This window comes from Vigna angularis, chromosome 9 (genome assembly GCF_016808095.1).
Source record: "Vigna angularis cultivar LongXiaoDou No.4 chromosome 9, ASM1680809v1, whole genome shotgun sequence".
Classification (NCBI taxonomy): Eukaryota; Viridiplantae; Streptophyta; class Magnoliopsida; order Fabales; family Fabaceae; genus Vigna; species Vigna angularis.
Genome location: NC_068978.1, coordinates 24,488,429 through 24,560,517, shown reverse-complemented (window position 1 = coordinate 24,560,517; position 72,089 = coordinate 24,488,429). Strand labels below are relative to the sequence as shown.

At 33.0% G+C, this 72,089-nt stretch overlaps 6 protein-coding genes and 1 pseudogene across 11 annotated transcripts; 3 read left to right on the top strand and 4 right to left on the bottom strand.

Moving 5' to 3' along the window:
• Positions 1 to 16,669: 16,669 nt before the first annotated feature.
• On the top strand, positions 16,670 to 20,262 carry LOC108347503 (aquaporin PIP1-2). Its single transcript, XM_017586783.2, has 4 exons — positions 16,670 to 17,321; positions 19,055 to 19,350; positions 19,436 to 19,576; positions 19,865 to 20,262. Exons 1-4 carry the CDS (start codon positions 16,988 to 16,990, stop codon positions 19,955 to 19,957), a joined length of 864 nt encoding a protein of 287 aa, XP_017442272.2. The 5' UTR covers positions 16,670 to 16,987; the 3' UTR covers positions 19,958 to 20,262.
• A 12,986-nt stretch (positions 20,263 to 33,248) lies between these two features.
• Positions 33,249 to 36,704, bottom strand: LOC128194060 (uncharacterized). 6 transcript variants are annotated; one of them, XM_052868665.1, is made up of 12 exons: positions 36,477 to 36,704; positions 36,087 to 36,390; positions 35,799 to 36,005; positions 35,481 to 35,723; positions 34,915 to 35,410; positions 34,632 to 34,825; positions 34,303 to 34,553; positions 34,057 to 34,224; positions 33,873 to 33,980; positions 33,707 to 33,782; positions 33,540 to 33,635; positions 33,249 to 33,466 (listed from the first exon to the last, which is right to left on the bottom strand). In XM_052868665.1, the coding sequence occupies exons 2-12, from the start codon at positions 36,384 to 36,386 to the stop codon at positions 33,377 to 33,379; spliced, it is 2,229 nt and encodes a 742-aa protein (XP_052724625.1). In that variant the 5' UTR covers positions 36,387 to 36,390; positions 36,477 to 36,704; the 3' UTR covers positions 33,249 to 33,376. The 6 variants fall into 6 exon arrangements, 5 of the variants coding, with proteins under 5 accessions (XP_052724625.1, XP_052724626.1, XP_052724627.1 ...); XM_052868666.1 differs by having other exon boundaries at positions 33,707 to 33,761; XM_052868667.1 differs by lacking the exon at positions 33,540 to 33,635.
• LOC128193944 (uncharacterized) lies at positions 36,481 to 38,881 on the bottom strand. The gene is made up of 2 exons (XM_052868143.1): positions 36,776 to 38,881; positions 36,481 to 36,711 (listed from the first exon to the last, which is right to left on the bottom strand). Exons 1-2 carry the CDS (start codon positions 38,879 to 38,881, stop codon positions 36,481 to 36,483), a joined length of 2,337 nt encoding a protein of 778 aa, XP_052724103.1.
• A 6,561-nt stretch (positions 38,882 to 45,442) lies between these two features.
• Positions 45,443 to 47,665, top strand: LOC108344336 (BES1/BZR1 homolog protein 2-like; annotated as a pseudogene).
• A 31-nt stretch (positions 47,666 to 47,696) lies between these two features.
• Positions 47,697 to 48,083, bottom strand: LOC108344335 (14-3-3-like protein; the record flags this gene model as incomplete). Its single annotated transcript, XM_017582793.2, has 1 exon — positions 47,697 to 48,083. A coding segment is annotated over one exon (387 nt), but the record flags the coding sequence as incomplete, so codon positions are not given.
• Positions 48,084 to 48,086: 3 nt separating this feature from the next.
• LOC108346888 (glycerol-3-phosphate 2-O-acyltransferase 6) lies at positions 48,087 to 52,249 on the top strand. Its single transcript, XM_052868142.1, has 3 exons — positions 48,087 to 48,331; positions 48,736 to 49,546; positions 51,205 to 52,249. Exons 1-3 carry the CDS (start codon positions 48,087 to 48,089, stop codon positions 52,069 to 52,071), a joined length of 1,923 nt encoding a protein of 640 aa, XP_052724102.1. The 3' UTR covers positions 52,072 to 52,249.
• Positions 52,250 to 68,926: 16,677 nt separating this feature from the next.
• Positions 68,927 to 71,094, bottom strand: LOC108346317 (uncharacterized acetyltransferase At3g50280). Its single transcript, XM_017585366.2, has one exon. The coding sequence runs from the start codon at positions 70,765 to 70,767 to the stop codon at positions 69,385 to 69,387; it is 1,383 nt and encodes a 460-aa protein (XP_017440855.2). The 5' UTR covers positions 70,768 to 71,094; the 3' UTR covers positions 68,927 to 69,384.
• Between the last annotated feature and the right edge of the window lie 995 nt (positions 71,095 to 72,089).

Below are 72,089 nucleotides of genomic sequence, written 5' to 3'. Positions count from 1 at the left end.
AATCACATATATAACACAGTGAAATGCAATGAACAACATAAACAACACAATCATGTTCTCAAAAACGCATATAACATTTAAGCATAGAACATGCAACACCAAATACATGTGTGTTATTAATTATGTGTTGTCATCATCAAAAACTCAGATATCACTGAGATTGTGGGTTCAGCTAATCTCAACAATAATCTCAACAATGTTAAATGAAACACTATGTAGGTGGTTTCTTTTAGTTATAATAGATTTTTAATTTAAAAAAATATTTTATTGAGTTAGAAATAAAAAGAGAGAGAGCATAAAGAGAAACACTTAAAAATTTAGAGAAAACCAAAGAAAGCACCGTGAGGTAGAGTGATTGAAATTTTAAAGAGGGGAAAGGAATTCCGAGACAAGATAGTAAAAGCATGAGAGTATGTGGTTGATTGATTTTGTATTGATAAAGCCCTAAAAGTGGCCAAGGTATGGGAAGCTAACCTTATTTAATTATTGAGCTTTGAAGTTGTTATTGTAGTTTTGATTGTTTTGAAATATGGTTGGATGTTTGTCCTTTAATTGGTTGATTCAAGATTTTAAGAAGTATATGTAACCATAAAGTATTATTCTAGGACCATTAAATAATGGTTTCTTGTTTTCGTGTATCCATGGAATAAATTGTATACCGTGTGAATGTAAATAAGTAGTATGAATAAATGGGAATTTTGGTGGTTTTAACGTGACAGTGTAGTCAATGGATTAGCTTTAATCAAATCTTCTCATATTAAGTTACACTTATGTGACTCTACAATCTTCTCATCAAATTTATAAAATAGAATATATGATAATTAGTTACAATATACATTGTAAAATAAAAATTAACATGTAATTTTAATATCACAATTGAAATCGTGACGAAATGGTAAACAAAAATCATGACAAAACAAAATGAAGTCGTTATTGTTACCAATGAGAAGCATTGGTGTCCTGCAGATAATGATTTTGATGATGCTACAAGATGAAGAACTTGAAGACTTTAGTTGTAGTTTATTTAAAAACATTTCTGTAGAATCAATTATAATAGGAATAACTTTGATGTTGTAAACACTTAGAAGTTTTTCCTGTCTTTAGAAATTTTGCGCAGATAATCGATTATTTGCTGTAATAATTGATTATCAGGAGCTTATTTGAAAAATCATTGCTCGTGCAAATAATCGATTATTGCTCAGAATAATCGATTATTCTAGTCTGAGTCAGTATTGTCCAAGTCTCGCAGATAATCGATTATCCCTTAGAATATTCGATTATCACTTTTTGAAAAACCCATAACGGACAAGGATAATTGATTATCACTTACAATAATCGATTATCATTTGCAATTGGGAAGTGTCCTTTTAAATTCTGACATCTCGGCTATATATACTCTTTGCCAAACTCTTTAGAAAATATCTATGCCATTAATACAGTTTTTCTGAGGAAGTTCTCAAGTCATAGTGTTTCTCTTGTCAAGTCTTGTGAACAGGAGAAGCTTGCGCTTAGTGTGTCTAAGGTCAGAGCAGTTCTCTTCAAGTTGGTTGAGTAGGTTCTTCTATTCGTTTGTCGAAAGAAGGTTCTTCCGTTCGTTTGTCGAAGGAAGGTGTTTTCTATTCTTTGCAATTTCATTATCTTGTAATTTGTACAACAATACTTTTAGTGAAAAAGGTTAATCACTATTCATAGTCATTAACGACTGGACGTAGAATCTTTTGATTCGAACCAAGATAAAATTTCTGTGTTGATTTTCTTGAATCCTACACTCTCTACACTTTTAGCATACCAACTGTTTGAGAAAAGTTCTATAAGAAAATCAAAATTTTAAAACGGACCATTGTATCTTGTTTATTGGCCACTATAGGCTTAATGCTCTTTGATCGCTTTTCATTCCGCTACGTGACTCACGGATAGCAACAGTTATTATTGTTTATTAGGAAAAAAAAAGTTTGTAAAACTGAAACGTGTGTGAGAACCTACAAAATAGAGTATTATAATTGATAGGTGTTTTAAAATAATGAGACCGAGTATTTTAAAATTAAAACAATTCATTAATATAAATAGAATTTTTTAAATTCATCTTATTACTTAAAACACAAACTATCTCTCTAAAATTATTGCTCTTAGTTCTCTTTTCCTTCTCTTTAAGAAATCTCACTCCCCGACCATTTGTTTGACGATCAGGAAGCTTCTATGAGATAACAGCTTAGTGATCTCCATTTTTAACCGATTACTTCTTGGTTTAGAGCAAGTAAGGTTCTACCTCTTTTTTGCTTTTGTTATCTATTTATGATCATGCTTGGGAACCCTTCACATGTGTCATTTATACTCTATTTTTGGTTCTTTGTCGATCTTTGGTCCTGGGGACTCACTCCGATCATGATTTGGTGATTTGTAGGTGTTTCTAGAGTTCCTTGAGTCGGAAGCAAGAGTTTCGGCGTTCTTAGAATTCAATAGCTTCAGTGAAAGGTAAGGGAAGCTAATGACCTTTCTTGATGTTATTTTAATTGATGATTTTAGTTAGGTCTTGTTGAACTTAGTTAAAACTAGAAGTTTATCTGCCTTTGTATGAATTGTGATTTGAAGACTTTAAAATAGTTAACCGATGCTTGATGCTATAATAAATGTTCTAGATTGTGATGAATCTGTTTCAATGTGTTCTTGATGGTGAATATTTAGTGTTTGTGAAATTTGTGATGTTAGTTGAATTGAAATTTTTGGGAAGGAAAAGTTAGGTTGAGTTGTATGTTATTTTTATCTAAAAAATGGGGGTTTTAATATATGAGTTTGAGAAATAAAGGTCTAAATAAAGGTATGGTATTTTAGGTTATATTGAATGGTTATTTGGGACTTTTTTGAGTTGTGAACTATTTAATTTGTGAGGCAATTTGGAGTGGTTGGGGTCTGTCTTTTAGTCATTTATGACTTGTTCAGACCTCTAAGGTTCTAAAATATGAGCTAGAACTTGTGGAGTTCAATTCTGGTCCCTAAAGTGTGGTTTTGGTTAGTTTTGGATTGGAATCTTGTGGTAAAATAATTTAAAACAAGTTTAGGTTGGTTTCTATACTTTTGGTTAGGTCAATTTTAGTTTATAATTCAATCTAGGAATGTTAGAAGTTGGAAAATATGTATAGGATAGGTCATGACGGGTTGAGGGGTGCAAATTCTACAGAATTAATGTTGCTGAACTCTGTAGTCTCGTTGAGCGAGTGTAGCTGCTAAGGTGAAATTATTGGTTGGTTGTTTTAAATTATTGTTGGTATGAATGTAGGGAGCTCAGTCTTTGATGGGGAAGTACATGCTTTGAGAAGAGTAAACTAATGACAACTAAGAATGGAATTGAATTAAAAATGAATAAGAGAGAAGATATGGAAAACTTAAGAGGATTCCAAGATAACTGTCGGGAGTTGGATCGCCACTTGATTTGCATCAAGATAAGATCTCAAAGTTGACTAAAAGACAGATCACTATCTCTAAGAAGAAAAGCAAGATTGCAATTCACTCTTAAAAGTTCATTCATTCAAAGGTGAGTACAAAGGAGACCCCCTAGGTTGCTTATATAGCTTTTGGAATGACTTTGGTGAAGAGTTTCAAGAGATGTGTGACTTGAATGCTCAAAGGTCTGACCAGCAGCATCCCTAGGTGTTTCTTAGTCCCATATTGCTTAATTCTCTCATTCCAAAAGGGTTTATAAGCTTCCTAGCACTCCTAGAGTTCAAAAATGAAAACTAGCTAAGACTACTTGCATTACAAGCAACAAAATGAGAAGGCTTATTTATTCTTCTTTTTTCTTTAAGTCCAAGCTATGTGAAGTCCCACATTGCTTGTACTATAAAGAAAAGAAGATTTTATAAGCTTCTTTACAACTAGAATTAACGAAAGAACAAAAAAGGCAAATACAAGCCAATGAAACCTATTCTATTCTTTTTAGGCTTCTTTTCTTCCTTTATTCTCTTCATCCTTTGCCCTATCTATGATCACATCAATCGTGGAGGTTATTGATAACGGTTGAAAATACCGTTATCTATGATGCCATTTTGATACTAAATCAACCCTTTTTGGACTTAGAAGCTTGCTTGAGCTCATGTTTTTAGTTTAGTTTTATGAATAAGAGATTTGAGGTTATACTTGAAGTTTTTATCACTAAATTCTCTTGATTTTGTAGGAAATTGGAATGATTTGAAAAAAGGAGAATCAAGACAAAAAGGTTCAAGAAGATAGACTGATCGGTTTAAGAAGATAGATCGAACGTTGTGATAGAGGAGAATGTAGACCGAACGTTGTGATAGAGGAAAATGCAGATCGAACAATGTGAGAAAGAAGACAATTGCCGAACAGTTTGAGAGAAAGGTTGACAAACCGAATGGTTTGAGAAAGGAGAGGCCGAATGATCAATAGTGTGAGGCCGAACGGTTAACAAAGTAAAACCGATCGGTCCATGACACTTGCTCAACCTAGAACCGATCGGTCAACCGTGTGAGGCCGAACGATTAACAAAGTAAAATCAATCAGTCCATTTGCTGAGCGCCAGCATGTTGGGCCTGGACCCGTTTTCTGTTATTTTTTTTATCTATTTAAGGACTTAGACGTCCTAGGGATTGTATCTTTTGATGGCATAAGCACAGCAACATACGTTTCACTCCTTTGGGGGTAGATTTGGGGATGTGACAGCTCTCCTCTTCTCTTTCTAGGGTTTTTCTATCTCTTCCATTCTTTCATTCCATTGTTCATCTAGTTTCTCCATGACAAGGGGGAACTAAATTCAATTTGTTGTTGGGGGATGATGTAACCTTGTGAACTCTCATGTATTTGAATTGGTTTAAATTATTTATGCTTCTTTCATTAATTGTTAGGGATTTTCTCCTTTGTTCTATGCTTGTTATGTTTTGATCACTCATGGAATGATTTTTTGGTCTTCTTTGTTATTGGGAAATACCTAGAAACCAGGATCTGGAGAATTTCTCCCAAGAGCAATTGCTCAGGATGGGGATAAGAGGATTGGTCGTCTTAAGCTCCTAATCGTAATGCAAAATTAATTATTAGGGATTCAAGGAATTGTGGTCTAGTAATTAATGATAGGTTTTCTTCACCGAGGGATCAGGTTTTAAGTAATTTAGAGAGTGACGTTAACAATTGAATGAAGAAGATGAATTCTTATATGCCTGAGAGTAAACTAGGTGAAATCTAAATGCCAACAATAAACTCATCTCATAATTTCAATATGATTCATTCACCTTTGTGTTTTTTTCAATTGATCAAATTACATTCATGATTATTTTTATTGCATTTGCATTCAAAAACCCCAAAAGTTGTTCTTATGTCTTAATTAGTTAAGTAATTACATAAATGTATAGTGCCGCGAGTTTCTTGGAAAACGATATTTGGTCTTACCACTTATTATTACTTGATACGATTCGGTACACTTGTCGACATTTTAACAGTTATCTTGAAACTCTAATGATTATTCATTCTCAAGTAGAGAGGTTAGGTACATATGGTGAGAGTATCAAAAGGTCTTAGCCTAAGTGCTTCCCGTATGACCTAAGACAAGGTACAAACTAACCTTGTAAGTGTGGTAGGATGAAACCTATTGACAATGGCTTTGCAAAGAAGTAAAGGTCACCACAAGTGCACGATCTACCATAGCTTGACATTCATACTAAATCTGTATCGTACAATCTAGGTTTTGGCATGTTTAAGATGTATGGATTGTTTTATAATAAATAATACTCATGAGTGAGCTTAATAGGAAGACGTCTTTCCAATGGCTCTAGTGAGAGGTCAAAATGAAACAAATGTGTAGTTTAATAGTTTTTACATGTATAAATCCTTTTTTATGATATGCTATTTTACTTAATTGTTTTATTATTATATATGTAATATTTTATTTTAATAATTTTTATATTATTAAAATGGCACGTTACAAAGTCCGGTTCAAAATTTAATTACGTTACTTAGAACTTTCTTCTAAACATGATTTCCTTTAATTTGGTATATAAAATTAATATAATTTTTAAAATATTTTTTTCCCAAAAATTAAACAAAACAAAAATGCGAAATAATAAAGAAGACATGTTTGAAATTTTTATTTTGTCCGTGACATTATTCCTATGTAATGAAAATACAGAATTACATAGTTCTTTTATAAAACTATTTGTAAATCTTTTCATTTTAGTTTTTTTAGGATGAATCCGACAACACTATTCTAGCTCATACATTCACAATGAAAATGAAAAAAATAAATGCTGAATAAGAAACTTGTGGTGCAAAGAGAACTAGCACGACCCAACCCTGATTAAAAGATTACGGATATGGGAGTGCGACAAGCAAATTAAATGAGGCCGAATGCAGTGCTAAGGGGGTGCAGAAGACTAAAAGGGGTGTGGGAAGTGCTTGGGTCAACCCAACCTCGATTTTACTCAACGCCAGTCCCAGCTCATTTCGCGCATTTTCACCTTCTGACAAAAGTCGCCGCCGACTATGGGTATCAAACTAGATCTGCAATCTTTGTTGCACCCTGCTCACACAACACCTCTCTCCATTCTTGAAGATAGCGCAAGCCCTCCATTGTTCTCTCTATCGCCAGATATTACCTTAAATTGGAACACCATGTGTGACACCCAGCCCTAGCTGCGCCTACAACAACTCCGATACTTGACCTCTGTTCCACGTCGGTGACAGATTTAGAATCAGACACAAATATGTGAGGCCTCTGTTCTCATGGTTTCAGCACCAAGATTGAACAAAACAGGATTAACGAAACTCCTAGTTTCATTCCCGCGGTATCGAATTTGGCTTTGCGAGACAAAGACCAAGTCGAAGAGAATTTTCGAGTGTTTTATGATCTTGAAATAGGAAGAATGAATAGATATAGGGATTTAATTTGGATTTTGGTTGAATTAATTGTAAATGGCATTTTTATTGAAAATTGAAATTCTGGAATTTGAATTTAATGAAACTGTGTCTGGATATGTGAATATGAATATATTTGTGTTTTCTTTGAATTTTTGTTAGATTCTCTAACAAAAGAATAAGATTAGCTTAATAACATGCGTTTCTTATTTTGTTTTTTCTACCCGTCTGCTATGTATTATCTGCGAGTTCTGGATTTTATTGTGATTATGAACTGGTACAGAACATGAGTAGATCTATATTTCAGTAATGTTAAAATGACCATCCAAGTGAATAGAATTATTAATCATCCAAGTGAACAGAATTATTAATCATGTAAGTGAATAGAGGACAATTAAAAAGGGATTTTAACCTAAGAAAAGAGACTATTAAGAGCGCACAATGAATTTAGTATAGTTATTAAATGATACCCCTAAACGTCATATTTGATATGCAAGAATATGATACTTATAAACATCGTGGTTTAATGTCTATTTTGATTTTTATTTTAGTAAGTTTTGTTTAAAATGATCTTTAATTTGTTTGGACGTTTAAAGTGATTTTAATTTTTGGACCTTTTGTTTAATTTGGTAATTTTCTATAATGACGTATAAATAGTTAACTATAGTGTCCACGTGTATCATTATTAAATGAGGTGTAACTTTTTTACATACATGGCAACGTAAATGAAGTATGATGTAGAAACTGTTAGTAAAATGATGCAGATGATATTCAAATCAAGTCAAAATATATCGAGATTCAAGAAGATCCTTTGAAGACTTGTTTTGTTATTAAAAGATTTTGTAATAATTGTAGTTTAATGTTTAGGACTTAGATTTGTAGTAGGTTTTGATTCTTGTCATTTCATACTTTGTATTTGTTGTTCATCATCAAAAACACATAGTTTTAATTGATTAAATCAAGTATTAATCGATTAAAACGTTACAGGTGCTAAAAACTCCACTGGCATGCAAATAATTGATTAATACCTATTTTAATCGATTAGCTAATCGATTAATCCTAAGAATAATCGATTAAAGATAGCCGTTGGAGTTTTCTGGTTTTTGAAAACTAGTCGTTGTACTCATTTTAATCGATTAACACTTGTATTAATCGATTAAAAGCGTTAAATGGCCAGTTACGAAGAATGGAAGAGTATTTGCTTGAGTCTATAAATAGGCTCTCTTTATCCATCAACAACAACTCTTCACTTGTGCTCTAGTACTCAGAAATCATTGAGACTTGTGTGTTCTTGTTCGGCTTGTGAAACTCGTGTCTGTGGAGCTAGTGAAGTGCTTCTACGGTGATAGAGGAAATAGCCAGTTCATCCTTGGTGTGTCTAAGGAGGTGTTCGGAAGAGGAAGTTCATCCTTCGTGAAGTATTCGGAGGAGGTGTTCATCCTTTGTGAAGACTCAAAGGAGGTGCAGGTTCATCTCTTGTGGTATCAAGAGAGGTGGTTTCCAAACTTTTACAAATTGTTTCTTTGTGATTGTAATTTGTAATTGTTTTGTGAGTAGTAAACTGTTTATCTTGTATTGAGATAAGCGATTGGACGTAGGATTGGTAAGATCCGAACCAGGATAAAATCATCTGTGCAAATTTCTCTCAACCTTACTCTCTTTATTTGTCTTTATTATTTGCTTGGTAAGTTTAATTGAGTAGAAATTAAAAGGCCCACGTTCGTATTAAAAACCCTCTTGGTTTGTTATCCCACGCTAACCATTCTGCTGTAGCCGCTTTAACAGAAACATGGTAATTGAATGTGGCCACATCATCATGTTCAACCTCTCACCATCCAAAATCCTAGCCACCATCAAAACAATCACTCCATCATCGCACTATCGCAAAAGTCATTAGTCATCAAAACCCACCACCATCATCTCCTTCAACCTCATAAATCAGTGAGTAGTAGCTATCGCGAGCCTGTTTGTCTTTCATCGAACAACCATGAGCAACTTGTATCTGAAAACCCAAATCCAGGTTTGTTCGAATCTATTCGCATCAGAGAAAGTGGAAACGTGAAACCCTCCTTAACCACTACGACAACCACCATAATAGTTCAAGAGCACCACGAAATCCCAAATCATGAACCCTAAATCGCGAGATCTTCTCCACTTGTTCGATCCTTCCATCTTCGTCAACCACCACATAACATCATCTTTGCCTAAAACTTGGAAACAGAGAAACCCAGAACTAGAAACTACAACCATCGCAAATCAGAAAACCCAAATCGTGAAACCCTCGTGTTCAAGATCACACCACGCAACCTTTAAAGGAAAAAAGGAGCCAGTCTAAATTATAAATCCATTTTCGTCCCAAAATCTCAAGCACCTGTCGTGACCTCTCCCGTCTCCATCTTCGACAATCAACCTCCAACACAACAAAATCTTAATTTTAGGTGGAAGATAAAACTGTCATGTGACACTCTCTCATTGGGCAATTCTCATTATATCTAAAAGTTACACCTCATTTACTAATAGTTCACGTGGACACTCTGTCGTTAACGATTTAGACAATGTTATAGTAAAGGACCAAACTGAACAAAAAATACAAAATTGAATTCACCTCGATAATCCAAAAAAGTCGAGAACCACTTGTAATAAAACTAACAAAAATAAGGATCAAAATAAATAATAAGCCAAAAACAAATTATGACACTTTATTATAAATGTCACATTTAACATATCTTTTTTAAGTGATTTCAAATAATTGAGTTTAGGATATATATATATATATATATATATATATATATATATATATATATATATATATATATATATATATATATATATATATATATATATATATACACGAATAAGTATGTTTTGTGACATATAAAATGTTATTTGTTATCTTGGTTATTGTTTTGGGTGTAGGGTCGAGGATCTCCACAAAACACTCTTCACACTTTACGTCAAATTAGTTTAGGTAACTTTTGCAGTATACCTGTCAAAGATATTTTGATGCTCAAGTCAGTAACTAATTTGATTGAGGGTGACAATAAAATCTTAAATTCACAATAAGTACAATAACCTACCTTCTTACCTTTGACCTTTATTTATAGGTTTCGAAATGGACTTGTGATTAGTGGAATCCTAATCACGAACTAATTACAGGCTATTACCCACTAAATAGTTTTTATCAGTAATCTTGATTAGAAGTGATGTTTAGGGATAATTGTTATTGGAGATTGTTTTTTATTCTTCCATGACTGTGTGGTCGGTTAATAAATAACGTTTATTTATCTTAGTTGTCTGACAAATGGTGGTGCTTACCTTATTCTATTCGACAGATCGTCTTTCTTTGGTAGTCCATCTGGTTGGTCCCTCTCCGTATGACCATACAATACAGTTATATATATATATATATATATATATATATAAAAGTTTCTTAGATTATCTAAGTAATATTATGAAGAAAAGAACAAAGAGAAAAATATGTATCTGAAATACATATAATGATAGAAACGTATATTTGTATATATCCATTTTGTGTTTTTATTTAATTTTAAAATTGAATATTACTCATGATCAATTAATCTTATCCTTTTATCAAACAATATCAAATAGATGAATTTATTTAACATCATACTAATAGTTATTGTTTTAAAAAAAAATTAACATATTTTTATCTCTATTTTTAATTTATTAGTAAATTTTACTTCCACAATAACATCTTAAATATTATAAAAATAATATTACTAACACCTTTTTTTTAATAAAATTTACTACAAAAATACAAAATTAGGAATTAAACTTTACATAAAAATAAAATTTATGTAAATATTTGTTATTATTTTATTATATTAGTAAATATTAATTAATAATAATACTAAAAAATATGTTTATGTAAAGTTGATCTAAGGTCATGGTCCACTTCCACTTACCAAGAGCTATGGGATTAATAACTTTGTCATCTAATGAGAAAAAAATATAAAGTACTGAGAGCATGTTACAGAAAGGTTTGGAATTATTCTCGTTGCATTGCTTTTGCTTCATCATCACGTTCCATTAAGTTGCTTGCTTTTCCGTGGGAAGACGTGTGGCATTCACAGTGCCGACTTTATACTGTTTCACCAAAACCAAAACCAAAACCCTATAATAAGTTCAACGTGTATCTTACGACAGAATAATTAGAAGTTAGAAATTTTGAAAACTGACGTCTCTGATTTTATCTTTTAAGAGTAAAAGAGTCATTTTGTTTCTGAAAGTATGAGCTGTCAATGAAATTCTTAAAAAAAGAAAAATCAATTTTAATCTTTTCTCGTCATTTGTAATCTTTCCACATAAAAATAACAGATTATGTCTAAACAGACCAATTAACTATATTTTCATACTTTTGTTTCATCCTTTATATATCAAGCAACTCACAGTGTATTGAGAACTAGTCTCAAAATTTAAAAGTCTACGATGTTTTTCTTTATATTATATTTTTGACATAATAAATATATAAGTATGAAAGAAATAATAATATTTGTTGTCCTTATAAAATAATATATTGTCTTTAAGACAAAGTAAGTTATAAATAATAATAGTTATTAAGTAAATCTAAGACAACCCAAACAAAATTTTTTAAGTTTTAAATAAAATATTATGACTAAATTATAAGATATTTATATGATATTCAAAATTTATTTTGAATTGTGGACTTGGTATACAAATGAATAATAATACAAAATATAAGCAATAAGAAATAAGGGAGGATGCTGATGTTTCTTCTCATATGCAACGTATTACTTAATTAAAAAGACTCGTTTATTGTACTTAGTTTAAAGAATAAATTGAAAGTGACATACTATAATTAAATAAATCCTATAAAGGTGAGAAAAGAAAAACTTTCACATTGATCCAGTCTACTAGATTATCACGTACACATTAACGTTAACTTTATCAAGTATCATGTACGGTATTATCAAATTGAAACACTAAGCAAGTCAACGTTCACAGGAGACTAACAGTAGAAATTATTAGTAGAATGCTCTAGAGGATCCAAGTATATAAAGAATCTAAGTCAATTAAGGTGCTTGATGTCTAAGACATTGACAACAAAGAATTATACTGTCTACGAGAGCTTAAGTTATTAGACTATTTAAGTGTGAGATGATCAACAATCCTAAGCAACTTAAGTTATTAGACGACTCAATCAAACCACTTTAATGTTAGAATATTTATAGTATACATTATGATTTAAAATAGGTTTTTGATATTTCATTACCCATGCAAATTAACATACTGATTTGATATGAATTACAACTAATATTATTATTAAGGAAAAAGAATTTTTTTAATCAAACGTTCAAATGAAATTAATATTAAGAAATATCCTATGAATGAACTTTTTGATTGAATTAAAGATATTATTGTTTTAACTATTCAAATGCATGATCAAGTTGTAGAAAGTTTTCTAAATAGGAAAATTTATGAAAGTTGAATAGAGAAGAATTCAAAATCAAGTTTGAGCTTAATTATAAAAGGAAAGAAGATATCTAGAAGAGAATCAACGGATTCAAAATTGAAGTCTCGAAAAATGACATTGAAGATTCAAATTAAAGAATCAAATGAAAAGAATGAAAAAGATTGCAATGAAGAGCTGCAATTCAAAGTCTTACCGACTAGCTGAAGCAACATCGATGCAATCAAGGTTGAAGCAATACGAGAAGAGAATGAACAAGAGAAACGAGAAAGAACAAATTGTTGTAAAATTTTCAATGAGAGCTTAATTGTTGTAAAATCCTTTATTAAGTGAATGTGTAAGCTATGAGCTTTGTTGTACAGTCTATCAAGAGAGTTTCATTTGTTTATTGTTGTAATTAACTGTTCTTGATCTCATGGGGAGATTGAAAAGAATACCTTGAGAGATTTATACTCAGTGTAGCTTGGAGAGGTTTGTACTCGTGTACCTGAAAAGGTTGAAACTTGTGTAACCTAGAAAGAGTGATTCAATACTGATAAAAGTTGTTGATTAGTTAATCTTCTTAAGCAGGATGCTTAAGGGATTATTATATGCATTCTTTCTTTCCCTACACTTTTATTTTCAAATAATAAATTTGTTTGTAATTGTATACTTTTATACATAATTTTTGAATTTGTTGTTTAGGCTCTATTCATCACCCTCTTCTAGAATCACATTACACTTTCAACAATTAGTATCAAAACTCGATCTTTTTGTTAAGAAGTGGGTTATACCTCGGCGTGAAGGGGTGTGTTGAAAGTCTTATATCAACTAGAAATAAGACCAATTTAAAGTATATAAGTGGATGTACACCTCATCTTATTAGTCGGTTTTATAGGGTTGACTTAGGCTTAAATCCACTTTTGGAGAAACTTCTTGGGAAGGAGATTATTGATGCAACAAATTCATTATAAAGAAGCAACCAACAAATGAATGTCGTCCGGTCTTTAAAAGCGAGAGGTATGGTCTATGGAAATTATGAATAATGGCATATTTGGAACCAAAGAATATGGACTTGCTAAATATCATTGAGAAAGGTGTTCCTCTCTCTTAGATGACAAAAGAGAATTGCTACCACGAGGTAAATTAGATAATGCTCAAAAACATGTATGTTTTAAATGCAAAATTGAAGATACTGCTCAAAAATATTTATTAAGTTATAATATTTACAATTCATAGATTAGATCTTCCACATCCATATTTCCTTGTAATTTTAATTTAACTCCTGCGTATAATATATTTTTATTATAATCTAGTGCATTAATGTATTCGTAATTTGTGTTTTCTATATAAAACATTCTAAAACTTACACAAGAAAGAATTGATTTCATAAAATTGTATATCTAGAAGCTAAGTTGAAAATCTATTACGTGGAAGGGAAAACAACAAAGAAAACTTAATACAGTCAATGTTGCTCTTTCCTTCCAATTTACTATACCCAAATAGCGGGATGTTTATTTAAGTTTTATTCATATAAAAAAAATGGTTTGGTTCTAACGCAGAAAGAATGATACTTTTAGGAAGTGGAGTTGGTACTTTCATGGATTGGTCACCGAGTTTTTCAGAAGATTTTTAATATTCAAATCACTAAGAATTTAGACAAATTATAAAATAAGAGTATTAAAGTGAATAAGATAATTAAGTGGGTACTTCTTACATAATGAATTTATATTTATAGGATTTTCGGTTTTTTTAGTTGAGTACATCAATTAGTTATTGAGTACATATGAATTTGATTATTCTGTGAAAAAAAAATAGAGTTTATAACTATTTATTATAATAATTATAAATTATGTGCACGATTGAATAATTGTAAATGTGAAGAAACTTATTATATATTAAGTAGCATAGTAAGTTGGCTGGTAGTAAATTGGTAATAAAATATAAATTTATTATATTATTTTTAATTTAAAAATACAAATAGCATGTTGAGTTATTATTATAATTGACATAATATCTTTAATTTTATTTTTTATCATGGTAGATTTTATCTTTGATGTACTCTCGTTGTTTTCATCCTCCTCTCTATACTTTCACTATACTCTCACTCATTAACCGGTGACGATGTTCTTTCATAAACTGCTTCAATTCTCTTATTTCGAAAAGTTTCTCCTCACCGATGATCTATTCCTCATGAAAGTCACCATGGATTGCAATATTGGAGTCTTCAACAAGGTTTCTTTTCTCTCTCTTTCCCTTCTCTCAATTCACACTTTCAACAACAATCTACACTATAAATTTGTGGCATGTTTTATTTATACTACTAATGAGTAAGACCGGAGAAGAGAAATCTTTTTCAATGGGTTAAAAATCATCTTCACCAATGAGGTACAATTTTTTTCTCAATTGATTCTCATGTTGTACATTCAACCTTCAAGGATGAACCTTGTCTTACTTTTTGTAAAATGTGGATTAAAGTTAGTAGGTAACATAATTTTTATTGTATTATTTTATTCTTAGGTGATGGTCATCAATGCATATTTTATGCTGGTTTATCTTCCCATGCCTATTGTTGTGCTTAGACTTCCACAAGCTTAAAAAGTGTAACTTTCTATGTTGGTTGTGGCAATAACCGTCATATAATGTGGAATTTCTATGGTAGGTCCAGAACCAACATAAAAAGTAGAAACTTTCTAAGTCGACTTTATCTATGACAGTTCCAAAACCAACATAGAAATCCTTTTTTAGTTGGCATAAAAAGTCTTCATTGCACTAGTTCATACCTTGAAGCACACAATTTGGACCAAAGAAGGCAAAGAAAACTTAGAACTTTCTCAAGTTTCTCAATAGAAACTTGGACGCCTTACTCAAGGAAGGTTCCTTAGTGGAGAGCCTAGGAGAAATACTCCCATTTAAACTTGATTGCAAAAAATAATAAGACATTACAGTAGGCAAATCATTAATTCTTATTCAATTTAAAGTAAGTGTAGAAAGGGAGTGACCTCTTATTCATGTCACATGTCCTAGTTTACTGCTTGATGGGGTGTGCCGCTTATTCCTTTTGGCCACTTGTGATAAGTGCCTAATATAAGTTGATTTTAATGTTGATTTAGCATTTATCTTGTCTTGATTCTATGAAATATCTATGCTAATCACCCAAATTTTGCTTGTTTCTGTAGCTTTTGATGAAATGAGAGAGTCAAAGTTGAATTTTGAAGAAAAACAAAAAACTTCTAAGCATTTTACAATAAACTGGTACAACATGGCTGCAACGCTAAAATATGGGCCTTTAGCCACATGAAGAAAAACGATTAGGAAAGGTTTCCTTAAGCCCTTACCTAAGGTTGAGGCCATGAAGAATACTTCACATGAAAGTAATCTTAGGAGGCTTCAGCCTAGAACTGTGCAACTTAAGCCACATAGGAACCTCATTAGGGAGGGAATCGCACAACTAGAGAAATGGATCCTACTGTTGTTGCCACGTTGTTAGAGTCTATAAAAACAAAATTAAAACTCTATTTTAGAAAGAATTTTCGGAGACCTTTGAGAGGGCTTTTTAGAGAGATATTAGAGAAAGATTCAGAGTCTCCTCATGTCTTTCCTTTGTATTTAAAGCACATCTTTAGAGGATTAGGAGATGAAGTTTCTTCTATGTTGTAACTTCTTTCAATTCATTATGAGGAGCTAAATCTCCTAGGTGTTGGAGTGAGATGTAAACCACTTTGAACTCTTTTTTATTTGGTACTATCTTTTTTATGAATGTTTGCTTCCGATTATAAAGTTTTTTAATTTATTTGTACTTGTTGTTAGATGAACTAATCACTCATCTTATTTGGTACTCATCTTATTTGCTTCCGATTATTTGTACTAATTTCAAGTTATGGTCTAGTTAGCTTTCCTCATGCTTCTAGATGTTAGAAATAGATTCAGGATTGTAGTTAGAGAAGGAGTCTTGATCTTAATAGATGATCCATTCAAGCAATAGTAAGGAATCATATTGAAATTTTGTGATTGTAAGCTCTAGGTGTCAGAGATGGACCTCGAGTTACACTTAAACGAACTTTTATTAATAAATATATATATATATATATATATATATATATATATATATATATATATATATATATATATATATATATATATATATATATATGATAATGTATGGAATTACAGAAGTTGAATATAACTTTGAAAAATAAATAAATAAATAAATTTCAAATAAAATTAGTTTATGAAAAGCAGTTTACAAAATTACAATTGCTATCTCAGATGTACAACTTATTTTATTAAATTATTTAAAACCTATGATTCTACCGGTCCCCAACATTAAATACCTGATCTATGAATCTACTCTCCTAAGTTGAAACTCCAAATAAAGTTGAAACCAAACACATTTGAAGGAATTGCGCAAGTTGAGAACGAAAAAAGGTGCACCTTCCACCACAGTGACGGCAAGAGAAATGAATTTCTCTGGGTCCCCCTAATCCCTACGGTCCTTGGGCGGTGGGAGTGTCACCATAGTGCACAGTTTCATCATGCACTCTTTTCGATTTTCCTTACAACTCACCACAACATTAACACACCCCACTCTATGTACCCAATCTCACGCTACAAATACCCCTCTTCACACTCCGCCATCTGTGACCATTCCATTGCATTGACCTGAACCCCATTTTCTAAACGCTCTCGCATTGGAAGAAGATGGAGGGAAAAGAAGAGGATGTGAGAGTTGGAGCAAACAGATATGGGGAGAGGCAACCGATAGGAACTTCTGCGCAGGTGCAAGATGCCAAAGACTACAGAGAGCCACCCTCTGCGCCTATCTTTGAGCCTGGAGAATTGTCATCGTGGTCTTTCTATAGGGCTGGCATAGCAGAGTTTGTGGCCACCTTCTTGTTCCTTTACATTACAGTCTTAACTGTCATGGGTGTGGCCAAATCAAACTCCAAGTGCTCCACTGTGGGCATCCAAGGCATTGCTTGGGCTTTTGGGGGAATGATCTTTGCTCTTGTTTACTGCACTGCTGGTATCTCAGGTGAAATGAAATACACTATCATTTATTTTCTTTAATTTTTATAAACATTTAATGTTTTTTAAGTGAAAATGATATGTTTGGTATGTCAATATATTAGAAATATTTGACTTTTCATGGCAAGAAAGATTAGATATGATTCTTTTGAAGTGAACTAGAAAATTGGTTATTCATATTTTGACATATTTATGGGGATTTTTTTTTTTTCATTTCGCAATCCAGATTCATGAATTCCTCAGTCTAGAGGAGTCAGATCTGAAAGAGAAATCTTAGAGGTGAAACAAAATAATTAATGTTTAGTGAAAGAGTGAAAGGTACCAAAGTTCTTCAAATTTGAGAGTTTCCCTTATACTAGTTTCAGTAAAAATTTCATGTTATGAAACATTCAAGATACCATGTTTAGTTAAGTTTCATAAGCATATAAATATAATTTCTATCCTACCTTACCGAAATAATAATGATTAAGAAAAATTAGTTAAATGATTACATCGTGTTTTGAAAATACACTTTAATATAAACAAATAATCTTTTGTAAACATGATTTTATGTTTACAAAAATAAAGTCATGCTATAAAATACAACTTTAATTTTTATTTTTTGGTAAAAGGAAATATATACGTTTTTCCCATACTTTTTTAATTTTTAATTTTAATTTTATTTTTCTTTTTTCTTTTTCTTTTATAAAATTCGTGTTTTGAATGAATGGTTTTTTATTATTTTATTTTACTTTTATAGAAGTCGTATTTGACTTCTTTCTTTTTAATTTTTAACATTTTTATACTATTTTAAATTTTTGAATAAATTTATTTTTTATTTTGAAATACTTTCTTCATAATTTGATTAATGTATTTTTAAAATTTTATATAAACATTTTTTTTACTTTGATATATTTTTAAATGATTTAGTTAATAAATTAAAATCAGGAACTTGTAATTGGTCTTAACATGTACGAGTTATTCTCTTTTATTTTTTTTAAACAAATATATTTTTTGGTTTGAAATTTTATTTTTAAGTATTTGGTGAACAAATTTTTAAAATTTTTATTTGAACATATATTATTGTATTTAGAGATGTTTTAATAATTTGATCAATAAATTCAAATTAAAAATTTTTAATTTTTTATTTTTAAATTACTTTTTCATTTTTATATAAACTTATTCTTTTTATTTCTTTTGGATAATTTTATTGTTAAACTTATATTTTAATTCATTGATTAAAGTATAAAATTTTAAAATTTATCCATTTCAATAATTCAAATAAATAATATATATATATATATATATATATATATATATATATATATATATATATATATATATATATATATATATATATATATATATATAGCTCTCTCGTAGTAAATAATAAATGCATATAAAATGTTATCAAATTTTGCGAGAAAGTATCAAAAGGGGGTGAAAATAAAGTTTTGGCATGATCAAGTGATGTGTGGGAAAATATAACATGAAGGAATACATTTTCATATCCTCAGAATGCAATAATTTAGATGTTTTAATAGATTAAAACTATGAAGCAGAAGACATTCAACAACTGAATTAAATATACGACAAAGCTAATCTGACGAGATGTAAGTTACATGTATCATATGATTCTATTTTGTCTCCTCATTATATAAAGGGACTAATGTCTAACTACTAATATCCATGAAGAAAAACATGAATGATGTGTAATCTCCCTAATTTTGGTTTTTGATTTGTCTGAATTTGGTAATGCAGGGGGTCATATTAACCCAGCAGTGACATTTGGGCTGTTCTTGGCACGCAAACTGTCTCTGACAAGAGCAATATTTTACATAATTATGCAGTGCCTGGGAGCTATATGTGGGGCAGGTGTAGTTAAGGGCTTTCAGCCAAACGTGTACGAGAGAGTTGGTGGTGGTGCCAATTCAGTCCAAACAGGGTATACCAGAAAGGCTGGCCTCGGAGCAGAGATTATTGGTACATTTGTGCTTGTTTACACTGTTTTCTCTGCCACTGATGCAAAGAGAAATGCTAGAGACTCCCATGTTCCAGTAAGCAAAACTTTTCCCTTATTTGCAGCTTCTTAGTTCTTGTTTTGTGATCACGAATCTAATAATAGAAATATGAATGGATTAGATATTGGCACCATTGCCTATTGGGTTTGCTGTCTTTTTGGTGCACTTGGCTACAATTCCTGTTACAGGGACTGGTATCAACCCTGCTAGAAGTCTTGGTGCAGCCATTGTATACAACAACGACTCAATTTGGGATGAACATGTGAGTTATCTTTAATTTTGTTTAGATTTCTTTCTGCTTGCCTTTCTTTTTGTTTTCACTTCTTATAAACGTATTTTCTCTATAGCCGGAAAAAAACATTAACAAATCAGTAATTCAATTTAGTGACAAAAACTATCATATCATTCGTGTAATTAAGGCAACAAATTTTAGTGATTTGTTTTTAAAGTTATGTATAAACTATTTCATTAATAATTTTTATTTTTCCTTATTAAGAGTGTGTATTTAAAAAATAGTTTAAATTTTCCAAATTGTACCGTTGTGATGCAGTGGATTTTTTGGGTTGGGCCTTTCATTGGAGCAGCACTTGCAGCTTTGTACCATCAGGTAGTGATCAGGGCCATCCCCTTCTCGTCCAAGTGATTCAACACTGAGGGTAAATTGAAGCAATGCTTCAAAAATAAAAGTAGTAATTGCCATGTAAAACATGTTCCTATCACTTCTGCTAATGATTTATTACTACTATTGTTAATGTATGTTTTATTTATCTGTTTAAATTTCCTGTATTCGGATACGCTAAAGAACTTGTTGAAACAGAGGTAAGCATGGTTCATTGCTCTCTATTTTTAAGAGCATCCCTACACAAAGCATGACGAAAATGCTTCATAAATGGAACTTTGTTTTGTGTGGATGAAATATATACAGCGCAACTTTATTTTGATTGTTAAGATGAGTGCAAAATTGTAATGCAAAGTCGAATAAATTTTTGTTCTGAATATTTGGAGCAAGTAACAAAACAGAACATGTTATTACCGAAAAATTTATCAGGTTAATATGAGGTGAATTAGTTTGATGTTTGAAGTGGGTAGGAACTATGAATTGTAACTAGAGGAGAAGTTCACTCTCAAGTAAGTAAAAGGTATGTTATGAGTATGAAAATGAAAGAATAAGTATTGAATTTGATTAATACCTATGATTGAGAGTATTTATAGGCATTTGTTGGCACGTTAGTATGACAACAAATAAATAAGATAATCTCAACATATATCAACGAATTTAATAAATTTAATAAGTAGATTCAGTTTCTTATAACCTAGATGGTTTATTTTATAATAAATATCATATTTTCCTGGTTTTAGGAATGATAATATTTTATATAGATCTAATTTGAATCTCATATTTATTGAATTGTTTTGAGTCTGACAATAATAAAAAAAGTTGGGTCACGAGGTATGTACATAAGTCCAAAACTTTTGTAGGTGGACTAAGTTATTAAATGAACAAGTTTATAAGTTGGTTTTAGCTCTTTGTACTTGGTTTTATATGTTACTTTTAACTCTTGGACGAGTTGAATATTGTTTTTAGCTCATAGCAGGGTTGTACTCGGACACTTATATTATTATGCTTTTGGACGCTTAATTTATACTCAACTTTTTCCAAAATGTTCATAATTGCATACTTATAAGGTACTTGTAGTGTTTTCCAAGTGGGTCCTTGGTTAAACACTCAGAAGATATTTGGAGTATTTTCCAAGTAAGTCCATGGTTGGACACCCATACTTGAATTTACAAAGTAGTCATATATTCAAACACTGGTCTTAGATTTACTGAGTAGTCATATATTCAAACACTAGACTCATATTTACCAAGTAGTTGCATGTTCAAACACTAGGCTCATATTTACCGAGTAGTCTCAAGTTCGGACGTTAGACTTGAATTTACCAAGAAGTCGCATATTCAAAAACTATTCATGTACTTATGAAACATAAAGATATGTAGTGTCTCATTAAAACCTTGTCCAACAAAACCTATTTCAGGAAAAACATTGGTGAAAGAAAAAGAGTACACACTAATTTGCATTAATGTGCTACAAAATAGTAAAACAATGAAAAGATCAGATACATAGAATTGAGACACAATTTGGTTAAGCAAATGCTAAAGCAAGATTACAGGTAAAACAAGCATATATTAACTAAAACAAAAGAAAACAAAAACACACACTAAACTTGGGACATAACAAGGTAAAAGTTTTGAAGGAGTTGATTTATTCATGAAAGTATACATACAAAAAACATGTAAAATCAATTGTTATCAACAATTGAGCAGAAAAAGGAACTCAACAGGGAAGCTAACTATGATGGATTGGTCGGTCAGACGACTAAGTAGCTCAGACAGCTTAGAAAGGAGACAAGAAAGCTTAGGCAGCCTGTGGAGGTGCCTTCGCAGGTTGATGGTGAACTAGGTTAATAGGTCAATGTAGGATTCAGTGAGAAATTGGTGGAGCATATCGACAATTCAAAAGAGCATGATGACAACACATGGGAGATCTTAGTGAAGAGTCTTTTGGAGAACTTGATTGAGAGATCAGAAGATCAGGGTAAAAAGGTCGATGAAAAACTCGGTGGAGAGCGTGATGGAGAGATGGTGGAGAGCTCAGACGACCAATGGGCATTGGCGAGCTTGGTAGAAAGCTCGGTCAACCAATTTGAAAGCTCAGATATCACATGAGAGTAGGTAGGAAACTCAATCAACCAATTGGAAAGCCTGAATAGCAAAAGAGAGCAATAGGAAGCCTAGGAGACCAAGTTGTTTGGTAGCCACATAAATTAGCTTGTGCCTCTGCATAGCTCAGAGGAGTATGTAGGGAGCTCGGTGGAGTATGTGACAAGCTTAACTAGCTTGGTTAAATGCCTGGATAGCCTACAAAGCTTGGTAGTGAGTGTGGACGTGGAGAGCTTGGTGCTAGATGAGGTCAACTTGGAAAATCATGAAGTTACTTCGGGAATCAACTTGGTTAACTTAATAAGCAAAAAATTTGTAAATGGCATGGAAAACATAGAGGTCGAGGAGCATTAGCATTTGAGGAAATCGAAGATGTTAGGAAAAGTGATACAAGTTATGGAGAAGAAACTAAAAGAAAAAGATGAAAATATTTAACATGTAGGAAAGCTAAATTAGATGCTTAAAGAAAAAGTGAAAAGTCTTAGAAAAGCCAAATGTGGAGGGAGTTGGTACAGAACAACCCGGAACAGGAGCTTGCTCAAGTTAACAGGGAGTGTGGAGATAGTCATGATAGAAAAAATAAAAATGAAAATGTAAAGTAAAACAAATGAGTCATAGTTAACAAAAAGACGACTACGGTCAAGAAACAGGACGAACACAATGAAAGTAAAGAATATGAGGAGCAACCTCGATCCACAATAAAAGTAAAATATTTTATTATTTATGGAAGAATTAAACTTGGTAAAGGATAAAGGATGAAAAAAATTAAATTTATGGAAGATTTTCTTAAATAAACTTACATTAAGAGAGTTTATTTACCTTATTTTGTTTTCTTAAATAACCTTAAATTTTATTTGTACTGTTGATTTTTCTTGATTCAATAAAAATCTCAGTTCCTATAAGAAGATCTCTCAGGACACGAATCTCTAATTGTTACCTTGCTTTTCACACTAAAATTAAAGTTCCTCTGTGTTTGTCATAAACTAATCATCACTTCTAATCAATTATTAGGTTATACAATGGATATGGTAATCCTTAAAAAGACCTGAGATTTAAGGATATCTATATAATATTTTATTAAAACTATTAACTTGTGTTATTGAAATAAACCAATTTTAATTAGAAAACAATAAAACCATGTATATATTTGCATCTCAAGTTTTATATTTTTTTTATTGAGTTGGGTCTTATAATTTTGTCGCTAAGCCTAATTTGGAAATAGGCGAGTATTCTAAAAAATAATAATGTGCAACTTAGCCAAATGATTAAACTCAAAAACAAGAAAAGAGAAGAAAAAAAAGAAGATATTGTTTTACAAGTTCCCCCTACTTTGTAGTTGAAAGGAGTCTGCATTTGCATTCCTAAGGTACTTTATAAAGATGTGATAATATTGCCCTCTTCCAGTACATTTTTTATGGTCAAATTATGGAGATAATTCTTGTACTCGTTTTTGTAAAAGTTTCTCGTGACTCTCCTAATTAGTTTTAAATCATTTTGTAATGTTGGTATCTATGAAAGTGAAAACCACTATCAGGTGAACATTTCATAGTCCCATTTCAGCTCACTCGGAAAATTTACACACACATCATATACTTGCATATATTTTACTCGTATATATATTTTACTCCACCTAATAAACATATTAAAGAAGATAATTCAATAAAAATATATTAAACTATTCATTATGAAACAATAATAACATATGTTTATTTGAATAATATCTATATCTCATAACTAAATTTAAATTTGAAAATTTGATATTATAATTATTATTTATGATGAGATATTATTTTATTATTATTATTAATAACTATACCATTATTATATGTTTGAGTTAAATTATTTTTATAAATAGAATTAATATTTTTCAAGAAATATTTACTTAATAATAATTCATACTCATTATATCATAAAAATCTTAAATTTTCTCACTAACTTGATTGTCAGAGACCCATTTTAAACAACAAAAAATTCTCTTCCAACCAATAAAAACTAATTCTATTTCGACCAATAAAAACTCTAAAACTACCACTAAGATCTTGTCAAGTGTACATAAATTCATGATTTTGATAACATGAATATATATATATATATATATATATATATATATATATATATATATATATATATATATATATATATATATATATATATATATATATATATATATATATATATATATATATATATATATATATATAAACAACAAACTAACAATATTAATAATTGACAGTGAGAATAAATGATTAGGTTAAATATGTTTTTGGTTCCTAAACTATTATACAATTTTGATTTTTGTTCCTTTTCGAAACTTTGATTTATTTTCATCCCTCTCCTTTAAAACACCTAAATCTATCCTCAATGACTAAGGACGTTAGTTTTTTTTTAAGTGACTATAAAGTCTTTAAAATTAAAAAGAAAAACATTAAACTTGTAAGGTCAAAATTGGAAATCTTCTTCTTCATTCACGCTTAAGGAAACTTCTCTTTTCTTGTAAATGTCAAATAGAAGCATGCAAGGTACAACATCTCCGACAAACCTCCGAATGAAACATTTGTCAAAACTCATTTTATGTTTCTTATCTACCCCTTCTCATTTCCCATTTAGTAGTCACTTTCCAACTTTGTTCCACTGAAACACACATACAATGAGACTACACTAGAAACTCACTTTTTCTCTCACTCACTCTCTCTATATATCAAGTAACGCACCTCGCTACTGTCTCTCTTTTTAGTGATTTGGATGTAGAAGGTGAAAGAGAACTAAAGATTCAGGTGATAGTGGTAGTGAGAGAAACCTTGAAGGAAAGGGTTGTGCCAGTGTCGTCGACGACATCAATGGTGACCATTGTTACAGGTGATAGTGGTGGTCTGACGGTTGTGACTCTAAACGGTGTGGTAGTGGAGCGGTGCCACTTTCAATTTGGGAAGACAAGAAATTGAGAGGAAAAAAATGCTATAACGAAACCACTGTTGACAACAACCTTAGATGTTTCCGTTTGGCAAGAACAAAGAAAGGGAAAGTTCCCAAGAAGAAGAATAATTCCTAGTTTTGACCCTACAAGTTTAATGGTTTTTTTATTTTATTTTACTGACCACCCAAAAACAAAATTGTAATTGACACTTATAAAAAACTTAAATGACATGTTGAGGACAATATTACATGTGTCTTAAGATCATGACATACTGGTAGCCACGTCAGAAAAAAAAGTAATGTTGTTAGTTATTGAAAACTAAATCTAAAAGTTTTTTAGAAAAAAAAGAAAATAGATCAAAATTTCATAGAAGATCGAAAACTTAAATCGCGTTATAGTTTAGAAATAAAAATGTATTTAATCCTAAATTATATAACCCTAAGAACGGCAGAATCACTCTATAATACAAATAAGAGGTTACTCACATAACACCTTATGCCTTGCAGAAAATGGAGACCCTTCTTACTACTTGTCGCAATCCACCACAACAACACCCAACAAACTCATAACACTTGGGAAGCCCAATCCAGCTATGAAATCATTGTTGGGGCTCAACTAGTTCCGTGTTTTGGATTAAAAAAGAAAAAAGGAGATTTTGAATATTGAAGAAAAAAAGGGTAAAAGGGAGTTGGCTAGGGTGCAATAGAGGGGAAATGAGTAATCACAAAATGAAGAGCGAGAATGGAACTGTGTAGTGTGACATCGAAATGGCATAGGCGTGCGCGAGAGACAGCGAAAATGTAAAAGTTAAAAGAGGAAAGAGGAAAATGAGGTTCAATATAAAAGGAAAGGAAAATGCAAATTTAATTCTACACAAGCATGAAGATAAACTAGCATCTCCTAACCGACATATCTATTTTTATGTATGATTTTGTGTCAATTTTATATCCTTTTTATAGACTCTATTAGCATAGCAATCAAACTCAACACTATTTTTTGGACTCTAACTCCATACATTCTTCTTGTAGTGTGCAATCTAAATTAAGATTACAGTTATTGACTGGGTTAATCAATGTCCAAACATGGCTTCAAGTCACCCATGCTGACATTTTAGCCACGACACCCATGTTGGGCGACTAATGGAAAATATTTAATTCGTTTATGAAAATGATACACATGCACGAGCTTAACTAAAATGGTACACATGCATCACCTTAATGAAAATGATTCACAATTTTGATAATTACTTCCGCTATTTCTTTGTAATAACAGTTTAACAAGTTGTATTTAAACTAAAGAAAATATTTCATTTTCTTTTTTGTATGATTTTTTGAAGTAAATTATCAATCATACTGTTTTCAATTTTCTTATTTTAGTACATATTTATATGTTATTTTTTTTATCACTTATCATCACTACTTTCTGTCTATATATATTAATTAAGTCAAGAATATAATTAAAAAAAATTTTATTTGAAAATTAGAAAAAAGATAAAATATAAAGTTATATAAAAAATAATTGGTTACTGAAAAAGAAGCGGAAAAAGTAATTTGTTTGGTTCTCACTGCAAATATGCTGTGGGGAGGAAGAATATTTTCATTAAGTGCTTTGGCAAGTGGACACATCTTATTTATATGATACCTAATTTGTATGGTTATAACAGAAAACGAACATATTAATACTCTAAGTAACACACAAAAAAAAGTAACATCAACTTTTCCCAAGAACGTATATTTCATTTATTATTCATGAAAAATCCAATTTCCTAGTTTTTAATAATTTGTGGTCAGAGATGGTGTTAGATAATGAGTTTGATCATGTCAAACTCATATATAAAGAGAAAATTAATTTTCATCTTCATACTCATACACATTTAATACTCAACTGATATAAATTTTTTATTGCATCTTCATGTCTACTTTTTCCTATTTCAATATCAATTAATTATTTTTTATAAAAATTAAAATCACAATAAAAAATTATGATATCAAATACCAATATCAAAATGATTTATTTTTGTTTTAATATAAAATATATATAATTAAAATTATAATGGTATATATTTCAAATTAGAATATAAAATAAAATTGATTATAAAGAATCAAAATATTTAGTATTACAAACTTTAATGAAACCAAATTGATAAAATTAAAAAATATGTTTAAAAAATTATAAAAAAAAACACAAATACCCACATTTAAAAATATTTTAAATGTCTTTAAACTTGCTTTCTCTAAAATCTAATTAAATATTTTTTATATATACTAATAAAAATTATAATACACTGTTTGAACTAAATCACACAAAATAAATATTAAAATAATTATAATTAAAACTTTGCATAAATATTTCATCTGAAGTTTAATCTAAATTGTATAGTAATAAACAAGATTTAAAACAATAACATTAAGTTATTAATTATATTATAGCATATAAAGTATCTTTATACAATTGCGGTGATAAATTTAAACTTATAAAATGAATTAAAAAATTAAAATAATTATATAAAATATCATCAAAACAAACAGTATTTTACATTATAAAATAAACAACAAATCAAATTATTGAAAGGTGTGTTTGGCAAAGGTCCAAGTGCTCTTCTCCACCAAGGTGCGCTTCATGAACCAAGGTGTGTCCAATAACAATCCTCATGTTCTTCTCACCATCCAAAACTTCCAAAGGGGTCTCAAACATTAACGCAGTGTTCGCTTGAACAGATTTTACTGTTCAAGTGCGAATGCGAGCGATGATTTCAGAATGCAGTCGTATTTAGATGAGAAGAAATGCAAAGAAAGGCGAAGACGGATGTGCGGGATACCACTGTTTTTCATCACCCGCGACTTTGAAGAGATTTGGAGGGATTGTGACTGAAATGTCACATATACTTTCAACCTATTATATATTTCCCTATATGTATATCAACTTTTACGTAGAAAATCGATTCGCAAAAGCTTCATAACCGATTCCAACATGTTAAAAACCTGAAGAAGAACAGTTGATAAAAGCTTTTACAACTAATACTGTAGATTCACGAGCAAAGCTTGGCATGGTTGCAGAGATTCCCTGAGCACTCAAGTTGTTTGACACAGTCGTTAAACAGGAAGAGCAACGGCGGTGTTCAAAGTCTATTGTGCTGGGTTTCTTCCATTGACGACGAAGAGCAACAAAAGTTCTTCCATTGACGACGACGAGCAAGGTCTAAGGTGAGGTTAGTATTGCCGTATGTTGGTTGTCCAATTTTCTTGTTGCTTTAGAGTTTCAGGCTTGTAGATGAGGACGACGAAGGTGTTGATGGCATGAAGAAGAAAGTGTGAAATGGGATCTGCGTGTTTTAAGCTGAAGAAGACGATGAACTGTGGTTGATGACGAAATTGAAGGCAACGTATTCGGTTCCATAGCTGGAGTGTTCGATTCTAGAGCTTGGAATCATTCACACACGAGCTGTATCCGGTTCCAACTCATGAGTATTCGGTTCCCCATTGTCGCAGATCTCGCACAGGCTCGCGTATTCGGTTCCCTCTTCTCCACAAGACCTCCGTATTCGGTTCCATGGTTGTGTGTGACGCGGTGTATTCGGTGTATTCGGTTTGGTTAAAGCCATTATTGGAGAGGTTGAGGAAGCGGAGGGCAAAGAGGGAGGAAAGAGGCGGAGGGATAGGGCCGGAGAACTTATTATCGGCGAGGGAGAGATTAGAGAGGAATGAGAGGTGAGCTACATCGGCAGAGAGAGTCCCAGAGAGGTGGAGACCTCGATGTGGAGAGCGGAGTAAGAAGAAGCAGAGGGCGGGGCGTCGGTGTCGCCATAGTCGCGGAGGTTAGGGGCGATTGCCCGGTAACCCACAGCGGAGAGCGACAGAAGTTGATGGCGCCACGAGTACCATAGTTTCGAGAAGCCGTGGAGGAACAAAACCACTGGGCCTGACCATTTTGTGCTCTATTTTCAACATTTCTTTCTTTTCACTCTATCTTTCTCAATTTTTCTACTTCAAATGGTGTTGCAGGGAATTTAGGTAAGTGGAGATTGAGAAGAGAATTTTTCTTTTCCTTTTCGAAATGATTTTGCGTGTAATGATATAATCCAACACAATCCAATTCTTTCGAACTGCTTCACCTTCTCAAACAACTTCATAATGACAAACTATACATATTCCTTTGATTTTTTTTTTGTTTTTTTTTGTGTATTCTAATAACCACAATCTGCTTACTTTTTCAAAAATTAATTTTAATAATTATTTTTAATTTTTTACTCTTTATAAATATTTTGACAATTAAATATAAAATTAATAACTATCATTTTATATTATTTTAATAACTAGGGGTATTTTGGTAATCTTTAATTTCTACCCATTAAACAAATTTTTTAAATCTATCACATCAATCAAATCCTACACTAATTCTCACAAACTTTATTTCTAAATCCACTCTCAATTACCTTCAAATCCACTCAAACAAACAATAAAAAATTTACCCCAAAATCCCCTCAAATTCATCCAATTACTCTCCCCCAAATCATCTTATCCAAATACCCTTAACCGAACAAAGCCTAAAAGAAGGCTTCAAAAAACAAACCCACAAGACACGTGACAAAAAGCATAAGTCTAGAATTTATTTTAAGAGACTAGCTAACCAAACAAGAGAAGAAGGTGAAAACACTTCCCTCCTAAGTATGTTTATTTCTATTAAGAACTTTCCTTCGTCTTTGATAAAGGTTAGAGACTCATCAAAAGTGAATTGAACAAAAGTTATCTTATATTAGTATGACATTAAAAAAAGGTTTAGTTGGTCCTTCATTTGGTTCCTATTTTCATCCAAAAGTGTCAAGTTGGTCCTCCATTTTTTTAGTCTCAATTTGATCCCAATTTGTGAAGATTGAAGCAATTTGGTCCTAATTTTTAAAAAATTGTTGCAATTTGGTCCTTTTCAATTAAATTTCTTGAAATAGATAAAGGATTTTTCATTAAAATTGACACTAGAATTATATTAATTACACCAACAAAATAAATCATCCTTATTAATAGCTTCAATGTTGATGAAAAATCATTGGTCCGTTTCAAGAAATTTAATTAAAAGGACAAAATGGTTAAGACATATCGTCCAAAGACTAAACTGTCTAAGCAACCTAGGTTTTGAAGTTTAACAAAAAAACATTAAACGAAATATTGTTCTGTATGAAAAGTTGTTTTAAATTTCAAACGTTGAAGAGAAAAATATTTTGTAACATTTTTTATAAATGAAATCAAGCTTATAATAATGTTTTCCATATTGAACTATCTGATGAACAAAGTTTTTGAACAACATCTAAGAAAAGAAAATATATCTCTTAATGAATCATCTAATAGATGATATGGGAAACAAACATCGTTTTATAAACAACATCTAAATGTCTAAATGACAAACGTCTCAAAGCTAGTTTTTCATGAACAAGAAGTGTCTATTTCTTTCATAACATTGAAGCTTAAAATATGTTTATTCAAAACAGTGTTAATTCAAGCAAAAACATATTATGAAATATATCCTTTAACATATAACTGCTAAATGCTACTCTTACAAATAACTTTTGATAAACCATCTAATGTTTTACACCATCTGATGATCTTATATGTTGTATGCTTTAACAAACGATGTATTCATTAATGATATGATAAATGATAAAATGTTTTGAACATCCAATCTAATTTAATCCTTATCAACATTCAAAATATTTAATACATGTACGATAAAGTGCCTCAATGCTTATATACCTTGTTCTTGATATTTATGCAAATCATTAAAGCAGAAAGATATTATCAGAATCTCTACACCCAAGAAAAAGATGTTGTGAGAGATCAAGAACATTATGAGAATGTTTCTCTTAGAAGCCTTTTGCTTTGTCACATCATACAAGCTCTATTTTGCTAAATACTATGATAAAGCATTGCGCCTCTGCAAAATAGACCTTACTCTGACTTCCCACCTAAAGGTTGAAATAACTGAAAAATACTAGAAGAAGGTTCAATAATTTTATGGAAATTTTTTTGTCAAAAGTCGTTTAACAATTTTAGTAATGATTGGACGATCTATGCAAGTTGTTAGACGCTTGATTTGTAAACCATTGTTTAACCCACACGTTTAAAGATAAAGAATTTTACAATTCTTTTAGCAAAACTCTACATCGTTTTAAGATGAAAATCCTTTGAAGAAAATTACCGTTTAGTGAAAATGAAGCTTATTAATGATTAATTTTGCAAGAATTACCGTGTTTGTAGATAATATGTTTTGTAAAGATAAAGCAACAAATACATAAGTGTTTTATATTGGTTTACTCAACTCAACTATGTCCAATTATCTTCTAATACCTTTTTGAGGGTTTCACTATATATAATTTCAACAAGATTATAACTAAATATTAGCATCACTCCTAATTACTAAAAAGTAATAAAAATAATCATTTTGTATTATGAAATTCAAAACCCAACTATTTAAAATAAATTAAATAAAATTGAATACGTGTCATTCAATTTGTTTTTGAGAAAAATTAAAGGAACATGGATCAAATAGTGATTCTTTAATATAAAGTTTCTAAAGAAGGAAACAGTCTAATGAATCGATATATTAATTCCCATAAGAAATAGAGTAATAAATCAAGAATTATAAATTATTTTTGTTAAGTAAAAGTATAGCGAAGAATTGCTTTTGCTTTTATTGTATTTTCATTTTGTGTGATGTATACGTATGTGCATAACATTATAAATTTTTAAATTTAGTTCGCGTAATTATTTAATATTTATAGTACGATATATAATTTAATGTATTTTTTTTATATATTATAAGTTTTCCTTTTTGTAAAACGATGAATATTTCTTATGCTTATATTTTATATATGTTTTTGTTGTAGAAAAAGTAAACAATTATGTGTTTCAATAATTACTCGAATAAAGTTAATACTTAACAGGTATAGAAAGGTAGTTTAGATGAAAGACTTGAATTAGAATCAAATGAATGAAACCCAAGCGATTAATAGGTTCAATTCAGAATGAAATTAGTCTACCACCATGAGAATGAATTTTAAATTTTAATTCTAAATTGAGTATTTTATCTTACTACACTTTGAAATAATGAGATATATTAAAAAAAGGAAGCCGTGGCTTGGTTTTATGAGGCTGCTGAGGCCGGCGTCAATAAACTAAAAAGTAGGCTCTTATTGAATGAAACGCGCGTCCACTTCCAACTACTCAAACACCTCTTCTCCTCACAACTACTCTACTGCCCTACCATGCACGCCAGAACAACATCCATACAAATTTCAACACACACATGCACCCTTCTAAAGTCGTCACTCTCTTCAAGAGAAAGTCTAACGAGTGATTTTGACATAATGCATACTCCTGTGTTATTATTTATTATTGACTTCAATGTGTGCTGTCAATTAAATAATGTTTTTTTCATTTCTCTCTCTCCTTTTGTCCATAAATGGGTAAATAGGTGGTTTGACTTCTATAAAATAACCCTCTTTTAGTTTGTTGTTTCTAAACTATCACTTTTAGTTTTTACGTACAATAAAAATTCTATATTGAAAGAAAAAAACATAAAAATACCTCTAACTTCATTTTGGTGGTCACATTTTCATATTAAACAATTTCATTAATGAGTTAATAAAAAAATAACAGTGTGTATAAATTATTATTTAGTGTTACATGTTTTAAAGAGACTTTTGACATATAAAACCAAACTTTTGATTTACTGAACCAAAATATCCGAAACAAGGTTTAAATGAGATTAAAAAAAAAGTTATAAACTAATTTTGCCTTGGAGTCCTACAATATTAGCCTTTTCGATGTCATGAGTTAATTCAAACATTTAGTGTCGTTTTTTTAATAATTATTTTTTAATAAATCATGTAATAAAAGAATAGCAATGATGAACAACTTAAATTAGAAACATACACTAGTACAAAAATGATTTTTTATACCTCTTAAAAAAGGCTTTTTATACCTATTTTTTAGTAGGTATAGAAACAAGGGGTATAGAAAGTTCATCATCTTTTATACCTATTTTTGAATCGGTGTAGAAAGTTTTACTTTTTATACCTGTGTTATTCATAATAGGTATAAAAGTCTTATATTTACACCTCCTAATACTATGGGAGTTGTTTCAGGTATAAAAAAGAAAAAATTTTCTTTTTATACCTACTAGTGCTATAATAGGTATAAAAAGTGACGTTTTTTTTTAAATATTTTATTTGTATGTACTACTATCCATATTCAGACCTGCATAAGATTCAATCCCAAAATACAGTTTAAATAATCAATAACAAGTAAAATAATCAATATTGTTTTCATCAACACATCAAAATATAATATCTACCTAACAAAGTTTCTAACTATATTTACCTAACATAGTACACATAAAATAGTTCCTAAACACAAAATGTAATATTGAAACATCCAATCATTTACAAATGGTTAAAAGAAATGCAGCCCATTGCTCCCGAACATCCTTTATGACATGTTGTTCCATTGGAGACGTGTCATCAAATATCTACACAATGAATAGTTTGAGTAAAGTTATAATATTAATGACTTAAGATCTTAGTTATAATTGTTCATGTTACCAATTTCCATGAGTCAACGACATTTGCGGATATAATTTTCTGCATGTGCCTCATGACATAATATCCGCACTCAAAGCTTCCCGGTTGACGTGAGCACTACAAGTTAAATTTATAAAGTATCATAAAATTTATAATTGTATTTATAGTTTGAAAGATTAACTACTTACAGTTGGTGCAATGAACTGCAACTTCTTTCTAGAGAGGATATGTGTTCCCTGCAACCTTGAATATGCCTCAACCACTCTATAAAGTTAAATGTACATTGAAATGAGTCCTAAGGAACTTAGTAAGATCATATATGTCTACACTACAAATAAATTATTAAAAACTTACAATATTAGTGTATTTTTAATTGCCAAAGTGTGAGGTTTTTTGTGCAATGAACATAAGAGAACTACAAGAAACTGTTGAGGAAGAATTAGTAACAATTGCCAGTGACCCCTGTAGATTCAAACAATAATAGTGTTAAATAACATTTACATAAATAAAATTTTATTAATAAAAATTATATACTTACTGTTGCAAATAAGGTGCTAAGTACACTTGCTTTTTTCCGTTTACAAAAGCCTCTAAGAGGTAGTTTTGGACCTCTTCACCTTTATTCCCAACTCCTTGAATGGCAACAGGGTCAATAAAACCATAAATGTGATCATTCTTCTTTTCAATGGTCAACCGATGTAAATACCTTAAACATTGAAAATGAATAATGTTAGAATAAAATATTGAATATATTTAAACTTCATAAATGTAGAAATTTACTTACAACAACCAAAGTTGTAGTACTGATATACATAACATATCAGTGCCAGAGAGAATTTCAAAAATATCCCTTTGACATATGAAGAAAGAGAGTGAAGATTTCCTGTTTGTGACTTCAGGAGGCATTTCTAACTCTATAGGAGAAAGGGAGATCTTCACTGCCAACACACCAAGTTGTTCTAGAATTATGTGTTGTGGCGACTGCAATTGTTGTTGTAGTGATTCATTCATATCTTCCTGCCCTTGTGCTTCAACCTGATATACATATTTAAAAACTTACAAAATATTAATATTACTAATAAAAACAACAAAGTGCATAATTAAAACAATTACCTTCTTTACAATTGCTCTTGATAATCTAAGGGGCCAAAGGATAAAATTTCCAAGGGCCTGTCCCACTGTCTGAACATTCTCAGTGGGCACAGGGACTCGAGCTGTAGCATTTCGTATGTCTACAACCACAACTCTCATCATATCAGCTGTAATGGTTTCATGGTGTATGGTTGACCCCAATGTATACATTTTACCTAAGTTATCCAAATAATATTTGTAAAATATATCAAAGAATATAATTCAACAAACAAGTATATCTAGACAATATAATAAGATAAATTACCTAAGGCCACCAAGCACTGTAGGGCATCATCACTAAACAACTCATAGTCTGCATCAATAGTGGGAGAAGCGTTTTGAGGAGAAACATCACAACTCTCCTTTGTGCTTATACAAGGATGAGAAGGTTGAGGAAGATTCCTAGGTTGGCTTGAGGAGGAGGCTAATTCTGCTCGCACATCTGCTAACAATTGTGCCCGCATATCAGAGTACTCCTTCTTCAATTGTGCTCTCATATCACCGTACTCTTTCTTCATCTCGCTGATCTCCTCCCTCATCTCCTGTCTAATTTCTTCTCTTATACCCTTGAGGACCTCCTCACTGACATGGGCTTTACTATGATGACTTGTTGGAGGACCAAAGAATTGACGAATGCCAATAAATTTACCAACACCTCGAACACGTCCAGAATGCTCTGGACGACCAATGGCAACTGCCAATATGTCCTCACGGCCCTCGGGAGTGAATGTACCTTGTGTGCTCTGCTCGACCAACTCATCCTACAACCAAATATTTAAAGTTAAGTTAATCACATATGGGAGATCATATGTTGTTATTATATGAACTTACAATGCGCCTAGCTATGCTCGCGGTTTCCTCAGATGTGTACTCCCCAGATGGTCTTTGACGAGCTCTCTTCCATGTAACATGGCGTGGAAGACGAGTTATGGTACTCGTATCGGAGGCCCCAATAGGATTAGAGGCAGATGCCTCTTTCATCATCTTCTGCTCCAATTTCTCATAACCCCCACGAGACAATATATGAGGGTGGACATTTTTCTTTGCAATCTCTTGTGCAACTCTCCTCTTAGCCTAGTGTATAGATAATTAATTATGTTAGCAATATGTTAACATAAATAGTTAAACTATGATATAAAATGAATTTACCTGAAATACAGGATCTAATCGCTTCAACTTAAAGGCTTGCCATGTTTCCTCATCAAGAAATTGATACTTTTCACAAGGGTTTTTATCAGTTTTGGAGCCATAAATATAATGACTTGTAAGCATAGTCTTGAAATTCTTCCATCTTTCCCCGACATATGAAATCCATTTTGTCCTTAATAGATTAGTGTTTGGGACGTCATATGTGACCTGTGCAATAAGAATGAATGACATGTTAAATATGAGTTAGATATGTTAATGACACATTATATCAAAGTTAAGATTTCATACCAGGATGCTTTGCCATATCTGGTTCTTCACATTCTCTGGAACATGATCCCAATCATCACAAAGAATGGATGCCTTGCTTCTACCGAGCAAGGCCACATAACTAATGAATTTCGTGCTATTTTCTCCCAATGGTTTACATGTTTGCATATCAAAATGAATGGGAAGCCTATGATCAGCGTTGCGGGTGGCTACCAACTCTCTCAACCTTGTCCCAGACCTACCTTTTTTTCGGGTAGACGTATGAATGTCATCCGCACCTTGTGAAGGTGGGAGGTCACCAGATGGTGCGTCACTAGACATTTCTCTACATAAATCATTAAGTGTTAATAATAATTAATAGATACAATAACAAAGCAAAATATATAATACATTTAAAATTTTAGTTTATACATTGTCAAGTTGCAATGTTCTCCCACAACCCTTCGTGATGATCATCACGTATGGCATGGACGTCGTCTACTTCATTATCGACATTCAAGGTTGGCATATTTGATGAGAAAGATGGAGTTTCACTAATATCAAGAACAACTTCATTATTGTCATCAGTATAATGCATTGGTCTACCTTGGAGCACCACTGACCATCTATTGTCTTCGGGATCAGTGACATAAAACACTTGTTTTGCCTGAGACCACAAATTCTGGACCACAAATTCTAACTTCTCTTACTAGATGAATAATTAAGTGCACCATAATATCAAAGAATGATGGAGGAAAGTACATCTCCAACTGACACAATATGACCACAACCTCATTTTCTAGTTGATCCAACTTCTTAATGTCAATAACTTTACTACATATTGCATTGAAAAAGAAGCACAATCTTGTTAATGTGTATCTAACATTCTTAGGCAATATGCCCCGAATAGCCACTGGTAGTAGTTGTTGCATCAATACATGACAATCATGAGATTTTAACCCAAGTAATTTATGATCTTTCATGGATACAACTCGTTTAAAATTAGAAGAGTAACCCAGTGGAACTTTCACACCTTGTAAAAATTCACAAAAACTTCTTTTTTCTTGTTTACACAATGTGTGACATGCTGGAGGCAAGTATGTCCGCTTACCATGTGATATTGGAGCTAATTGTTCTCTTATACCTATTTCAACCAGGTCCAAGCGAGCATTGAGTCCATCTTTCGTTTTCCCTTGAATATTGAGGAGTGTTCCGATAATACTATCACAAACATTTTTCTCTACATGCATAACATCTAAACAATGTCTGACATCAAGAACCCTCCAATATGGGAGATCAAAGAAAATTGACCTTTTCTTCCATATGTTGCTTGAAGTGCCTTTTTTTTGTGTCTTTCCAAGAACAACCCCAATGTCCTTCACACGCTCATATACTTGTGATCCACTTAAAGCCATTGGAGCTAATTCATTTTCTTGATACCCATCAAATGCTTTCTTTAATTTACGATATGGATGGTTTGTACTAAGAAACCTTCGATGTCCAAGGTATACTGTTTTCCTTCCATGCTGTAATTGACGATGACATGTGCCTTCTTCACATATAGGGCATGCTTTATGACCCTTAGTGCTATAGCCACTTAAATTACCATAAGCTGGAAAGTCGTTGATAGTACAAAATACCATGGCATGCAACTTGAATGAATCACCAGTGTACCCATCAAACATATCAACACCTTCCTCCCATAACATCTTTAAATCTTCAACTAATGGGGCTAAATAAACATCAATGTCGTTTCCTGGTTGTCTTGGACCCGAGATCATCAAGGATAACATCACATATTTGCGTTTCATACACAACCATGGAGGTAAATTGTAAATCACTAACATCACAGGCCACGAGCTATGTTTACTGCTCAAGTTTCCATATGGATTCATTCCATCTGTGGCAAGTCCAAACCTAATGTTTCTTGAATCTTTACAGAAATTAGGGAACATGGAATCAAAATTCTTCCACTGCATTGCATCTGCTGGATGCCTTAAATTCCCATCTTTTATACGTCCATCTGCATGCCATCTCATGAGTTTTGCATCATTTGAGTTACTGAACAAGCGTTTCAATCGTGGAACAAGAGGAAGATACCATAAGACTTTTGCAGGAGGACCCTTACTATCACATTCAAACTCACCCTCTTTTTGTTTGTATCGTGATACCCCACATTGTGGACATTGATGTAACTTGGCAAACTCGCTCTTGTACAAAATACAATCATTTGGGCATGCATGAATTTTTTTATACTCCATACCCATGGGACACAATATCTTCTTCGCATCATAATTGCGTGTTGGCAATGTGTTACCTTCTGGAAGCATGTCACTCAACAACTCAAGCAACTCTGTGAAGCTTTTATCAGTCCACCCATTTCTTGCCTTTACATTGAACAATTTTAACACAGCTGACAATCGAGTATACTTAGTGCATTCTGGATATAAAGGTTTTTCTGCGTCACTGCACAAGCTGTCATACATATGAGCACGTTGGAAGGAATCATGTCCGACATCACATATCATGTCCTCTAACCGATCACCCATCTCTAAATCAACTTCTTCTATTTCTACTTGAGAGTCACTTACACTTGGCATGTCTATTAATTCACCATGCCATGTCCACTTTGTGTAGCTCTTTAGGAATCCATCACATAGAACATGCTCTCGAATAACTTCAGTTGGTAATTTTTGCTCATTCAAACAATTAACACACGGACAATAGAATCTTCCGTTATTGTCTGGAACATTCATCTTTGCAAATTCAAGAAATTGTTCTACTCCACTCTCATATTCATTTGTTGTACGTATCAAATTTATCCAACTCCGATCCATTGTTATCTGTGAAAGCAATCACCTTTATAATAGTCAAAAGTATAAATATGACTTTTACAACAAGAGCAAGAGAAATGAGATTTTTTTATAGTTATCCCAAATGATTTTTTCTTTAAAACTTTCCAGGTGGTGAGGTGGTATGGTGGCTGGTGGTATTACTATTCTTGTGTTATTTTCTCTTCCCATCACAGAAGAGTTCAAACTAATTAACTTTTACCAATTTCCTTTATCACCACATAATAATAATGAACAGGTAATCTAATAAAATAGTAAAATTTCATATCAGTTTTGTTTAATTTTAATTTTATATCAGTTTTGTTTAATTTTAATCTTCTTTTAATTAATGGGAATGGGTTTTCTCTTTTTCTGCGTGGTCCAAACGCCCCATATGGCTTCTACACATTATTCCACGCGTTAAGCATCATAATTTCATATTCCATATTATTATAATATGGAAACGAATAAATTTTATTAAATAAATGATGAAAGATATAAAGTTGAAAACAACAAGGCACGTATCTTCGGACACTTAATAAGTTTGGAAAGTTTTGATATGGGCAAACATATCAAACGGTACACTACTACCTTTTATTCACTCAATTTTATAATTAAAAATACGAATTGTCACATACCAAATATTTACGTATGGTCATTTTTCCTACTTTCTATGTTACTCTTTTATTATATATCATGTCATGAATAACAATATTGCACGAATAAATAATTGGATTTTGTTATACTCAAAAGCTATACCAAACATTGCAACAATTTCTTTTTCTATACCAAAACTGCCAAGTTTGCCCTAACCCCCAAATTGAGTAATTCTTTTCACAAAACAACAAACATAATATTCATATTAAACTTCACCGAAACAGCAATGGCAATGAGCAAAACTGAGCAGTTCTTTTCAAAAAATAACAAGCATAATGACTTACCTTGTTGTTGTTGGAAACCCAGCAGACCACGCGATGAAGGTCAAACGTACAAGCCAAACGCACCACCACGAAAGCGAAGCACTATAAAACCACCACAAAAGTATATTTTCCACTAGTGATATTATTTTGAAACTAAAAGAAATGACAGATAAAAAGTAGCATTTTTACCAAAATAAAAAGGAGAATTAAAAAGAAATGCCACATCCTACAAGGATTGACTTTAGACTAAATCCCAGAATTCAAATGAAAAGCATGTTGAGCATACAAGGATATATGGCAGACTTAATTAAATCCAAAATATCAGGCATAATAATTATGATTATAAATTTCAGACGGATGCAATTATTAAATCATGCAAAAATTGTAAGGCAGAATCAATAGTAGACCAATGGCACGCTCAATGTAACAGGCAAATTTGGAGAGAAAAGGAAAAAGAAATAATAAAATGCTGGGTAGTTAGTATATGTGGATAGACAAATAGTCAATTCCACACAAAAAGTCAGACAGAAATCACAATAACCATAACACCCATATGTTGTTCATGGTATATTTGAGGGTGAGGCAATAGTGGGAATAGAAAAGGATTAAACCATAATTTCTAATAAACCTTCTCCATTTTGATATTATTTTTTGCAATATAATAATAGAATTTTACCATAAACCTAATATCCTCGTCTTTTATTTACTTTTATAACATTATATAATTCTTAATTTAAAAATAAAAAGTTGTCTTCTCCCTGTTCCCTTTCCCTTCAAAACTACACATGGCAAATAGCAGATGTTCTCTCATATACAGATTCAAAATTAGAAACTACACATGCAAATCATTGCAAAGAATGAAAACATACTTGAAGTTGCCCAGTTGATAAGAAAAAGTTCTTCAAAAATTCATGTTTATAGAACCTGAAATTGAGATGGGTCATTATTCCAAGATGGCATCCCCTATTAACATTAATAATTCAAATAAGAACACATGAACACAAGTATGCCAAAACAAAAACACAAACACTGATATAGCAAACGCTGTTCATTTTCTATTTTAAGTTCTGCGTTTCCCCCTTCTCTGCCTTTTTTTCTTTATTAAATGTGTACCTCCCAACTATACCCTTTAAGACATAGTAATTAATGAATGGGTGATATGTTTTAGGCGATTGAATACGCAAAAACTAGGATAGTAGCAAGAAGAGATTAAAAATCAGGAAATTGTAGAATTACAATAGAGAAATATGTATCTTTTGTTGATCAATATTGATAAAAAAGAAGGATGCACAGCAGTTAACAAGGATCGTAGTAGCAAGAAGAGATTAAAGATCAGGAAATTAGAGAATTACAATAGAGAAATATTTATATGTTATTGATCAATATTAATAAGAAAAGGAGGATGCTCCTTCACGGCAGTTACTACTTCTCAACTGAGTCCACAAATCCAACTCAGTTTGAGAATATTTTAGCATCCTAACATACAATACATCTTCCTATTTAACTCCAATTCTAACTGCCTTGCGACTGGATTCCCAACTACTGCAAATGCCATCCAACTGTTTATTTTTTCATTGATAATAAACTTAAGCCATCTATACAGAATGACTCACGCCAATGAAATAGTGAACTTCTTAAATTTCTGTAGATTCTTTTATTAATTCAACCTTGTAAACCTTAATGACTGAGTGAACCTATAAACCTTTTAAATTATAACAGAATGAGTAAACTTGTTAACATTTGGCTAAAAGTTAAATTTGTTTTTTCATTAATGGAAAAGTTACATTTTTAACGTTGACTGAATGTATTTAAAAATGTATCCAAATCAAGCTAAATTGATGATAAACAGAATAAAATAAAGTTGTATTTGAAATAGGATGAGTATAGATAAATATATACATGTATATATGTGCGATAAAGTAACCATATTTTGGCCATTGTAGATGCATATATATGACATACTAACCTGGTGATGAAGATTTTTAGTCTTGTCTACTAGAAGCTCTATCCTTTCCCCTATGTCCAGAACCTACATTAAAGTACGACATATTCATGCAGAAAATACATTTTATATCTTAAGCAAATTAGAAAAGCCATTTAAGAAAGATGACTTTTATTGCAGAGAGCAATTTATGGTGTGGAGGGATACTAGAACTAGATGTTTATGAAGGAACATTACTGATATTGCTTCTTTGATTAGATGAAAAACCAGTTAGAGCCAACAATGTTGTGTCAGGAAAAGAAAATATTCTTCATGTTAAAGATAAATAGAACCTACTTTAGGAACTAAGTCACACAGATAAACAGAAAACGCTGATTATTTCCAACATTGCACCATGCAAGTGCACTCTTATAGTTGAAAATACGTGAAAGGGAGAGACTACCACAGATATTGGTGGTTTTAAGATGGGTTGATGATATAATATAATAGTTTCATACAACAATTACAGAGGCATTTTATATTTTGGTATAAAATATTATTTTAAGCAAGAAATACAAAAAAAAAATATTATTTTGGTATATTTTGATTTTGGAAAATAATAAAAAGATGATTCTTGTCCTCCAGACTTATTTTTGAAAATTTGAGAAATAATAAAAAGGGCTTTTACTCAATTAAAAAAGAAAAAAGTGAAAGACACTGGTAGCTGAGAGGTAATGAAGTTGAAAAGATTGTGTAGATTGAAAAGAAGGAAATGTGCAGGGAGCAGAGGCCAAGCATTTAAAAGAGAAAGAAATGGAATAAAAAGTGTTCTTTTAGTTGACTTGGTTTAAGTCATTCAAATTAGAAGTATATGGGTTTTTCTTCTAGTAGAACAAAAAAGATGGAGACCATAGTGGTTGTAGATAGCCATGGATAATTAGAAGATAAATTATTAATGTGATGTGATTTAGCATAAAAAATGGGAAATGTATATTGAATACATATGTATTAATACGTCAGTGAAATAAGAAGCAAATAAAAGATAAGGAAGAAAAGTAAAATAAGAAAATTTACTATTTATATGTTGAGTAGCATACAAATCAGTGACACAAAATATATAAAAAGAAAATTGAACATCAATATGGATGGTGTTCCCTATAGGAAGAAAACTTAACATCAATGCTTATGATAGCTATGAAAAACTCTCCTCTGGTGTTGATGAGCTCTTTAGAGGCCTACTTGCAGGTATCACTCTTAGCCTTTTAGTGCAGTGGATTTACTCATGTTTTTTGTTGACACAATTGTTTTCAATACAGAAATTTGTTTCTACAAGAATGAAAGTAATTCATTCTCCTTGTGTTTTACATCAATTAAGAATGAAATTAATGAAAGTAATCTTTTAGCACCTCAGAATTCTTTTAAAGCTAAATTTTGATTTTGTAATTAATATTGGTTTTATAATATAATTTGTATTCATATAATAATAATGATGAATACATTATGACAGTGTGTATAATTTATCTATGCTAAGATGAAAATACAATTGGAAAAAAAAGTGAATATGAATTCTTTTCTAATTGTGTATGTTTAAGAATACATGAATCTGAAATTTTAAAATACATTTAGTGTAAGAAACTTAAAATCAGAAGTATGATACAGATGCAGAGTAAATACACTGTAAATATGATGCTATAGACTACTGGATATAGACAAGCTTTCAAAAAAATTCAAAACTAGCAAGCAACCACTACTCACAATACTAAACAAGTTGTAAAGACAACAATCAAAAGAACTTGTTCAGAATTAAAAAAGAAAAAACCAATGACAGTAAAATACAGAACTCATTCAACAGAGCAAAACCCAGAAATGAGTATTTGATCTATTTGGCCAATTGAGAATACATTTTAGGTAAAAACAGGCCCACCTTAGGGTCTGCAGATTCTATTTCAGAAACTTGATATGTGCAGATTCTCATTCAATTCCCCAAACAAATTAAATTCTCAATTTTGAATCATGCTTGGCCTAAAAGAAAATCAACATGGCAGGGTACCTACTACTACACTATAAACCAAGAAAATAAACTTCACAAAACAGCAAATTGTTTAAATGCTTGTTTAAATGCTTGTTACTTAGTATAATGGTCAGAAACGAATTTAAACTGTGTGAGTTGATCAACCTCTCTACTCTACTACTTTTAGGATAAGGTTTTTAGTTTCTTATAATGGAGCAGTCACCGAGGGATACCCTAGCTTAGATCTAAAAGAATATGTATGCAGTTGAACACTTCCTCAGCCAAACAACATATAAAACAACGAAACAGATGTCTGCAACAGCATAAATATTTTGCACACAATGATACAAGCGAAATTGATTGCCTTAACAGAAAATTTGGAGAAGAATTATCAGTATAAACCCTAATTCATAAAAATGTACCACCCACGGCAGACCACCTGACGACGGCACACCACGGCAAGGGTTTCACCCACACAGCTTGAAACGCGGACGAACAACTTCAAACGTGGACCAATAGCTTCACCCAACCACCTCGACAACTTCAATAATAATAACGAACGATAACAATGGCAGGAGAATGAAGAAGAATGGAGGAGAACGAAGGATGGGGAAGAAAGGAGGGAGAACAGGAGACAGAACAGGAGACAGAACGAAAAAGAAATTGCACAGGAAGAAGAGTTGCGGGAGGGAAAAGAAATTGAATATGTAAATATTCCATACCTGTTATAATTTTTAAGCGGTGTAGATCAATAATTTATACCTATTTTAAGATTAAGGGGTATAAAATAAAGGATTTTTTACACCTATTATCATTGCAACCGGTATAAAGCTATTTGTATTTTTTACAATTTTGCCATCGTATCAGTTTTTATACCTGATTTCATTATAACCGGTGTAAAAAAGTTTCACATATTTACAAAATTGCCACCACATCACTTTCTATAGCTAATGAATTTTAACAGGTATAAAAATTAGCTATAAAAAGTATATTTTCCACTAGTGATAAAACTCTATTTAATTAAAAGTGACAACAAAAAGGACCGTATTTGTATTTAAGATTTGGAATCTACGTTTCTATGACACACCAAACATAGGTCTACTATCCTGAATCCTAATACACATGATACCAATCAAAATACTATCGTGAATCCTAATACACATGATACCAATCAAAATAAGATTGTATAAGTAACAGGAAACGACAATGGTTATTTTTGTCTATAGCTAGCGGTTCTCGAACCGAGGCATATCCAGGCGAGGCAAAAAGTCAACTATTTTTTGCCTCGGGTGCGAATCGATGCATAAAAGGAGAGGATTTGGCCTCGGTTCAGCCTTAACCGAAGCAGTAGAATTTTTTATTTTTTTAAAATTTTTTTTCGTAGGACTTTATGCCTCGGCTGTAGCTTGAACCGAGGCAGTAGAGTCCTTCTTTAATTTCATCTGCTCCATCATCCTGAAAGCACATTAAATTTCATCAATAAGTTGTTGATAAGAATACGAAAAAAATGCGAAGGACGAACTTAGGCAAACTAAAATACCTGCATGTCCGAGGTCTAAAGGGTGAGGTTATCACGAAGCAGTTGCATGATCAAAGTACTATCCTTGTATGATTCCTCTCCCAGTGTATCCAATTCAGCAATCGCTTCATCAAAAGCCTAGTGCATATCAAAAGGATAAAGATTCTAGCATTAGTTCGAAATATGCCATCAAAACAGAACATCTCACAATGTGATCGTGGAAGAAGATGGCACTACCTACAGAAAGGTAAAACTCGATAATCACTCGTCTCATCACATCATAGGCTCAGATCTGCGATCACTCTTTCTCCATGATAATGGATAATTAATTATTACCATTTATGTTGACACAGGGATGCAAGAGACCCACGGGAAGTGAGATTGGAGGCACTCCACCCAACATAAGCGTGTGTTCCTCGATTAAGCCAAGTCCACAATCTTCATCATTCCCGAGTCTAGTGCCTTCCTACCACACTAGTCCAACCTCTTCCTCCTTCCCCAGCCCCACTCACAATGACGCAAACCCCTCTTCCTTTTTCATCCCATTCATCCGCAACATAACTTCAATCCCCGCCAACCTTCCCCCTCTCAGGATATCCAACAGCGCCCTTGTCATTGTTGAGACTTTGGCAAGTGTACCAAATCGTTCAAGTAATAAAACTGGTAAGACCGGATATCGTTTCCCAAGAGACTCGTGTCCTAGACAATCGTATAATATCTAACTAATTTAGACTAAAGAATGATTCCATGTTTTTGGGCTTTTCATGAAATTAAAGTAAAGATAAAAAGTAAATGGTAAAAGTGATCTTTGATAACGCAAACACTTAGAAATGGAAAGATTAGAAATGATATGGAATGATATTGTTGGGGGTTGATTTCACCTACTTCACTCTTATGTATAGAAAATCACTTCCTCTTCATTAATTAGCCAATGTCAATCTTCTAATTTACTCAAACCCAATCCCTTGGTAGAGAGAGCCTAGACTTACTTCTTAAACTCCAATCCCTTGGAAAACCTAACAAGTTCATCCGCTTTAAGAATTGAGATTCAAGACAACCAAAGGTCCTAGTTCTATCCCTAGATACAATTTCCTTTAGGTGTTTAATCCAGTTCTAGATTCACCCAATATTTCCCAATATCAAGCAAACCCTAAAATCATGATATGGTTGAATTACTCATACAAGCTTTAAGTAGAGGAATTAAACACTAACAATCAATGAAAGAGGCATATAATCATTCAAAACAACTGTAATTACATAAAAGATCCGTGGTTACATCAATCCCCAACAAGAATGAAACTAGCTCTCCATGAATGGAGAGCTTGAGCTTACAACAATGGTGGAAATGGAAGAAGGAGGAGGACCCAAGGATGAAGAAGGGCTGTTCCCACAGCTCCTAGCTCGCCTTTGGACGCTCCAATTGAGAGAATTTGTGTCTGAGATGCCAAAGATATCAAAGCCCTTCCAATTTGGGGTTAAATAAACCCAATCTGCCAAATCAGCAGCAGGCGCGCTTGAGACCGCGCTCCAGCGCGCGAAAACAGGAAAAAGGGCGCTCCAGCGCCCTTTTGTAGGGGGCGCTCTAGCTAGCTCCAGTCCTGGTGCAGAGCCCGCTCCAGCGCCCATGGAAAAAGGGCGCTCCAGCTAACTTTTTCCAGATTCTGGTTCTTCATATTTTTGCTGTTTTTGCTGTTTTCTTGTTTTCTCTGGTTCCAGCACTCTTCATTTGATGCAGAGACTTCTTCCAACTAATTAACTTGTATAAATAAAGGGGTTAATGATCAATTTATCTAATTAAAGCTTAAGATGAAACCACTTCTTAAACTAAATGAAAACTAGGATTTACAAGGTAAAAAGGATGAGAAAGAGTTGATATTTTCTCTAATTCAATACTGAATTCATAGTAAAATATGCCACTATCAGTCACCCCACCTCTTTCCTCTCCCCGAACCTCCAAGCGCAAGGCTGACTTTGATTCCCTCTCCAACGCTTCCTTCCGCCACCCTTTTTTCACCACCTCTGCCCCCTCCAGTCCCTCGCGCCGCCAGTACTTCGCGACTTCCACCATCCCCAGTGCGACGAGTCCGACGCTTCTACCGTCGACTCTGCCTCCAGTCGTTGGGTTAGTTTTCACTATCAGACCCCTATCGGTCCCCTTTCCCCTACTTTCAACCTCATGAAACTCGCTATGCACCAGATTGCTCCTTAGGAGGACGTACAATGGGGTTCCGTTGCGGAGATAGGCAGAGGAGTCTCCCATTTTGAATTCGAGAATGGCAGAGTAAAGCCTTGGGAGGGTGAGAGAATACACGAGGTGGGAATGGATGATTTGGACCTTACTCTCGGATTCGGAAAATTACAAGCCATAAACGCAAGTTTGGATAATAAATCGAATAGATCTGAATCAAGAAATCAGTAAAAAAAAAAGAAATGGAAAGGGAAAAAAAGGTTGAACCTGATATTGGAGACCCGATGTTGGAACTGTGGTAATCGCCCTTCATCTTGAGGTAGAAGACCTTAGAATCGTCGGAGGAAGCCGAGAGAATAAGGCGAGAGTTGAGGAGCTTGAGAATACCGTCGCAGATGTTGGAGAGCTCGGACTCGATCTTAGATCGGTAGTCGCGGATGACGGTGACATGATCCTCATTGTCGCGGCTCTCTTCCTTTTGCTCGATCGAGGAGATGATGCGCCACGAGGCGCGGCGTGCTCTGATCACGTTCTTGTAGGCTACAGAGAGGAGATTCCTCTCTTCGATGTTGAGTTCCTCGTTGTCTACAGCAGCGAACACCTTCTCCAATAAACTAACCAACAGCGAAGTGGAGAGCAATGCGCCAAAGATATGGAGGCAGCGTCAGAGGGAGGAGGCGGCGGAGGGAGCATAAACGCAGAAACGTCGTTAGAGGCAACGAGATACACAACCCTTACCGCGACAAAAATGAAGGCACCGTGGTCGTTGGAGGCAGCGGTGGGAGCAACGATGGAGAGAGCACCGGCGTCATTGGAGGCAGCGAGATGCACCACCCTCAATGCAATTAAATGGAGGCACCGTCTGAAGTGGTTGGAGGCAGCAAAGGAGGAAGCAACGTAGTTGTGGAGGTAGCAACATAGGGGAAACACATGAAGAAGGAAAACAATGACATATGTTTTTATTGCCATAGACCAGGCCTACTAACTCGGTTTCCAAAAACCTGAGGCAATATCCACCCGATGCCCAATTCCTTAAAATTTTTTTATTAAAAAAGCATACGCCTCAGTTAAGGAGAAACCGAGACAGTATAGAAATATCGCAGAGTTATATGTTTCGGTTCACTTATATACCGAGGCAGTTACTGTTTTAGGCACCAGTTAGTGGAGAACCGAAGTGTATATCTTAACTTTTATTACAAAACTGTCACCATCTTTTTATACGCTTCAATTTTTACGAAAATCGTATATGACGCGTTAGAAACTTTTTTTTACTAGTGTTTCTTACCATACTAATATAAAAGAATTATTTATATATCCATCGTATTAATTGCATTTGTTTCTCCAAATTGTTCATTAACATCACCACACTCACCCTTCCCTATAAAACCCTCTCACCAATTCCCTCTTCATAACATTTTGAGGCTATCCCACATCTCCATCAATCTCTCGCAAACACATTTTCTCCACAACCATTTTCTCCCTATTGAGGTTATCATGGGAATCACTTCTCCTTTTGCTTCAATAACTCAATGCACAACCAAAGACCGTTCCAACCAAACAGTTGTCTCCAACCTCGGTGGCACTCTCCTCGTGTCCCGCAGTGCCTTCCCATATTACCTCCTCGTTGCTCTCGAAGCCGGCAGCATCCTAAGAGCCCTATGTCTTCTCACCCTCGTCCCCTTTATCTACTTCACCAACCTCTTCATCTATGAAACTGCGGCAAACAAAACCTTAGCCTTTGTAACCTTCGCAGGGCTCAAACTCAGGAACGTTGAGGTAGTGTCGCGGTCGGTGCTCTCCAGATTCTACGCGGAGGATGTACACCCTGACACCTGGCACGTTTTCAACGCCTTTGGGAAGCGCTACATTGTTACCGCCAGCCCCAGGGTGATGGTGGAACCGTTTGCCAAAACATTTCTTGGCGCAGATAAGGTCCTTGGAACAGAGCTCCAGGTAACACCGTCAGGGAGGCTGACAGGGTTTACTGACGATGTCGGTATGCTTGTTGCTAACCACAAAAGAGACGTGGTCATCAAGGAGTTTGGAACGAACTTGCCCGATGTAGGACTCGGAGACTGTGTAACCGACTATGACTTCATGTCCATTTGCAAGGTTGGTATAACTAATATATATATATATATATATATATATATATATATATATATATATATGTATATATGTATATATGTATATATGTACTCTTCTCTTTCTTTAGAACTACACATTCCCAATACCACACACAATGAGATTTAGTTGTGGTCATAAATATGCTGTTATCTGAACTTTCCAAGGTTCTTAGTCTCTGCTGGAGAGAAAGAGAGAACGTGAAACATTGAGTACAGCTTTTAACCATTTAATCACCATATTTGCATGTGAAACTTAAAAAAACAGTTTAAGAAGAATGTCAGGCAGTAGTTTGTCTCACTTGGTGAGTAAATTTGATGCAGATGGTGATGGTAAAACCTTGCATTTAATTGAAGAAGAATACAGTCATTTGTAATAAATACTTTTTTATTTCTAAATTTTCTAATCAATTAATGTCTCTAAAACCATTAAGTAGTTCAATTTAAGTAGGATGTACTGTGATTGTAATTTTTCATACTATTACAGAAACACATACATTTTTTTTTTAAGAATATAGGAAGGTTGTTGCTTTTGTTATTTTTTGGATGTTAGGAGTTAACTTTTATAACATTTTACATATATATTTTTGTTTTCTGTCACTTTCAACTTTAATATATTTAGATGCGAGGAACCTAAAATTTATATGAGCTGTTTCTTTTGCTCATTATGATTAGGTAGATTGTTCCTGGATCTTCTTCATATTTGGTGAGAGTCTTAAATGATCATGACAAGGTTTTTAAGCTAGATAGTAAGTGGTTCTCAACCTAAACATATATATATATATATATATATATATATATATATATATATATATATATATATATATATATATATATTCTCTCAGCAGCATAATAAAACTCCTCCATTAATTTTGCCTTAGTGAAGCTTTTCTCAGTATTCACATCCCTAAGTGGTCCTCCCATTTTCTATGGTCTATTTGTCAATGCACATTACCGCAGCTTCACTTTCAAAATGGTTGTCTATGCTTTAAGTGCAATTTCAGAAGTCAAGTTCTGTTACTATTTTGTTTTATACATGGTTAATAAATTTTAAAGATCCTTAATTGGATCTTCCATAGATGGAGCAACTCCAATTTTTACTGGACAATATGACTTTGTTTATCTCATGTTCAGCCATTTCTAACACTCAATTAATGTCCTCCTTTATTTACAACTCTGCATACCTTCGAAATTATCAATAACAAAGCAGATATCTTTATTGCACCCCGTACTGACTCTCTTTGAAAAAACTATTTCCCCTCTTTTGTTTTTTGTTTTTTTCTAGTATACCATGTGCTTTTTGTTTGAGATAGAATATCACAAACAAAAAGATTAAGATAGAAACTATCACTAATATACTTAGCCTTTGAATATATGCGCTTTTCTGAGTAAAAAATATTCCTTTGTTGGTCATTAACAAAAATCACAAGTACGATCTTGATTTGTTATGGAATAATTATAGAGAAAATTAAAAGTTATTAATCAGTTTTTTCTAAAAATTGAAACGTATACTATCAAAAGGGTCAATAGTAAAACATGATGTGATCCAAATCAAAGTAGAAAGACAATGGATATGTGAGCCACATGCATGCTTTTTCATGTGTCCAATCAAGGGATTAACTCATTTAACTGAATGTTTCCCTACAGGAAGGATATATGGTGCCAAGGATGAAGTGTGAGCCACTACCAAGAAACAAACTTCTAAGTCCAATAATTTTTCATGAGGGCAGGCTAGTTCAGAGACCAACTCCTTTAGTGGCCCTCTTGACCTTCCTGTGGATGCCAATTGGCATTATACTCTCAATCCTAAGGGTCTACCTCAATATTCCTTTGCCAGAAAGAATTGCTTGGTACAACTATAAGCTTCTTGGAATCAGGATCATTAGGAAGGGTACACCTCCACCACCACCAAGAAAAGGTCAGAGTGGGGTGCTATTTGTGTGTAACCACCGTACAGTTTTAGACCCTGTGGTTACTGCCGTTGCCCTAGGGAGGAAAATCAGCTGTGTCACATACAGCATAAGCAAATTCACCGAAATTATTTCACCTATCAAAGCTGTTGCACTCTCAAGGGAGAGAGAAAGAGATGCAGCCAACATCAAGAAATTGCTTGAAGAAGGAGACTTGGTTATTTGTCCTGAAGGCACCACTTGTAGAGAACCATTCCTCTTGAGATTCAGTGCTCTCTTTGCTGAGCTAACCGATAGGATTGTCCCAATTGCCATCAACACAAAGCAAACTGTGTTTTATGGTACCTCAGTTCGCGGGTACAAATTGTTGGACCCTTATTTTGTGTTTATGAATCCTATGCCAACTTATGAGATCACTTTCTTGAATCAGTTACCAACAGAACTCACCTGTAAGGGAGGAAAATCATCATTTGAAGTCGCAAATTATATTCAAAGGGTTCTTGCAGGGACTCTGGGGTTTGAGTGCACCAATTTAACAAGAAAGGACAAGTATGCAATCCTTGCAGGAACGGATGGAACCGTTCCATCTAAGAAGAATACTTGAAATTCCAGACGGAAAAAGCATCTCTCTTTTATTCTCTACATTGGTCTCGTTGTTCCCAAAAGCTTAAAATCATTAGGGTATTAGAGTAATAAAAACTGATTGTGATTTTTTATAAGAATAATAGTTTGCGTAATTATTGTTATTATGATAATTACAACTAGTTGTTATTTTGTCAGTCCTTAATAATGTTTCACTCTTTTTGTACATCGGTTATCATTAGCTTTTTTCTACCATGTATGATAGCTATATGACAAATCCAGTACCACTGATGCAGGTATGTGATCATAAGGTACAACAATCAAAGGCATTGCTTTGGTGCCATCAATTTGTTGGCGAGAATAGATAGAAAGCTGGCTGTGGTGTCTTCATATAAATAAATAACTGTACCAGAAACAATGAAATGTACAGAAGCATAGTTAATAATCAATATGATACATGTGTTTACAGTGAGGCGTTTAGTTCAACAAGCCCAGTTATATGGACCTATATCGGACGAGGCATCAAAAAGTCATCCAATTAACTTAAAATAGGACAAAATTCAAGTCTTTTCATAAAATCATAAGAAAACTAAGTAGACTAAATATGATTCCTTAATAAATATGCTTGACTTGTTTGGTGAAACCAAAGGTAGGATAACTACATTCTGTCAGACACCTTATGCTTCTATCGTGGGAAGATCAAAATAATATTTTACTCAGTCAAATCATACAAGAAAGAAAAGAATTTAGTGTGATTGTTATTTTCATAAGAGAATGCGAGGGATAAAATTGAGCATATAATACCTTACTGGCAAAGAAACACTTCAAAAATTAAGTGATTTGAATATTCTAGTTTTTTTATTATTTATTAGAAGATTTGATGAACAATAGTTGGCAAAAGAGAAGAAGATTGAAAGATCACGGTACTTTGATGATAAAAGCATGTCTAAAATTTTAAACAGACTTGTAGTTTAGTTTTAAACTTTTGTAATAAGTCTTTGTATAGGACTTAGTTTAAAATGTTATACAACCGCATATATAATATCACTCAAGAAAGTTTTTTAAAATATTTCAAAAACATATTGGTTAACCTAAGTGGTAATTGATTATTCAATTTGAATTCATGTTTTCAGAAAAGTCAATGTAATAATCGATTATCACTTATGATAATCAATTACTACATAGAGAAATATTTTTTGAAATGTCTATATGATAATCGATTATCATCTTTTGTTAATCGATTATCACAAAAAAAAAGACTTTCGAAATGTTTCTGTCATAATCGATTATCGTTTTATATAATTGATTATCAACAATAATTGTGACCAAACTCTTCTATTTCTTGACCTAAAAGTTTCGAAAATAAGAATCTATATATTTTACTTAAACATAGTTTCAAAAACAACTTTTTCATTCAGATGTTTAGTATTGTGTTGCCAAAAGAAACTCTCTATTTTGAAAATAGGCTTGTAAAACCTAGTGTTGGTAGAGATTGAGAACCTTCACAGAGTGTGCTTTAAGTGATTGTGTTCATTTGCCGTGGGTAGGAAAAGTTGTTTATTATTTGTGTTAGAAGGAGATGTTGTTCATTTCTTGTGTTTTCAGGAGAGGTGTTTTCTAACCTTAACTCTATTATATGTGATTGTAAGATGTGGTTATTTCTTAGTGACTAGTTCATCACTATTTAGAGAGATTAACAATTAAACGTAGAGTCTTTTGATCCGAACTTGTATAAAACTACTTGTGCAATTTTCTCTTTCCTTATACTCTTTACTTTTCTTGAAAGTGTTAATAGGGAGAGCCTAACTTCTATACATTTTGCTTTTTGATGATGAATAAGTTTAAATGATTAGAAATGCTTTTAACAATTCTTGCACAACAAAATGACATAACAAGTGTTTATATTTTTAGCATATTAGTGCTAGATGTTTGAATCCATTAATGTTGAGTGATCAAGCCTAAAACAGATTAGAAATCTAGCTTCTGGTATAAATAATCGATTACATAAGTGGTATAATCCATTAGATTTAGCCAGAATGCTTAGAAAGTTAAATAGGGGAAAATCACTCTATTATAATCGATTATATAAGTTACATAATCGATTAAAACAAAGAGAAAGCCATAATATGTTAATAAGTAACATAATCTGTTAAGAAAGACAAATGGATAACTAATGAGACTAAGTGTTAATATAATCGATTATATAAGTTGGATAAACGATTAAAAAAAAAGTTCTAATCCATTATACAAACACTAGTGCAAAAATAACATTTTAAGTCTTTAAATTTAAGCCTTTGAATTTAAGTCTTTTAGAAAGAAACAAAACTAAAATCTGCGCCGTGACACTTTTGTAAATAAAAGATGATTATTTAAGTCTATTACTCCCATTATAATTTTAAATAATCACTATTTAAATTTATTGTTAAATAACATACTTAAATAATAATGGTTAAATAACATACTTAAATAAATACTTTTTAACATCTATTATTTTTTTCAACGGACTTAAATTAATATTTTAAATTCCCAATTAGCAGGTTATCTCTTCCTAGACCCTATCTCCCACATATTCGCAAGCCATCTCTCCCAAAACCTTCTCATGTCTTATTATTTCCCTTCTTCTATTTGTTCTAAATCCCAGGCTTAAGTACCACAACATCACTCCCACCACACCGCACCTGGACGTCAACCATGGCTATGCCAAAAGCTTCATTCCTAAAGCACTTTTTGTCTTCAAGTCTGAATAGTTGAGAAGAATAAGATTTATTTTGCTTCCATATAAAAGGTTATGTTTCTCCATTTCCATTTTCATTCCTTTTATCATATGCATTTTCCTTAACTTTTTTTCATTGCTTCAAGTTAAAGATTGTATTTTATTTTTAATATCTCCAAGATACCTATTTTCCTTCATTATTGTGTGCTGCAAAGTTGTGTTCTTTATGTCCAAAACATGCTCATTGAGGTAAGTTTTCATTGGAAGTTATTGATCTAGCCGAGCATCAAGATTTTATATTAAGACTATATTCTCATTATATCATTCTAGATGCAAAATTAATGCTTAAGCTTGAACTTATTTCAAAAATGGAAGGTTCACTACAACAAGCAGCAACTTGTTTTCAAGCCGCGTATGAGTGAAGCTCTTACCTCCCATGTAAAAAAAAGAAAAAATATTTGAATGATTATCAAATTAATTTTAAAAAAATAATTAAATTCGTTGCTTTTTTATGTAAAAATCTATTAAAATTTAAGTCTGATGTTAACAACAAACTTCAATTTTAAGTTTATTAGTTCACAAACAAACTTAAAATTTAAGTATGCAGAATCTAAGTTTATTCTAAAATATACTTAAAAAGCTCAAAATAATAGGACTTAAAAAACTTGTTTTGTGGTAGTAAAAGCTTAAGTTGTTAAGACTGTTAGAAGAAGAACTTATAGACATAAGTGTTGAAATAGTCGATTATACACATGCAATAATCTGTTAAAATAAAAAGAAAAACATAATAGATTATGCTCATAATATAATCGATTAAATTGCGTCAGGATTTGAATTTTTTATGTAAACTTGACTTAAGACATGTTTCATTAACGTTCTAATTTTCATATATTAACATATTTTCTTAGTTTTGAATACAGGGGATCTCAAGAATAGTTCTTAGAGAATTCAAGCTTAATTGGTGATCATACATCAAGATTTCATTCAAGACATTTGGACTTCACTATTTTTTATTCATCTACACTTTGGAGACTGTGATTCGATCAAGTTTTTTAGTAATCCGTGATATTGGATACCTGTGCGAGGATAGCCAGGATTGAGAGCTAATGTTTGCTCTTGTGATTTGTAAGAAATTGAGTGATTAATCTCTTTGTTGTTTAAGATTAGAGATTCCTCTCTTGTATTTGTTATTTCTGATTTAAGTGGTGTGAGAAGTGCAATTGAGAGTTTCATTGTCTTCTTGTAAACTCAAATCTTTATTAGTGGATTTCCCTTCAACTAAGGTTGTTGAAGAAGGACTAGATGTAGGCTTGTGATAGCCGAACCAATATAAATTGTTGTATTTTGATCTTTCTCTTCTCCTTCTTTACTTAGTTGATTAATCTATCTATGATTATTGATTTCAAGATTTGAAAAAGATTTCAAAAAACGATAAATGCACTTCACTCCCCCTCTTAGATTGAGATATAAGGCCTCTCATTTCTAACAATTGGTATCAAAGCTGAGTACTCGAATTTAAATCGATTAAATAAGATCCAAATGGCCAGTATATCACAAACTTTTGGAGAAGGTGCATCCACAAATAGATCACCACTATTTGTGGGTGAGAATTAACCATTTTGGAAAATCAGAATGAAGATCTTCTTGGAATCAGTAGACAGAGGAGTATGAGATGTTGTGATAAATGGCCCTATGAACTAACCAATATAGAAAATGGGAAGATCAAACCAAAGGCTTTTTCTGAGTTGATAGCAGAAGAAAGCAAGAGAGCTCATTATGATGTGAGAGCCAAGAACATAATCTCCTCCGCACTTACAATTGATTAATTCTACAAAATCTCGATTTGTGAAACGACTAAAGAAATGTGGGATGTCTTGGAGGTAACACATGAAAGAACGGATGAAGTGAAAAGAGCAAGGAAGAACTCTTTAATCCGAGAATGTGAAATGTTTAGGATGAAGAGTGGTGAGACTATATATGATGTGCAGAAAATATTCACCCACATTATATATCACCTTCTTGCTCTTAGCAAGACCTTCGATAAAGACGAGCTGAATATCAAGATTCTAAAGAGCTTAAACCGAAGTTGGCAACACTAGGTGACTATTGTTGGCTACAAAACCAATGACAAGTGCACCGGTCGCAGCGTATCAAGTGATAAATATCGTTCTCTCCCAAGGGACTTATGAAACACATGACAACTCTTCCTTTTATAACTCAATTAGACATCAAACAACATAAGAAACTCTTTTTGGTATTTTATCAAATAGTTGGTGTGCAAGAAATTTAACATAGTGTATTTACAATTTGTCAAGACTAGAATTCATCCATTTCATTCTCATGCATTCACAAACATCTTAATTTCATCCAATAGGTATTCAATTTTAATTCTAGGTTCAATCATATTTCTCAATACATCAAGAACCAAAATTCATGCATGGGTGATCAATCCAAAGCAAGCATTAAGCATAACAATTGAATACTAACATGAATTGGAAAAACATATATCATTAACATCACAAAATACATAAGAATTCCATGTTTTACAACTAATCTCAACAAACATGAAAAGCCGTCCATGGTGGAGAACTTAGGGTTCTACAAAATTGAAGAGATAGGGAAGAAATTGGAACCAAAGAGAAGATGGACAACCTTTCCCAAGGTTCTTGGCAGCTACTACATGCTCCATTTGTGCGTCCCCTTCACAGTTCCATCTCCAATTCATGACCCATCTTCTTCCTCAACCCAAAAGGGGAAAAATTACCATTGATGAAGCTTGAAGATCCAAGGAGGAGTGAGAGAGCTTCACAACACCCCAAATAGCCTCCAAGGGCTTATACTAATCTCTCTACGTGAAGCATGAAGTGTAGGAGAAGAAGAATGCCCAAAACTCACGAGAACCATGCTTTAATAACCTATTTTGACATGTCAGCATCGCCACCGCTCAACGGTAGAACCTTAGCGCTTAGCATCAGCCTTCATGGCAACTCTCTGAAAATGTGTCGCCCAGCGGTGGAAAGTGGCGCTCATCGCCAAAACCACTAGGAGCTCTCTGTAAGTGTGGCGATCAACACTGGAAAGTGACGCTCAACCCTAGGCTATTTTGACAGCATTCTAAAATTTAAGTTCTTGTGCAATTCCAAAGGCGTCCAACATGGGTATTTGCTTCAAATTGATCTTTTATTTTCCCAAAACATGTTTCCTTGAGTTCTTGTTTGTTTTCCTCCACTAGAATGACTTCCTATTCATTTATTTCACACACTCAATCAAAGAGATTAGAGGTAAAAACAAGCATATACTAAATAAAACCAAGAAAACTAGAAAACACACTGAACTTGAGAACAAAACAAGGTAAAAGTTGTGAATGAGTTAATTTATTCACCAAAATATATAAATACTGCCATTATCAACCGTAATATATACATACACGTAAAATCAACCGTTATCAACTGTCATTTCAGAATCAAGGGATCTTACCAACATACTACATTGTTTGGAAAACTAAGAGAACATAAGCTTGAGTTGAGAAGATTGAAAGAAGAGGAAGATGGAGAGAAAAAGCACACAATTGCTCTCAAAACAGGTGTAAGAAAAACAAGCAAAACAAGCTCAAGGAGATATCATGCAGAAGATGATCCAGAAGCTGAAAATTCAGATGTTGAAGCAATGAACTTTATGTTAAAAAGATTCTCAAAATTCTTGAAATTAAAAAATAAGGCTAACTTTGATTTTGTAGGAAACACAAGGTCAAATAGAAGAAAAGGGAAATCTGCTGCTGCACCAACTTGTTATGAATATGGCAAGGTTGGACTCATTAAGCCGTAATGTCCAGTGACCAAAATGAAATAAAGATGGAAGAGAAGAATAGTCATGACAACATAAATCAGAGGAAGAAAAAGGCCTACATAGCTTGGGAAGATAGTGCGTCAAGCTCCTCCTCAAGTGATTCAGATGAGAGCATTGAAGAAGAAACCAATCTATGCTTGTTGGATGACTCAATATGTTTATAAAGCAGTGAGAGCAACTTTGAAGATGAAAGCGTAGAAGATAGGTACTATCAATTACTTGATGCTTTTCAGGAATTACATGAAGAGGCTAGGAAAATGAAGTACTCAATAAATAGGCTTAAAAGTGAAAAGAGGAGCCTAGAAGATAGAATAGAAAATCTACAAAGTAACTGGAAAGTTTAAAAAATTCACTTAGGTAAACCACAAAAGAGAGCAAAGTGAGTGTTCAAGAATGTGTAAATTTTCCAACATAGTTGGAAAGAATTAAGTACCTCATGAATACCTTATCCAAGTTCACTTAAGGTAGATCAAACCTTGAAGCCTTAGTAGGATCACAAAGAAGTGTTTTAAACAAGCAAGGAATTGGCTATACCAGTAAAACTAGTAAATTGAATGCTAGAAAATTCACTGACATTAGCAAACCCTTATCCATAGCATGCTTTTCCTACAATAATATTGGTCATCTATAAAAAGATTGTTATTATAGAAATGTTGGTCTACCTAAGGGTAAATTTAAATGGATTCCTAAGCAATTACCACAACCACCTAGCATTAAAGGACCCAAATTTATATAGGTACCTACATCCAAGCTTTTCAACTATTTTGCAGGTAACTAAGATGAATTGAAGGTGTCTATGCTCAAGGTGAAGTGCAATGCAGAAGTATACCTCATAATTCAAGTGGTCATAACACCTTGAGGACATCAAACCTTGGTATTGGTATAAACCATTATTCATTTTTCTTATTCTGCATCGACATTATGTTGTGTGTGATGTGTGCTTGTTACTAGATACAAATAGGTAGAGTGAAAACATACAAAATGACCAAATCTGCGAGTTTTAATCAGTTATATAAATAGTCTAATTTATTAGGCTGTCTTCTCTGTTTTGCTGAAATTGTGTATTGTTATTGTGATAATCGATTACATTAAAAATTTAACCGGTTAAAATACTTTCAGAAAAGGGTCTTTCAATTTCAAATATAGGTTTCCCTCTTCCCTTAATCAATTAGGTTGAAACCATAATCTGTTAAATTGTTCCTTCATCTCTTTGTTGCTCTAAACCTTGAATCTCCTCAAGCTCTCTAATATGTCATTCACTTTCATTCCTCAACTCTATTCTACCTCTATCATTCAATCACCTGGTCTGTAAACACCCATGGCTTCCTCTTCAAAACCTAAGAGAATCAAAAGAGTTGTTCGTAAGACTCGTTTTGAATCCATTCATGCTGAGTGAATCAAGCCTAAAATAGGTTAGAAATCTAATTTCTGGTATAAATAATTGATTACATAAGTGGTATAATCCATTAGATTTAGCTAGAACACTTAGAAAGTTAAATAGGGGTAAATCACTCTATTTAATCGATTATATAAGTTACATAACCGATTAAAATAGAGAGAAAGCCAGGATCCGTTATATAAGTTACATAATGTGTTAAGAAAGGCAAATGGATGACTAATGTGGCTAAGTGTTAATATAATCGATTATATAAGTTGGATTTTCGATTAAACCAGAAAGTAAGGTCTAATCCATTATACAAATAGCCTAATATGTTAAGATGTTAGAAGAAGCAGTTATATGCATAAGTGTTCAAATAATCGATTATATACATGCGATAATCTATCAAAATAGAAAGAAAAGCATAATAGATTATGCTTATAATATTATCAATTAAACTGCATCAAGATTTTAATTTTCTATATAAACCTGATTTAAGACCTGTTTCATTAACGTTCTAATTTTCATATTGTAACAAAGTTTCTGAGTTTTGAATACAGTGGTTCTCAAGAATCATTCTTGGAGAATTCAAGCTTCATTGGAGATCATACATCAGAATTTCATTTAAGACATTTGGACTTTACTATATTTGATTCAGTTGTACTTTGAAGAGTGTGATTCGATCAAGTTCTTTAGCAATGCATGATATTGGATACCTATGCGAGGATTGTAGGAATTGGTATTGAACAATGAAATGTTTAAAAGCCTGATTAGACCCAAAGCCAAGAAGAGAGGGGTGAATTGGTTTTATTAAAATGTTCGTTTTCCTTTTTAAAATATTCTTCGGACAAATTAAAGTAAAAAGATGAAGAGATAAAGAAAACCGCACAAATGACTTTTATACTGGTTGGAATAAAAAGATTCTATGTCTAGTTGTTAATCACTTTAAAATAAGTGATTAACTTATCACTAAAAATGATTTGATGATTCAAGATGTGTAAAGAACAAAAATATAATAGAAAACACCTCTCTTAAACACTTGGTAGAGAACCGCTTTCACCTTAGACACACTAAGACAAGATTTTCCATCTTCAACACTTGATCAAGCAATCACTTAAACACTAGAGCTTCCTAATAACCAATTGTACTCTATAATAGTTTAGGTAACCTTCTCAAGGTTATGGAGACTTTTATTTAAAGGCTAGGGGTCAGTTATAATTGATTACCAAAAGTGATAATCGATTATTTTAAGCCATTATAGGTATTTATAGACTCGGGTTCCTTAGCAAAATTTAAACTATTAAGAGTGTGTTTGAAACTCAGTGGAGCTCATCGAAATGACAATCAATCAAGTCCCATTCTCTCTATATTGGCTGCTTTAGAAAGTGGTGTTTTCTAGTTGCAAGGATGCAAATATGTTTCCTAACAAGGTAAAGATATATCACGATACCTTTGACATCTTGCCTCAGCAATGACATCAGAGCCTTATGCACAACATCATGCTCCACAAATTCTTCTATAAGAATGAAATAGGAGAAAACATGCTATAGTCAATCATGGCTACGTTCTCAACCGTAAAACCTACAAAGTGCCCAACTTACCAAAGCCAAGAATTTGCACTAGTATATCAACCATCATCCCTATATTCTCAGGTGTATCCTTATAGAAAAGAGGCAGTTCTCTAATTGCTTGTACACAAACCTGAGAAGCAACAAAAAAACACCAAACAGTGGAAAGAGACCTCAGCACATACATAATTCACTAGTAGAAATCCAGAGAGAAAATAGAACCACCAAGATACAGTAAAGCATAAGACTTCTTTTCTCCATTACCAATGTTTGGTTTAAATATAATAAAAACCTCCCTTGGTTTTCTTCCATTTTGAACAGGACGCCCTTCATATAAATTATTTATATACTCTGATTTTCTTGTGTGTGTTTATCATCTCCATTGATGAACTAAAAATAGAACAACAACCCTAGATGATCTCTTCCACCGCCACACCGACCTCCCTCACTTCAAAATGTATATCATCTTTTCATCTTACACTTCTAAATGTTCTCTAAAACACAGATAAAACAACATCATCCTTATCAGAAATGCCATGTGAATTACCCATGGGTTTCTCACCATCCTCCATCTCACAACCTTATATTTGCACACAACAATCCTACACTCCACGTAAACAAAAATTAGACAATTACATTATCTCGTAACTCATTCAACTCATAAAAATAAAGTAATGCGAAATGACTACAGAGAAAAAGGACGAAAATCCTTACCCTAAGCAAAAATTATGTGTAGCGAAAACGACTCTTAGTCATGGCGAAACAAATACCACTCAAGAAGTAAAAGCAGTGTACCTTAATTGGCAAGGAATTCCCAGAAACTGATCCGTCACTAGGGGAAAATGAAGGGTTTCAGCGGGCAATGAAAATTGCAGTTGAGAATGAAATGAAAAAGAGCGTGTTCCTATTTTATATATGAAATTAGAAATGGAATTGAAATGAATGGAGTAGAACTAGAAAAGATAAACCTCATCACTCTCACAAAGCCTTCATCTTCGTGATTCACATCACCGAATCACATCTTGCGACTTGATTCGTCCTCGTTACATCGTTCTCCACAGAATCCATTGATTACATCCTCATTTTGGCACCGTTTCACCGATTCAGCCGTTGAATCTTCCTTTTCCACCGAACACACGACCTAAATCATATTTCTCATCGAACAATCTTCCTATTTTCCACTCTGCTTCGAATCCTTCTTGCTCCTGGAGTATTATCACGAACCTAGGGTTTTCCAGACGCATTCCTTCTCTTTCGAGTTCTCTTGCTAAGGTCCTTCATCGAATCTGTTGTCATCTCGCTGTTCACCATTGTTCTTACATTCTGTTGTGTTTACTCGTGGAGGAAGCTTCAAGGAGTCCGAACTATGTTTTCACTTAGGGTTCCAGATGATGGAGGGGAAATGCTCCAGAATAACGGCTCGATGAGAAGATGAGAACGACGAGAAGAGGCAATGAAGAATGGCTCGATGACTGTGGTTTATGATCGAGAGGGAAAAGATGAGAGGGAAAATTGAGAGGGAAAGCTAAGAGGGAAAGACCTGTGAGGGAAAGCTGAAAATGCCTCGAGAACTTTCGAATTAGTTCTCTACTTAGGTTTTCACTTAGGGTTAAATTTTTTAATTTTTTTATTATTTTTTTTAACATCCGTATGTAATATCTGTATGGAAAATCCATTTATATACGACTATTACATACAGATTTATCCTTGGGAAAGCTCCCGTCAAAAGACGCCATCATTACATAAGGATCTTACATATATAAATTTTTCGTATATAATTTTTTTTCCTATATGTATATAATATTTCGTATATTAATCTCTGTTTAGGATTAGCAACTGGGCATATGATCCTTGTGATTTGAACTAGTATAAAATTCCTTGTGCGTATTTCTCTTTCCTTACAATCTTTATTGTTGTTGATATTATTTGTTAAGTAAATTCTATAAAGAGAGAAGAAAAATTATTTTCAAAGCACAAGAAATCAATTCACCTCATTATCTTATTTTTTATTCAAACACGCCAACCATTCCGATGCACCTCTCTGACAATTGGTATCAGAGCTTACTTTGATAGTTATTCATTTTTTTCAAAAATGTCTAGACAATATTAAACATTTGCACATGGTGCTTCAGTTGATAGACCCCTTTTTTTGTTGGGAAAAAATATGTCTTTTAGAAAATAAGAATGCAAATATATTTAGAGTTTGTCAATATTACTATTCGGGATACTACTGAAAATGGTCCTTTTGCTCCTATTATTACTGTTAATAACGTGTAGGAACTTAAGCCCTATGCCCAATGGACTTTTGATGAGAAAAGGATGGCTCAATATGATGTTAGGGCCATAAATATTATTTTATCTACTTTAACCCTTGATGAGTTTTACAGGATTTCTGTTTGTAAAAGCGCTCAGGAAATTTGGAAAATTTTAAGAGTAACTCATGAAGGAATAAATGAAGTTAAGCATAGTTGAAAGAACTCTCAAGTTAGAGAATATGAGATGTTACAGATGAAATACTAGGAAACAATCCACGATATGCAAAATCGTTTATCGTCAATCAACTATCCTATTTAGGTAAGAATTTTGACATTGAAGAGTTAAATATTAAAATTTTAAAATCTTTGAACAAGACATGGCAGCCAAAAGTCACGACCATCACAAAGTCACAAATTCTTGCAACCATGTTTATAGCGGCTCTCTTTGGTAAGATAAGAGGGCATGAGATTGAACTTGAAAGGTTGAAAAAAGAAGAGGACCGAGGAATACAAAGAAATAATGACTTTAAATCTAAGGTTGTCAATAGGAAAAGCGTCCAAGATGATGATGATTCTAATTGCGAAGATTCAGACCAATTGATAAAAATGCACACAAAGTTCATGAAGAACAAAGGAAAATACCAAGATCGCAAAAAGAAGAATCAAGGATCCTCCTCAAGCTCTTCATCAAGGTCTGCATCAAGGATTAGCGACTTTAATGAGCAAGAAAAAATTTATGTAATGGACGACGATATAGTTGGAAGCCAAGTAAGTACCTCTAGCGATTCTAATAATTCTGATAATATAGATTTTGATGAAGATGAATTTCATGATACATATAAGAAATTATTGCTAGAATCAGAAAAACTAGATCTTGCTCCTAAGAAATTAAAAATTGATTTTAAAGAGTTAAAATCAAAATTTGAAAATATGCTTAAGGAAAATGAAAATTTGAAAAATAAAATTTCGTATTTAGAAAAAGAAAAATTTGTTATGTACATCTTGCATAAATTTGAAGAAATTACAAGAAACAACTAGAGGAGAATGTAGTAAAAGCTTTATAGAAAAGAAAAAGGTTGTTAAAAATAGGTATGTTCCTGAATATATAAAAATAGAGCTAAAAGAAGTCGTAGAGTTTTGGTAGAAGAAGGAACTACTTATAGGAACCCAAATGTTGTTACTAGTTAATATTGCATTAAAAATGATCACACATTAAATAAATGTAGAATAAAACATTATGGTGTTCCAAATGAAATAAGTCTCAAGATTGTCTTATTTCTAAGACTCATATTTTCTCCGGGTCTTATACAAACCATCAAACTTAAGGTATGCAAGGACATTAATGGTTGATAGACACTCATATGGAAACACAAAAAAAAAGGGATTCTCTTTTTCTATATTTTGATTAGAGGGTTAGAGAGGTGTTTTATATTTTTGACGTGGAGGTCTCTATAAAAGCCTTGTTGTAAAAACCTTGATAATTATAGTGCATTTGCTTCCTGTGGTGGAAGGACACTAGATGTAGGCTTGGTCGAACCAGTATAAAAACCCAGTGTTTGATCTTTCTATCCCTACTCTGTTACTTTTAGTCGACTTTATATTTTACTCATTCGACTATATTTTACTGCACTACAAAGTCTTTTTCCTTGTGTTTCAAGAAAGCTTTTAAAGGCATCTACTTTGTGAAAAAGATTTAAAGAAAACATTGTTTTTGTGTTTGACCAATTCATCCCCCGTCTTGGTGTTGAAAATTAAGCCATTCTATTTTAACAGAATCCCCCAAGCATCATAACTTTGTTCTCTTAGCATCAAACCCTCTGTTGGGATAACCCAACAAAATATACATAATATATTCATAGGAAAAACCCATCACAAATATTACCAAAAAGTTATTCCCATGTACACACAAACCATTGTCCAACAATAGCAACAAATGCCCATAATCATAAGCATATAAAGATATATCAAACAAAGATTATCAATCAACATAAGCAAGCACACAAAGGACATACAACAACAAGCAACCAAAGGTAAGTTTTCCCATACCTTGGTCAATATTAGGGCTTTATCTAACTTCAAAAACACCACAAATCCTACCTTGCACTAAAGTTTTTTGTTGCTCTTCCTCTTTTCTCCTAGAAAACGTCTCTTCTCTCTTTTATCTTTCTCAATTTCGTTTTTGATTTAGGGTAGCAATATGCAGACCCTTTTTTACTCTTCTCCTTCTTATCTTCTTCAATTCTATATCTATTTTTTTGATTAAAAATAAAATCTCTCACTTTATCTCTAAAACCACTAAAATTTCCTCTCTTATTCCCTCTTAACTACTTTTTAAAATATCACCAACCTCCAAATCTTTTTAAAATCCACATAATCTTTTAATTTAAATTTAATTTTATTCTTTTACTTTCTTCACCCACTTATATTAATTTCTACGCCAATTAATAAAGGTAAAATATCATTTTGCCCTTAGGCCCAAAAATACAATTTAAAATAAAAGTTTAGCTTAACTCTCTTTTTCTCTAGAATTGAATCCACACTCATTCAATCCTAAACGACACTTCTATCAACAAGCCAACACATCATATTGGTAATATCACACATACACAAATAATCAAATTAATAACATACCAATCATGTGTTGCATATTAATAATAACATCAAATAATTAACATAATTATGTTTTAACTAAGATATACACTCACAAAACCTTATTAGACATATCAACTCTAAAAAGAAACATAATCAAGTCTTAATAAAACTTTATTTCAAAGACTCGGGTTTTCCCAGGTCTCACACTTGCGCTAGAAGAAACAACATTGACTTTTGGAGAGAGGTTGGAAGATCACTTCTAGATGTTGATTTGGAGTGTATTAAGCCACTTTGAAACGTTTTGGATTGATTACAACAACTACTAGATGTAGTCCAGAAAGAAAAATGCAAACAACAAGCCAAAAATTAGCAATTAAGCATGTTGAATGTATAATGACAAAACACTGCTAACTATAAATGAATTAACATGTAATCTACTACTGAAGATGCAAATCAGTCACGGTTTGAGTAAGAAATTAGCCATACTCAATGACTAAGGCATGAATTATATGAAACTGGACTAGTTATGCATAGATCAAGACAACATGGAAGCTAATCACAATATAAATGAAACTAGTGTTGAGCGGAAATATGCAAAAAAAAAATTGCTACCGAAGCATACATTCCTAAACAATCACCTAGGCTCTAGATACCATAGGAAAGGGAATATCATGCTTAAGTAGAAAGTTGCTAAGCTAATTGGTAGAAAAGAAAAGGAATTGAAGAGAAAAGAGTAGAATAACTTATGGAATGGAGGAGTTCACACCACTTTAAGAAGATTCCAAGATGAGTGAAGAAGATCATCACTTGTTTAACAACAACATAAGATCTAAAAATTTAGAACTAAGAGATAGTTGTTATCTCTAAGAAGTAATGTAATTGAATGCAAAACACTCTTTCAATGGATGTATCAAGGTGTGTTACAAAAGAGGGTTAGAGTTCCTTATATAGCTATAGGAGAGGAAGAATGGTGAATAAGCTAGAAGATATGAGACTTGAATGCAAGAATATGCAAAAACTAACGACCAAGATATCCATAAGTTCCACATCACTCAATTCTTCATCTTCCTAAAGGTATATAAGCTTCCTAACTCTTTAAAAGAAAGAAAACTATAGCTAAGGAGTTGCTTGCATCATAGGACATTAACAAGGAAAACTTATTTATTTTTCTTTTCTTTTAAGTTCAAGCTATGTTATGTTCCACATTATTTGTACTTTAAAGAGAATAAGGCTATATAAACTTCTTACAACTCAAACTAGAACAAAAGGTAAAACAAAGAGAAAGAAACAACCTATTATATTCTTTTTTAACAAAGGAACAAAAGGTCATGAAATAAAATTATTTCCTTTCATCATATTTCTGGTAACTCTTATATTTTCTTCATCATTTGTCTTATTTATAATCGCATAAGGTATTAACAAAAACAAAGAATAGAAAAACTAATAAAAATGAAAAATACTCAATAAACTAAAGAGAAAGTAAAAACAAGTTTCCCTTCTAAATATGCTCTTAGTTCCTTGCATCATTGTAAAAAAGTATTTTTAGTACAAATTTTCCTAGTAATACTTCTTTTACATTGTTCAACAAATAGCATGAGTGGTGATTGTATCTAACGAGCTGCAAACAATTATTTTTATAACAAAATGAGCTAGAACTAATTGTAGATCCAACATAGCGATCCTTATCTCAAAAGTTTCACATTACTATGAACTATATAACGTGGAGCAAGGGTATAATAGACCATGTTGATACTAATGACTAAGTTCTAAACCTAATGACTAAGTTCATGATATATCACATTAAAAAAACTGTTGGAATTCAAATGTGAAATAAAGTGCATTTTGATGAACATCCTCTCCAGTGTAGGATATTGCATCAATTACATCAATGTTCCATCCTTTAAGTTTTACGGTTTTAAAACTTAGTACATCCAATTCACATAAATTTAGTATAGGAACACAGTTCGAAATAGGGTATAAAGTCAAATCTCCCCTGTGACAAATCAATGAATGATTTGTTAGAGTTTGAGGCACCCTGTAATCACTCAAGAAAACCAATAGCAAATAAAATGATATCTCATTTAGAGAGTAAAATTTTTAGCAAAGAACACCGATTTCAATTGATATCCATGTCTGGTTCTAAGTTCATGGTCTATGATTACAAGTAGCTGTCAAGTATTAAATGACCTAATCACTTATCTTTTGCATATGTTGTCCACTGAAGATATCCAACGATGATAGCAATTGAAACACCTCATATGTTGGATTCATGCTGGAAATTATCACAACAATTAATTAAAGCATCACGGCACATGTTTAAATAAAACGGAGCATCTCAAGTTCTTGGCCACTTGGTGGCCCCCTGTCGGTTTGATTTCACACCAATTCTTTAATTCATTTATTCATTATATTCTAAACGCACACACATTTATCTCATATTCTTTATCCACAACTATATCCTCAATAATCACACACTTCCAATCACCACAATATTCACACATCGTTTTCTCCACTCAATTCTCAAATTAAAGAAAAAAGTTATATTTATAAAAGAAAAAGTAGCACGAACAGACACTTTCCAAAACGCTAAAGGAAAACTCCAAAATCCTATTTTGGCTTCAAATATTAACTTCACTTTTATTTTCAATTTTCATTTATCATCATCGGTTTTATTATTATTTGTTCGTCTTGTTATTGATCACCTGAAAAGTGAAAACTGAAGACCCTCCCCGAAATCACGTACTGGAAATCATTATACGTGTGGGGCCAACCACGGAAACAACTAAATATAACCTTAGAACACTGAGACCCCACTCCGCGAACGTTTGACTTTGACCGATACAAAACGACGACCACACCCATGGTACTATTGTCGTGCAATCACCCTCCGTTCCCCGTCGTTTAATCACCGACTTATAATTTTTTCACTCCGTCCCGTGTTTTCACTATCACTGCTGTGCAAATTACTCAACGTAACGTACCCTCACACCACCTGCGTTACGTATTGCATAAACTCCATGTCGTTTTCTAGCCCCGCCATGGTCTCCGGAGCCAAAACGACTTCCAGATCCACGCTGCCGTTTCCTTCTCTCCCTGGAAACGCGGAGATTTTGCCGTCGAATTTGTTCGCTTTGCCACTCCGAATCGCGACAGGTCTTCCCCAGCCGAAGTCGTTGTCGTACATGGGAAAACGCGGAGAGCTTCCCATGGTGATCATCGCGCCGTCGAAGTTCCCGAGAGGAAACAGCCTCGGCGCGTTCTCCCAATCCTCTATGCCACGTCGCACCGTTGCGTCATCGTGGGCGATAACGTTTCGGTGCAGCAACTCCGCGCAGAAACGCAGATCCTGTGACACGATATCCCTGACGGTTGCGACGGTTGGAATGCTCTGAATCGCATTACCGAAGTAAAACGGGTCCATCTTCGGCTCCAAGCGATGGCGGAAATTAACCGCCATCCGAAACGTCGACGTTTTGGCAGGGTCGTTGAATTTCCTCGCACGTGTCACCGCACGCCAGAGCTGAGCAGATAACGACTGAAACGACGAGATCTCGTCCTTTCCGATAACCTTACCGTTAACGATTTTCCAACCGTCATTCACTTGTTTTTCCATTACTTCCGTTAATTCGTTGGATTTGGCGTTGGCTCTAAGTTTGAGTTTCTGAATGGATTCTCTGGAGAAATGGAAGACGCGTTCGCGGATGGGTGCCTTGGCGTCAAAGGTGAGGGCTGGGCCGCCGGCGGGCACGAAGAGGACAGCGTCGGAATTGATTACGGTTTCGCGCGTGAAGTCCGGCGCGCGGAGTACTTTCTTGGCGGCGCCGCCTTTGTTGATGGCGGCGAAGGTGTTGAAGAAATGCCAGAAGGAGGTGCCGTCAGTGACAGCGTGGTTGACGGTGCAGCCAACGAAGACGGCGTCGGCGAGCTCGGTGACCTGGATGGCAGCGAGGGGATTGTGGTGGCCGGCGTAGGAGATCATCATGTCATAGGCGAAAAACTCCTTGAAGCAAGGGTGAACATCAACGAGGGTGGGCGAAACGACGGCGTTTAGAGTTAAGTGCTTGGCCTTGGCATGGATGAAGTCGACGCCAGCGTCGTTGCAGTCGATATGAACGTAACCCTGGCAGTCAGTGGAGAGACGGCCGGCGAGGGCAGGGAAGTGGGAGAGAGCGGCGGAGAGAGAGTGTTTGAGAGAGAGAATGAGGTCTTCGGAAGAGGTTGGGGCAGTGAGCAAGACCCCCTTTTGGATGTAGTGACACGACAACATTGGAAGGTCAGAAACAGAGAGTTTGAGTGGTTTCATGCTGGATTTATGGTCGGGATGGACGAGGCATCTAGAGACTATGGTGGTGGAAGAGGAAGGCATTTTGGTGATATGTAGTGTTTTTAGTTATACTGGGAATACTTTCTTGCTTGGTTCCTAAGGGAGTGAGGCTGAGTGGTTTTATAGGAGAAGAGGAATGGAGTGGTGTAGCGTTTTTTGATTATTTTTTTTTCCTTGCTGAGAAAGGGAGTCAAAAAGAAATTGGTAACGTGGCTCTTCATGGGGCATCCAGTGGACACGTGCTCTCAGAAAGGGACTCCGCTTCTTTCTGAAGAGAGCATGTTATTTTCGTTGTTTGGCTTTTCCTCTTGAACTTGGTTAGTGAGTAATTGATTTTGCTGTTGTTAATAGGAATGACAAAAAGTTTAAGCTCCGGGGATCAGTTTGTCAGCGCGGTTAACAAAATTGAGTTGGAACAGCAATTTTAATTCAGAAGTGTGAATTAATCCAGTTCGCCAAGTCTAGCCGTTTAATAGTCCGTGGGTTACTCAGGTCACTTTGACAGTCCAATTTTATTAAGAAAATTACATTTCAAATGACAGTCTAACCAATATTTATATAACTCAGATCAATATTTGATACAGCTAGATTAATGTTTGATATATTTCGATTAAAATATCAAACAATTTAGTCAAGATCTAAAAACTCTTTTGGCCCGAAATGATCTTAGATACATGTTATCATCCATTTTTTATGTAAAAAAATAAAAAATTTAAGTTTATTTCCTTATAATATTAGACTTTTGATGAGTGACGAAAAAATGGATCCGCCAACATGACAACTCGATAAAAGTTTAAGTCAAATGGTAAAGTTCAACTAATTTTCAATTGATAAATCAATTTGACCTGATCGAATTTTGATGGATTAATATCAAGTCAGATTTAAAAGGGTTATATTGATCCATTTTGTCATTCCTAATTTTTAAAAGGATCATAATATTTTAATAATCTTTTTAATAACTTTTTGACAACAAACTATGTGTCACTATTTTATTGGTTCGTATATTTGAAATGAACCAATCACAAGCTACCACGTAGGTTGTTGTAAAAAAGTTATCAAAAAAATTGTTAAAAAGATATTTTTCTTTTATACTTTTTTTGAGGTAAAAAAGTTTAGTGTCTTTTATCCAATAAAAAATTTATTAGAATCTCTTAATTCAAAATTTATGATTATTTTTAATAAAATAGTTTCGATCCAACATTGTGTGTAAATTTTTAGACAAGTGGCAAGATGGTAAGAATATTGGCGCCCACCATGGGTCCTGGTAAAACTTTACCTCGATGTGATGAAATGGAGTTCAACTTGGCGGCGACCCTTCAAAATCAAAAGCAAACACTAATTCAACAAAACGAAGAGCGAGTAAA

What these genes read in the sequence shown, in the direction of transcription:
- LOC108347503 (XM_017586783.2), top strand. Translation starts at nt 16,988, where the DNA reads ATGGAGGGAAAAGAAGAGGATGTGAGAGTTGGAGCAAACAGATATGGG. An exon ending in CTGCACTGCTGGTATCTCAG is followed by an intron (nt 17,322 to 19,054) that starts GTGAAATGAAAT and finishes TTGGTAATGCAG; the next exon opens with GGGGTCATATTAACCCAGCA. An exon ending in ACTCAATTTGGGATGAACAT is followed by an intron (nt 19,577 to 19,864) that starts GTGAGTTATCTT and finishes GTTGTGATGCAG; the next exon opens with TGGATTTTTTGGGTTGGGCC.
- LOC128194060 (XM_052868665.1), bottom strand. Translation starts at nt 36,386, where the DNA reads ATGTCTAGTGACGCACCATCTGGTGACCTCCCACCTTCACAAGGTGCG. An exon ending in AGATATGGCAAAGCATCCTG is followed by an intron (nt 36,006 to 36,086) that starts GTATGAAATCTT and finishes CTTATTGCACAG; the next exon opens with GTCACATATGACGTCCCAAA. An exon ending in ACAGTGCTTGGTGGCCTTAG is followed by an intron (nt 34,826 to 34,914) that starts GTAATTTATCTT and finishes TGGATAACTTAG; the next exon opens with GTAAAATGTATACATTGGGG.
- LOC128193944 (XM_052868143.1), bottom strand. Translation starts at nt 38,881, where the DNA reads ATGGATCGGAGTTGGATAAATTTGATACGTACAACAAATGAATATGAG. An exon ending in CATCATTCTTTGATATTATG is followed by an intron (nt 36,712 to 36,775) that starts GTGCACTTAATT and finishes TTGTGGTCTCAG; the next exon opens with GCAAAACAAGTGTTTTATGT.
- LOC108346888 (XM_052868142.1), top strand. Translation starts at nt 48,087, where the DNA reads ATGGAGGCAGCGTCAGAGGGAGGAGGCGGCGGAGGGAGCATAAACGCA. An exon ending in GCAGCAAAGGAGGAAGCAAC is followed by an intron (nt 48,332 to 48,735) that starts GTAGTTGTGGAG and finishes CTAATATAAAAG; the next exon opens with AATTATTTATATATCCATCG. An exon ending in ACTTCATGTCCATTTGCAAG is followed by an intron (nt 49,547 to 51,204) that starts GTTGGTATAACT and finishes GTTTCCCTACAG; the next exon opens with GAAGGATATATGGTGCCAAG.
- LOC108346317 (XM_017585366.2), bottom strand. Translation starts at nt 70,767, where the DNA reads ATGCCTTCCTCTTCCACCACCATAGTCTCTAGATGCCTCGTCCATCCC.